Raw genomic sequence first — 72089 nt, forward strand, 5'->3', positions numbered from 1 at the left:
AGTATTCCTATGTATACCATATGTAGTATATACTGAAAGAATACAAATTATACAGAGAAACAAGAATCTAGAACTTATGTTTTAGCAAAACTTATTCAACAGAACCAACTCAGAGATAACCTGGATATTAGATATAGAAAACAACTTTACAATAATTATTCTTAATATGTTCAAATTATTACAGGAAAAAATGGCAAAATGAGTTAACGAATATGGACATGTAAACCATAAAACAGAAACCATAGAAATTTTAGATCTGAAAAATATAGAATAACCAAAATCTAAAACTTTGGAAGATTTGGCAGGATAATGACTACTGCTGTGGAAATAATTAACGTGAAGACAGGCCAAACTAATGCACAAAAATGAGGCAAATGGTGGGCACTCTCTGTTCCCCTTCCGATGTCTACATCAGAAGCTTTCTCTTTCCCTTTTATACTTAATAAAACTCTGCTACACAAAAGCGCTTTTTTGATCAAGCCTGGTCCCAGGTCCCGAAGCTAAATCTTCTTCTCCAGAAATCACAAATCCGACATCGTTCACTATAAGCTATCGTCTTGGGGGCTCGTCCGGGATCTTTAGGACAAGGTAAGAACATTCAGAGCTCTAGCCTCTCTGCTTTCTCAGAATACATGTTGTCTGCTGTACTTGACTAACTCTACAGTGTGCTTGTGTGTGATTGATTAAAAGAGATACCTGCACGAACCAAGTGCTGTGTCTTAATCTGTGGTTCTGAGGTGACCTCATAAGCCTTATGGCAGAAACCCTGTAGGGGGATTATACCTACCTGCCAATGCCAAGAGATACCCAATGTCCCTGCAAGGGGAACGCCCAGAGATGAGCAAAGCATGTGTACCGAACTTTCCTTTCTTGTCACCTTTTCTGGTCTCTTTGACCATTTTGTAATTGCATGGGGAATTATGTTAGATTGATGTTTTTGAACTGTGGTGTTGGAGAAGACTCTTGAGAGTCCTATGGACTGCAAGGAGATCCAACCAGTCCATTCTAAAGGAGCTCAGTCCTGGGTGTTCTTTGGAAGGAATGATGCTAAAGCTGAAACTCCAGTACTTTAGCCACCTCATGCGAAGAGTTGACTCATTGGAAAAGACTCTGATGCTGGGAGGGATTGGGGGCAGGAGGAGAAGGGGACGACAGAGGATAAGGTGGCTGGATGGCATCACCAACTCGATGGATGTGGGTTTGGGTGAACTCCGGGAGTTGGAGATGGACAGGGAGGCCTGCTGTGCTGCAATTCATGGGGTTGCAAAGAGTCGGACACGACTGAGCGACTGAACTGAACTGAACTAGGTTATGTTACTAACCTAATCTGTTGGATCACAGACTTTCAAGGATTGTGATCCATGCTGTTACTGTGTACTTTTACTTAGACCCCATGTATGGAAGTGCTTAGCCTTGCTAGACTAGGCAAGCCTTGCTGGAAAGTTACTAGGAGCAGTATGGATTGAGGTGGAACTCTAGCTCCAGGAACGTCTCTCAGACAAGTGGTCTTGGCTGCCTGCCTCAGGGGCCAGCAACCTGAAAGTGAGTCTTTGTCACGGCTGTGTCTCCTATCTATGTGGATAGAAACGCTGCTGGTGACTATGAGGTTTTTGAGGACACAGATTGGGAATTGCAAGATGTGGTCAGATTGGAAGTGATATGGACTTCTTTTGGTAGTACTAGCTCTTAGCAGAGCAGAGGAGGCTCTCTGATGGCTTTTGTCTCAACTCCTTAGATATTTCTTTTGTGGAATCCGTGGAAATGAACTGGAAGGATTGGTCCTAGTAGCTTGAGGACAGAAATCACTTTTTCCTCACTGGCCAGCCCTCCATAACTTCTTTTGCTATCACATATACTGACATGGTGACACTCAGTAGGGACATCTTGGTTGTTGTTCATCTCTTTATGACTCACCATTTCTACTATGGTCAGGACTGTACTCAGGAATATGTGTGCATGGGCACACGTAAGACAGATGCTTCCTCTAGTAGTCATAGTTTGGGAAACATTCCATAATGTTACTTTGCTCCACCCCAGGTAGCATCAGAAAAAAGGGCAAATCAAACAAAGGTCTTAGTGGTATGGAACTAAATCAATCTGGGATGCCATCAGGTCTATCCCTGGAGCATCTCCACCTCATCTCAGTGTAGAATCAGGAGGGATGAGTAAGAGGCTTGCATCGTTAAGGGGCAGACTAACTCCAACCAAGGAAGGAAAGCTTCAGTGGAAGGTCTGTCTACACCCCCATCTAGAGCAGGGAGGGATGCCTCTGGTGGAAAGAAGCCATGGCTCTGGATGCTTCTTTTTTCTGTCTTACAGATGGGAGCTAGAAGTTCCAGAATCGATCCTTTAAAATGTATTTTAACAAACAAGCTGGGACAAGACTGATCCCCAGAATTTAAGAAGACATGCCTGATCTTCTGTGATACTGAATGGCCATGGTGTCCTTAGGAAGACAGGGAATACTGGCGTGTTAAAGGGTCTCTCAATAACAATACTATTTTTTTTTTTAAGTTAGAGGCTAATTACTTTGCAATATTGTAGTGGTTTTTGCCATACATTGACATGTATCAGCCATGGGTGTACATATGTTCCCCATCCTGAACACCCCTCCCACTTCTCTTCCCATCCCATCCCTCAGGGTCATCCCAGTGCACGAGGCTGAGCACCCTATCTCATGCATCGAACCTGGACTGCCGATCTCTTTCACATATGGTAATATACACATTTAAATGCCATTCTGTCAAATCATCCCACCCTTGTCTTCTCTCACAGAGTCCAAAAGTCTGTTCTTTACTTCTGTGTCTCTTTTGCTGTCTCGCATATAGGATCATCATTACCATCTTTCTAAATTCCACATATATGCATTTATACACTGCATTGATGTTTTTCTTTCTGACTTACCTCACTCTGTATAGTAGGCTCACAGTTTCATCTACATCATTAAAACTGATTCAAATGCATTCTTGTTAATAGCTGAGTAATACTGCATTGTGTATATGTACCACAGCTTTCTTATCCATTCCTCTGCCAATGGATATCTAGGTTGCTTCCATGTCCTAGCTATTGTAAACAGTGCTGCGATGAATATTGGAGTACACATGTCTCTTTCAATTCTGGTTTCCTCAGTGTATATGCCCAGAAGTGGGATTGCTGGGTCATTTGGCAGTTCTATTTCCAGTTTTTTAAGGAATCTCACACTGTTCTCCATAGTGTCTGTACCAGTTTGCATTTCCACCAAAAGTGTAAGAGGGTTCCCTTTTCTCCACACCCTCTCCAGTGCTTATTGTTTGTAGACTTTTTGAGAGCAGCCATTCTGACTGGTGTGAGATGATACCTCATTTTGGTTTTGATTTGCATTTCTCTAATAATGAGTGATGTTGAGCATTTTTTCATGTGCTTGTTAGCCATCTGTATGTTTTCTTTGGAGAAATGTCTATTTAGTTCTTTGGCCCATTTTTTGATTGGGTCATTTATTTTTTTGGAACTGAGCTGCATGAGCTGCTTGTATATTTTTGAGATTAATTCTTTGTCCATTGCTTCATTTGCTATTATTTTCTCCCATTCTGAAGGCTGTCTTTTCACCTTGCTTATAGGTTCCTTAATTGTGTAAAAACTTCTAAGTTTAATTAGGTCCCATTTGTTTATTTTTGCTTTTATTTCCATTACTCTGGGAGGTGGGTCATAGAGGGTCCTGCTGTGATTTATGTTAGAGAGTGTTTTGCCTATGTTTTCCCCTAGGAGTTTTATAGTTTCTGGTCTTACCTTTAGATCTTTAATCCATTTTGAGTTTATTTTTGTGTATGGTGTTAAAAAATGTTTTAGTTTCATACTTTTACAAGTAGTTGACCAGTTTTCCCAGCACCACTTTTTAAAGAGATTGTCTTTTCTCTATTGCATATTCTTGCCTCCTTTGTCAAAGATAAGGTGTCCATAGGTGCATGCATTTATCTCTGGGCTTTCTATTTTGTTCCATTGATCTATATTTCTGTCTTTGTGCCAGAACCATACTGTCTTGATAACTGTGGCTTTGTAGTAGAGCTGAAGTCTGGCAGGTTGATTCCTCCAGTTCCATTCTTCTTTCTCAAGATTGCTTTGGCTATTTGAGGTTTTTTGTATTTCCATACAAATTGTGAAATTATTTGTTCTAGCTCTCTCAACAATACAGTTGGTAGCTTGATAGGGATTGCATTGAATCTACAGATTGCTTTGGGTAGTATACTTATTTTCACTATATTGATTCTTCCAATCCATGAACACAGTATATTTCTTCATTTGTGTCATCTTTGATTTCTTTCATCAGTGTTTTATAGTTTTCTATATATAGGTTTTTGTTTCTTTAGGTAGATTTATTCGTAAGTATTTTATTCTTTTCATTGCAATGGTGAATGGAATTGTTTCCTTAATTTCTCTTTCTGTTTTCTCATTGTTAGTGTATAGGAATGCAAGGGATTACTGTATGTTAATTTTATGTCTTGCAACTTTACTATATTCATTGATTAGCTCTAGCAATTTTCTGGTGGAGTCTTTAGGGTTTTCTATGTAGAGGATTATGTCATCTGCAAACAGTGAGTGTTTTACTTCTTCTTTTCCAATCTGTATTCCTTTTATTTCTTTTTCTTCTCTGATTGCTGTGGCTGAAACTCCCAATACTATGTTGAATAGTAGGGGTGATAGTGGGCACTCTTGTCTTGTTCCTGACTTTAGGGGAAGTGCTTTCAGTTTTTCACCATTGAGGATAATGTTTGCTGTGGGTTTGTCATACATGGCTTTTATTATGTTGAGATATGTTCCTTCTATGCCTGCTTTCTGGAGGGTTTTTAATCATAAATGGATGTTGAATTTTGTCAAAGGCTTTCTCTGCATCTATTGAGATAATCATATCGTTTTTATCTTTCAATTTGTTAATGTGGTGTATCACATTGATTGATTTGCAAATATTGACAAATCATTGCATCCCTGAGATAAAGCCCACTTGGTCATGATGTATGATCGTTTTAATGTGTTGTTGGATTCTGTTTGCTAGAATTTTGTTAAGGATTTTTGCATCTATGTTCATCAGTGATATTGGCCTGTAATTTTCTTTCTTTCTTTTTTTTTTTTTTGTAGCATCTTTGTCTGGTTTTGGTATTGGGGTGATGGTGGCCTCATAGAATGAGTTTGGCAGTTTACCTTCCTCTGCAATTTTCTGGAAGAGTTTGAGTAGGATAGGTATTAGCTCTTGTCTAAATTTTTGGTAGAATTCACCTGTGAAGCCGTCTGATCCTGGGCTTTTGTTTGTTGGAATATTTTTTATTACAGTTTCAGTTTCCGTGTTTGTGATGGGTCGGTTAAGATTTTTTGTTTCTTCCTGGTTCAGTTTTGGAAGGTTATACTTTTCTAAGAATTTGTCCATTTCTTCCAGGTTGTCCATTTTATTGGCATATAGTTGCTGATAGTAGTCTTTTATGATCCTTTGTATTTCTGTGTTGTAACTACAATACTGTTTTACAACTAGACTTGTTTTCTGCAGAAAATAAGAGAAATGGGTAGAAGTGCTATATGTGTTGTTATTTATCTCTCTGCAAGGTCAATAATTACTTCAAATGTAAGTGGATTAAATGTTCCAACCAAAAGACACAGACTGGCTGAATGGATACACAAACAGGACCCATATATATGCTATCTACAAGAAACCCACTTTAGACCTCGAGACACATATAGACTGAAAGTGAGAGGACAAAAGTAACTAAAGAAAATCCTGAATTGAACCAGTGATCCTAGGGCAATATCAAGCATTCTAATAGATGTAGAGTTTGAATCTCAGAGAAGACACAATAGGGCAAAAAATACATTAGAAAAAATATTAGACAAACCTATTCAATTTGATAAAAACTTTAATCTACAGATCTAAGGACCACAAATCACAAACAGAATTAATGTTCAGAAATCCACATCTAGGCATATCACTGCCAAACTACAGTATACTAAAAACAAAAGAGTAGATTCTAACACTATCCCAGGTTAGAAGTTATATATTTAATACAAGGAAAAACAACTGAATTTTTATCAAGCACTGCAAGCTAGAAAACAATAAAGTGATATCTGTTATGAGACAGCTGGCTTTGTCTTTGAGGAATAAGTTAAGCCAAGGTAAAGGAAACCTTTAAAATTCTGCTTAAGGATTATAGACGAGGTTGTGGATACTATTGAAGGAGGTATATAAAGCACAGAAACAAGGACAGGTTGAGTCATAAGCAAAGATGTACAGAAATCATAATAAGATTAAATATAGATGAACAAAGAATGAAATGAAGGTACCCAGGATATAGACTTACACATATATTGGGGTGGCCAAAGAGTTCATTCAAGTTTTTCCATACACTGCTGTTTAGAAACCTGGAAAAACTTTTTGGTCAACCCACTAAAAATGATTTTTAACAAAGGCACCAGTATAATTCAATGGGGATGAGAAAGCTTTAAAACAACTGATATTAGACCAGTTGAATATCTGTATGGGATGAATTGAATTATGATTTATACCTCACATTATACACACAATTACAGTACAAAAAATAACTCAAGGTAGATTACAGATTTGATGTAAAAGCTAAATTTAAAAGTTCATGGAAGAAAGCAATTGCAACATGAAAGAGGTTTCAGATTTCTCAGAGAGAATACATAAAGCATTAACTGCACTTCAGCAAAGTTAAAAATTTTACTCATCAAAACACACAGCAAGTGACAAGCAAACCACAGACTGGGTAATCAGATTCTTGGTACATATATTTACTGAAGGAATAATACATTATGTAAGGAGCTCTTATAAATCAATAACAAAAAGGACAACAACTCAGTAAAAAGTAGGCAAATACTTTCTCAGGTACTTCCTAAAAGAGAATGTACAAATATGTAAAATAAACACATGAAAAGCATCTCAGCATTATCTCTCATCAGGGACATGCACATTAAATCAAAATAAGATGCCACCACTCACTAAAGTGGTTAATATTTTAAAAAGACTAACCAGTCAAATGTTGGGGAGGAAGAGGAAAAAACTGTATCTCATGTATTGCTGGGAGGAATGTATAAAAGAACACCCTCTGTGGGAAAATGTTTGTAGTCTCTTACACAATTAAACACACACCTTTATCTTATCTACCATTTCCATTTCTGGTATTTACTTAAAAGATATGATGCATAAATGACATGTACAAAATATTGGTCATATTCTATCCATTATGGCAAAAACCTGGGAAATTTCCTATGTCTATTAGCTACTAAAGAATGAGTAAAAGACTGTGATATAATCATAAAATGTCATTATATTCAGCAATTGATAGGAACAAATAAAAAGGAATCTATACATGAAACACCATGAATGACTTGCAAAACAATACAGAACAGAACAAAACAAAACAAAAAAACCTGCTTCAACCTCCTTCTTGATTAGATTTCCATCTTTCATGAAGTGAAAGAATTAGATAAGTAGATTAGCTTGTATTTTATTGCAAACTTTCCTGATATTATTCTATCAGATATATTTGTTACTGTGTAGTTTTTTCCCATGTTGAATTGTAAATGTAGGACATGCCTGCTTGTTATGACAAAAAAAAAAGAATGTTTTTTAACCGTACTGTTTAGTGATCAGGAAGTGATGTGTTAATCATTTTACCTCTTAATGAAAAATTATAGTCAGTTTATTTGGTTATATTTTAGGAAATTAGGTGGAGATTTGAAGCAGTAATACAATGTAGTATAATTTTTTCCTTTAATATAATGGAAATGACCTTGCCTGGTGGCCTAGACAGTAAAGAATCCACCTGCAATGCAGGAGACCTGGATTTAATTCCTGGGTTGGGAAGATCCCCTGGAAGAGGGCATGGCGACCCACTCCAGTAGTCTTGTCTGGAGCATCCCCATGGACAGAGGAGTCTGATGGGCTACAGTCCAAAGGATCGCAAAGAGTCGGACACGACTGAACGACACAGCACAGCAAGCTCCAAGTTTGTGTTTTTTGGAAGAACGTTTGATTGTTATGAGCAGTTTACTGATATTAAGCAAGAGATGCCTTTGTTTGATTTGACCTTTATTTGTCCCTACTTGATCCCAATAAGTGTCCATATGACATCTCTGTGGGAAGGACATGAACAGGAGATAATGCTGCAGAAATCCAAGTAACAGTTAAAAATGTTATAGATAGAATTGAGATGTGTGTGTGCTTTGCAACCCCATGGACAGACAGTAGCCCACCAGGCTCTTCTGTCCATGGGATTTTACAGTTGAAAATACTGGAGTGGGTTGCCATTTTCTCCTCCAGGGGATCTTCCAACCCATGGATCAAACCCTCCTCTCCTGTGTTTTCTGCAGGCAGATTCTTTACCACTGAGCCCACCGGGGAAGCCATAGTTGATATAGATATAGATACAGATGATACAGATATATGCCTGTTTTTTTTTCCTCAAATACCAATGCAGATGTTTCTTCTGAACTGGAGTATGTAAACATACAGTGTTTCCCTTCCACCTTTCTTAGCTAATTAGCATTATGGTTGTGCTATACTGTGGTCTGCATTATGAGCCTTGAGGAAAGAGGTATCACGAAAGCTGACCTGGCTTCCTCTATAATTGAAAGTTGGCTTGAGACTATTGTTCTAGTAGCCAAAAGAAAAAACCCAGAAAGAAAGGACTACTTTTCTTTATTTGATTCTCCACCTCCAACTATACACAGCTACCTTGACCAAGATAGTTCATAAAGACAGATTGTACAGTGAATGATGTAGGATACTACAATACATAATGGGATACTGATTGTTTATATGAAACAAATCCAGTTTTACAGAAGGGAAGTTAAACCCATTTCCACAGAGAAGTTCAACAAGCAAACAAACAAAACTTTTCATTTTAAATATATTTTAAAGTTCTACAAAATGCAATAAATGTGTCAAATGAGTTTTAAAATATCCTGTCCTCAATTTTGGTGCTTCCCTGGTGGTGCTAGTGGTAAAGAACCCACCTGACAATACAGGAGACATGAGGTGCAGGCTCCATCCCTGGGTTGGGAACATCCCCTGGAGGAGGGCATGGGGACTCACTCCAGTATTCTTGCATGGAGAATCCCATGGACAGAGGAGCCTCGCAGCTACAGTCCCTAGGGTTGCAAAGAGTTGGGACACAACTCAAGCTACTTAGCACACATTCATGTACTCCTTAATTTCAAGGAATATTTTTTAAACATTTCCTCAAGAGAATCCGCCTGCAATGTGGGAGACCTGGGCTCAATCCCTGGGTTGGGAAGATCCCCTAGAGAAGGGAAAGGCTACCCACTCCAGTATTCTGGCCTGGAGAATACATGAACTATACATGAACTATACAGTCCAGGGGATTGCAAAGAGTCAGACATGACTGAGCGACTTTCACTTTCACTTTTCAAGTTGTTTGGTCTGCTAAGTTTTATGTATTGACTGATTTTTTTTTATGATCTGAAAAGCTTTAAGCTGACACGTGAACTATATTCTTAAATTCATCAGTACATTCACTCAGGAAGCTTGCCAATTGTGTTTTGTGCCTGGATTCAGTGTCACTGGTTATTGTGGTTATCTTTTGTTAAATGGAGGAATGCATCTCTTGCAAAATGTCTGTAAGTTGTAGACAAAAGTAAAATAACGTATTTTATAAATGTTCAAGTTTCTCATATATCCTCCAAAATTGTTTAAAATCATTTTGCTTATTGATTTAATTTGCTTCTAAAGTACAAATGCCATCATTACCTTTACAGGTATTATAATTTTCATTTAATGATAACAGCATAACCAAATTTTTAAATTATCATTTAAAATCTGCACCCTTGCTCATTTCTGCAAAAGTAGGAGCAATGCTATTTTTCTGAAATGTTTGTGAAAGATATAAATATAAAAAATATTTCCAGGAGTCTAATTTTATAAAGGAGAAAAAAAATCATAACCCTGATAATAAATCTGATGAAGCATAGTGAAAATTGGAGTCAGAGCATTCTTTCACTGTGTGTGTATGTATGTGTGTGTGTCTGGAAGTAAACAGATGTTACAAACCCTGTGATTATCTCTTGTCTACCTGTTTCTTAAAAATAGAATATTTGCAATATTCTTGTTCTTAAGTCCGATCTTTTCAAGGAAAAAATCAAATAGAACAGAAAGAAATCATTTTGAAATGTTTATCTGATCCTGATCCATTTAATCTTGAGCTCAGCTTCCCAGCAGCACTTTTCCCTTAAATCTGATTATCAGTAGGAAAACACTTCTTGTCAAACTACAAAAAAAATCTTTCTAAATCCAGGCTCCTGTGAGGTCCACTTGTTTTTAGTAAATCAGAGAACTGGTAGTATATATTTGTTTGATGTAGGGTAGAGTTGAGATTTTTGTTGCTCTATTTGTTCATGTTGTGTTTATTCTCTGGAAAACAGAAGTTCTTAAATCAGTCTATGAAACTCATAATGGTTTTAGATAAGCTCCATGGAGGCTTTTACTTCAAAGAGCTTCCCATTGGGTAAATAGAAATACTATTTCTTCATATGTTCTTCATACAGAGTCATTTCAAAATGGTTTTCTAGCAACAGTGAAAAGTTTGTGAGGATCCATGTATATTTGGGCCACTATCTTTCTTGCAAACCACACTTATTTGCAGGACAGCTGGGATTTCAGGCTATATCAACTACCTTGGAATAGTCTGGAGCACCAGGAGATGGCTCTTGCCTTTTCTGACAGCCTGTGAGGGGAGCCTCACATATGAACATTTCAGGACAAAAGCAAATCTTATGACTAGACTGGGACTAAGGCCATAGCCAGTTTTCAACCTTTGTTAAATGATCCACATTGCAAAATAGTTTATTGAAGTGCTAAAAGAAACCCCCAAGAGCTTTAGTTTAGACAACACTGGTATCCTCTCTGTTTATGACATGGGTCATTGCATCTAGACTCTTGGACTTTCATTTGTTGTTTGCAAGAAGAAGGGGTGCTTTTAAATTCAGCTCCTGAAATTCCTAGCATTCCTCCCCATGTGATTATGAGCATTCATATTTCTTTTTCCCAGCCAAGTTATCAAAGTGTTTCAATGAAAAATACCGGTGCCATGTTACGTCTATGTGATCTTCACAATAGCTCAAGATGAACAGAGCCTTTTTCACTTTATCAAAGGGAGAACTGTGTTTTTTAAGTACCTGATTTTTAAGCAGTGTACTTGATTGATGTTTTTGAATGGATACTTTCAGTATCTTGCTAAAAACAGGGTTGCATTACATCTGAGAGGAGCTCATCTAACAGCTAGTCTTACAGCTCTACAAATGTGAAGCTTTCCATTTTTAGGTAGAAAATGTCTGTGCTGGACCTTTGTTTTCTCCATCTCCACTGCAGGTCATTTGCACCATTCCTGGAAATATCATCTCACTCAGCAGCTTTTCGTTAAACGAGGGAGTGAATTTGTCAGTGTTCTCATTGAAGGCTATATTTATATTTATCAAGGGTAGCTTTTACATATTACAGACTCCCTGCTGTACGGGGAAAGCCAGGGTGAGCTGTCAGTCATCTATGCATCTCTTTGCCTATTGAATTCAAATAGCTCAGACATGGCATTGGCCTAACATAGAAACCAAGCGTCACAAAGCAGTTTATCTTCTTTGTAAGGGTCAAGCCCATGCTGATAATTTTTTAGTGTTTGTGTTTTATTGCTAGCTGAAAACCAATAGGCTATAGAAAGAGAAAATGCATCTATTGTCATTATTAGATGAATTTTCATGTAAAGATCATTGTCACTGTATTTTCACATTTAACCTCTATACATTTACTTGTCTGGTACAAATTCATTACTTACTAAGGAGAAGAGATTTCATTATGCCAAGATTCAATCTGTGTTTGCTAGTCTTGCTGATGATTCCTGCTATACCATTTGTTACACATTCTGCTCATCATACATGAGAAATTTGCAATCAAGTTCAAGTTATCTTAAATATTTGAGACAATCATAGAATTCTATGTTGTTTTCTCTCATGATATCAAAAGTTTTTGATACAATTTGCTCCTATAAAATTTCCACAAATACACTAAGCAAAGGCTATGTGTTCTTTGCTGTTGTTTAGTCACTAAGTTGTGTCCGACTCTTTTGCAACCCCATGGACTGTAGCCCGCGAGGCTCCTCTGTCCCTGGGATTTCCCAGGCAAGAATAGTGGGGTGAGTTACCGTTTTCTTCTCCAGGGCATCTTTCTGACCCAGGGATCAAACCCACATCTCCTGCACTGCAGGTGGAGTCTTTGTTGCTGAACCACCAGGGAAGCTCTGTGTGTTCCATATGCCTTATAAAATCAAATAAAGTCCTTTAAAGTATATTAAAATGATATGTTCTTCACCATCAAGGAGTAGATTCCTTGTAAACTCAGCTCTTCTTTCCTATTTATTGGTTCACTATTGGTGTCATTCAGCAGGAGTGTGCTAAATGACATAGGTAAGACATATTCATTGCCCTTTAGGAGTTTATTATACTATGGAATCTAAAATTTTCATGGGTTTATTCTCAGTCTCCATAAATGTATTGAATTAACTGTTGCATCAAGGGAGAAGATACTGGGAAATATATAGATTGATGTTTAATAAAGGAGACATAAACTTATAGGAAAGGTAATGGTATTGAAAGCAAGACAGGATTTCTTTCCAATCAAAACTGCAATGAGGTATCACTTCACACTGATCAGAATGGCTATGATTAAAACTAAAGCTGGAGAGGATGTGGAGAAAATGGCACCTTTCTACACCCCTGATGGGATAGCCACTATGGAGAACAGTGTAGAGGTTCCTTAAAAAACTAAAAATAGAATTGCCATGTTATCCAGCAACCCCACTCCTGGGCGTATGTACTGGAAAAGATTAAAACTCTAATTTGAAAGGACACATGTACCCCAAAGTTCATAGCATCACTATTTACAGTAGCCAAGACCGGGAAGCAACCTAAGTGTTCATCGTCAGATGAATGGATAAAGAAGATGTGGTACATACATACAGGAGAATACTACTCGCCATTAAAAAAATGATACAATGCCATTTGCAATAACATGGATGGACCTAGAGATTTTCATACTAAGTGAAATGAGTCAGACAGAGAAAGACAAATATCATGTGATATCACTTATACATAGAATCTAAAATATGAAACAAATGAAGTTACTTACAAAACACAAACAGACTCACAGGTATAGAAAACAAACTTATGGTTAGCAAAGAGGGAAGAGAGTATGAGGAGGGATAAATTAGGAGTCTGGGATTAGCAGATACAAACTACTATATGTAAAATAGATATACAACAAGGTCCTGTGTATAGCACAGGGAATAATAGTCAATTCCCATGATAAACTATAATGGAAAAGAATACGTGTATGTGTAAAGTATGTCCCCTATATACAAATCTTGCAGTTGGGAACTTTCAAAGATATGAGTGTGTGTGCCAGCCCCTATATGCCTGCTATTGTTCTGAACTTTTATACTTTCAAGGCACTTACTGTGAGATTAAAAATGTTTTATTTTTTATGTTTGATTGTATCCATTATTTGGGTGAAATTATTATAAACCTATTATAGTACAGTAGTACTATTTAGCTGAGTGTGTTAGTTAGGTACCTGGGCTAATTGTGTTGGACTTGTGAACAAATTGGACTTATGAACTGCTCTTGGAATGGAACTCATTTGTATGTAGGGGACTTACTGTAAAATTGAATCAGTTTGCTTTACACCAGAAACTAAGACAACATGGCAAATCGATGATACTTCTAAAGAAGAAAAAGAAAGACAGGCTTTCTGACTAGCCTTGCCACTGCACGCAATGAATTTAGATGAGTCACTAAAATCTCTAGATCATGATGTCCTCAGTTTTGCACAATGGGAAGAGCTTATTTAATTTTTGGAACAATATCAAGTGATATAGAGGGTCAAACATTTGGCATATATTTTGCCTTTATAAAATTAGTGGAAGCCACAATTGGATACCATCATTGCCACATAAATCAAAAGAGAAGAGAAACCAAGAACTTGTGTTTAAAGAGAAACTAATAACTTGTCTCTCAAAGCAACTTTTAAGCTAAATAGCTTAATGAATGAATACCATCTTCTCTACTATTCTAGTGGCTGCTGGACTAATTCCTAACAAGGTTGATTTATGAATTCTTTTTTTCCCCTTTGTTAATTCTCAGATAGACTAAAAGAGAGTAACAGAAAAATGTAATTACCAGAAATGGAGGGAAAAAATTGGAGTTTTTAAAAAGCAAAGGAACTCTATACAAATTATTTCTGTGATTCAAAGCCAAAACAGTGTTTTGCACATAGTTCACAATAAAACTTTGTTTAAATTAAAATAAGCAAAAATACCTGATGATTCTACTTTAATAGGTACAGTATATATAAATATATTTTGTGGACGATGAAAAGAACTTCAGGAGTCATAGCTGATATCAAATGTCAAACTGTTCAAAGTAACTTCTATTTGTTCTGCTATTTTAAATAACACAGAAAGAAAACCAGGATTCAGAGAAATAATGTTTAAGTGGAACAAAAAATCACAGGGCTTGTCTGAACATTGACACAGTTCCCATAAAATTCACTATGCTGCTGCTGCTGCTAAGTCGCTTCAGTCGTATCTGACTCTGTGCGACCCCATGGACTGCAGCCTACCAGGCTTCTCTGTTCATGGGATTTTCCAGGCAAGAGTACTGGAGTAGGTTGCCATTGCCTTCTCCTAAAATTCACTATAATGATAGGTAATTATTATGAGCTAATATTTTTGATACTAGAAAATACAATATAATGTTGGTAAAATACCTAAAATACAATAACAATGATAATTATAATTATATTTCAAGATTGAATGCATTATTATGTATCAGGTACTATTTAATATATTTTAATATATTTACATATATAATTATTATTTATATGTAAATATTGCAATAAAGTTCCTGTGTTGCTATTTTCAATTAAAGGTGAGGAAACCAAAGTACTTGGAAGTTTGGTACTTGGTCCAAAGTTTTGCTGCTCTTACAGGCTTCCCTGGCAGCTCAAACAGTAAAGAACCTGCCTGCAATGCATGAGACCCAGGTTCAATCCCTGGGTTGGGAAGATACCCTGGAGAAGGGAATGGCTACCTACTCCAGTATTCTTGCCTGGAGAATTCCATGGACAGAGGAACCTGGTGGGCTACAGTCCTTGATGTCACAAAAGGGTCAGACACAACTGAGTGACTTTCTCTACTACTACTATGCTACTCTTACACAGAACAACTAGAATTTGAACCCATGCAGTCTGACTTCAGGGTCTATAACTATAATCATTATATCGTAAAATGGTGAAAGCAGCAGAATGCTCTTGTGTTTGTCTTACAGTTTGCATCTATTTCTAAAAAAGACAATAAAGAAATTGACAAATATCCTTCTAAGTGGTCGATCCAAATCAACTTCAGCTACTCACTACAAGATAAACCTTGCCACCATTGTGTACACTCCCTAACCCTCCGCCCAGCACATACACACACTGCAAATAATCTGATCCATATAAGATTAACATTCAGAACCATCTTTAAACCTATCTGTTCATGCTTGAAAAATAAGGTCCCTATTCAATCATTTTTATTGTCAACAGAAATAAACATAAGCCTTCTGGTAGTAAGAGCGTTGCCTAATTAACTTTTGTGTTAATCATGCACTGGCTGCACTCTGAGCTTTTCTATAACAAACTCTATATCATAAACCTCTAACCCTAGATATTCTTAAATATTTAAGAAGGATATTTGAATGAGGAGCTTGAGTGATGTCTAATGAATATGTATTTGTAGTCTCCCATCCTCCCACTTAAAGTAACTTACATCAAAATGTCTATCACAGAACCTGCATTTCTATATTAATCTCCCCATTTGCTAAATGTGTTACTTTACTTTAGATTCTAAATAGTTTTATGTCTAAAGAGTGATATATTTGGACTGAGAAAACCTAGACTCTTGTCCTGGCTTTTGAATGACCTTGCAAAGGTCTTTTCTAGATTATGACCCTGCACATTGCAGAAGGGTCCTGATCCTGGCTAGCCCCCTGACACCCTCTTTCTCTCTTCTCCTTGTCCTCACTACTCTTCAACCTACTTAAAAAAATAGCTTTGTTAAGGATTAGTTAATAAAAGAAAAACTACACAGATTTACTTGGGTGACTTTTTTGTTCTGAAACCTCTTTAGTACTTAATATTTTTAGGGCATTTATCTGGGAAAGTCTCCTTAAACCTACCCACCGGATCTTTGGCTTGACTTCTCTCCATTCAGGTTCTCATTTTAAATAACTCCTTTCCATAGGATGTTTTCACTGGTTACCCTGCTTAAACCTGACTCAGCCTCCAACCTTACTGGCTTCTTAACAATCATTATTATCTGAAATTATCTTTTGGTTAAACTTTGTTTGCATGCTGTTGTCTGTTTATCCCTGGCAAAATGATATTTCTATTAAAGCCCAGGCCTTGTCCACCTTTTTTAATGCATAATCAGTTCATTTCAGATATTATAAAAAGTGTGTAATTTATTACTGTTATTTTTCACATAGAAGAAAGTGTTTCTCAGCCATCAGTTCAGTTCAGTTACTCAGTTGTGTCTGACTCATCGTGACCCCATGCACCGTAGCACGCCAGGCTTCCTTGTCCATCACCAACTCCCAGAACTTGCTCAAACTCATGCCCATCAAGTTGGCGATGCCATCCAACCATCTCATCCTCTGTCGTCCCCTTCTCCTCCTGCCTTCAATCTTTCCCAGCATCAGGGTCTTTTCCAGTGAGTAAGTTCTTCACATCAGGTGGCCAAAGTATTGTAGCTTCAGTCAGCCTTATATCCTGATGCAAAGTAGATGGTCAATAAACATAGATTTAATGGAGAAAAAAAAATTACTACCATATCATTCTAAGACAAATAAGGTAACAAGTTATGAGGATAAATAAGGTATCAGAGATGAACACATCTCCTGAACTGTAAAGTACATTGCAAATTACTATTATTGGTTAGATCTTAACACTTTTATGTGACTTGCCCCAAGTTATAAGAGCTATTATGCAAAACTAGACTCTGAAGCTGGACAGTCTGCCTCAAAGGCCTATAATTGTGGTCATTTAACTGCAGTCACATGCATGAGACTACAGAAACTAGGCAAGATGGTAAGGACCAACTACTGCAAACCAGACAATTCTTTCTTGATAAGCTCAAAACACTTCAGTAAATCAGGGCTTCCAGTAGAGTCCAATATGAGTTGGGAAACTTTGTAACTCATTTTAGGAACTTGGTATGGACCATTTAACTTTTTGTTAATGTCTAAGATCTCTTGGATTGCCATGGCTGGTTGGGATTGCCACAGTTGGTTGCCACCGTGAACCATTCTTCCCTTTTTACCTTACTTTGAAATGACTAAGGACACGCCAAGTAAGGACTGGTGAAAGAGTAGCAGGGCAGTAGCTTCATGAAGCCGGTAACTTTCAACCCACTTTTGCATGACCTCCAGAGAGAAACGTGGCTATATTGAGTCTGATTTCAGTATTAAAACATATTTGCCGGGTGTGAACTCTCGGGATTTAATGCGCAGCTGTTAGAAAGAAAATGACTTAAGCAAAGCCATATGTGCTTATTTTATAATTGTTTCAGGCATTGCTTGACAAAATTGAGGGTTTTTTTTTTAACCTTAAAATATTTTTTATATAACTTACTTATATGAGTGCCAGTCCTGGAGCCTTTTTCATGATATAAGCAGGACATTATGTGAGTATGAGTTTTTCCTTTTCTTCTGTTAGTGTCATTTTATGCTCATTTGATTTGTCTCTATAGTTCTTATGTAATGTTGAGTATTTCTTTTAGACTTAGAGCAAACTTATATTTTGTCCTCTTCATAAGTTTCTTTATACAATTTGCCCAGGAGATATAGCTCTGAATTACTCATTTTCCATCGAGAAAACAATGATAATATATTAGAGGAATTAAACACTAAATAAATTCAAATGTTTTAAAGTTTACTTTTGGTCAAATATGGTAACTAATGAAATGAGAAAACTGCATTATAGGAGAATCCTGAAAAATATCTTTTAAAATGAAAATTTTAGGTCTTGTGTAACAAACATTAAAAGGAGTACTGGCAAAGTAGAAAAATCAGAATGCTGAGCAAGCTCAAAATTATATCATACAGCACAAAGGAAACAGGATATTTTCAACCTAGGAAAGGGGAGATTGCAAAAAGACTTATTATTGCTATCAAATATTGGAAGAAACATGTACTGAAGACCAGGGGAACACATTGTTAATACCACATTCTTTGAACCACTCTTTCGAAAGCAAGTGTTATATTAGTAGGTGATGAGTTTTCCGTAACTGTGATAGATGACTGTTGACTGACAATGTTATAGGTGAAAACCAATTTTTCAGATTGACAAAACAAACTTCAGAATTTTTTCAAGTCTTGTGTGTTTGAGGAATGAAAATTTATTGGCAAGATCAGAACCCTAGATGTCAAAAGACCTGAGAGTTTTAGTTCTCTCACTGACCTTTGGCCACATCACTTAAGCACAGTTTTAATATGTTTAGTAACTCTTTTATGTCCAGCCAAGTGCTCAGATAGAACTGTACTTTGGAGCACCTTTGTTGAAAATTTTAAGTATTTCTCAGTTACCTGGGACCAGTCAGGGGTGATGGTGTTTAGCTGGCTGCCCCAAACCAGTGCCAGGACCTGTGTGAGTCCCACCTTCCAATATGCTTCTGGATACTCCTAACTCTGCTGCGTTCAAGGGGTTGACCAGATGCCTCAATAATCTCCAGAATTCACAGCACCTAAGGGTCCCAGCTTTGAGTCCAAGCCTGGCAAGTTAATTGCTCCCACTGACCAGTATGACATTTCTTTCCAGATTGCAGGAGACTGGTTTAAATGCTGAATTTGATTGATCTTTGCTCATGTTAGTCACAGGATAAATTCAGGATGACCAGTACTCCACTGTCAAACTCTGGACTGAAGCCGTGTATGTAGCTTCATATATAAGTTTTCATTCATCTGTGTTCCAATCTTAATGAAGTCTCTAGTGTTCAGCAACTGAGAACAACAGGACAAACACCAGAGAAACTTTACCTGTACACTTCCTGCCATTGACACTCACAGTGGTCACCTGTACATCCTCTGTGACATAGTCTCTGATAGCAGCAGAACCTATTTCTTCTCAGGACTTTCATGGCTTTTGCTTCTCTAAAACAATGAGATCTTTTATCTGATGTCTTCTCTGGATCCAATCAGTGCAGTGACATTGTGCTTCCCCAGGTCAGTAAGCCACCCTGGATAAAGAACAGACATTCTTTGTGTGAATGAAACCACCTGACTCTGCTCATGGACTTTTATTCTATCCTTCCACTGTTGGTTTAGGGTGGAAAACAATTATGACCAATAGTGAAATAAATTACCTGGTAATTTACCCTGTTAGGTGACCCCATGTTTCTGGGAGTGCTTGTTTTATAGACTCTAACCTAGAGTCTGGGGAGGAAAGGATGTCTTTGCTTGAAGGGCTTTCCTCATTACCATAATCAAGGTCATACAGTTAGTCAGTTGATTTATTGGTGCACAATTCAACACACTGGCCGGTTCCTCCGGCAGGTCTAGCTATAGGCTACTCTCTGTTCAAAATAAGTGTCCCTTACATTAAAAAAAAAGAGAACAATTAAAATATCAAGGTATATGTTAAAAATTAAAACTTCCACATTTTTAGGGCCCTGGGATTTCTTGGAAGGAATGATGCTAAAGCTGAAACTCCAGTACTTTGGCCACCTCATGCAAAGAGTTGACTCATTGGAAAAGACTCTGATTCTGGGAGGGATTGGGGGCAGGAGGAGAAGGGGACGACAGAGGATGAGATGGCTGGATGGCATCACTGACTTGATGGACGTGAGTCTGAGTGAACTCCGGGAGTTGGTGATGGACAGGGAGGCCTGGAGTGCTGAGATTCATGGGGTCACAAAGAGTTGGACACGACTGAGTGACTGAACTGAAACACATGAAACAAGTATATCCACATCTTCAATCAGGGAATGATGGGTTTGAATAGTATTTAATGTGAGTAGTCCTGATACTATAATGTCTTTATCCTTGAAACATTGAGCACAATGTGATTCAAGGGCAGAAGTGGTCGTGAGTGTTGTTATTAAGTCTAGAGCAGAATCTGGAGGAATTGTAAGATGCTTGTGGGAGAAAAGTTGATAAATGAGCTCCAAAGATGACACAAAACTTATTTGCCAACTTTCATACTGAAATGGGTAAAGAAGTGAAGGTGGTAGATAATCTGCCTGCTAGTGCTAGTGTAAGAGAAGCGGGTTTGATCTGTGGGTTGGAGAGATCTCCTGGAAAAGGAAATAGCAACCCACTCCAGTATTCTTGCCTGGAGAATCCTATGGACAGAGGACCCATGGGGTTTCAAGGAGTTGGACACGACTGAAGCGACTTCACTTCAGCTTCATACCGAAATGGGAGGAACTAGGGATTCAAAGATTGCACAGCATAGTGGATGCCTATGTGTTTTGGTGTCAGATAACTTGACTTTAGAACTCATTTGTTATTTACTAGTGTCTGAGCGACTTCACTTTCACTTTTCACTTTCATGCATTGGAGAAGGAAATGGCAACCCGCTCCAGTGTTCTTGCCTAGAGAATCCCAGGGATGGGGGAGCCTGGTGAGCTGCCATCTATGGGGTCGCACAGAGTTGGACATGACTGAAGTGACTCAGCAGCAGCAGCAGCAGCAGCAGAGTCATTGGAGAGACTGATGCTGAAGCTGAAACTCCAATACTTTGGCCATCTGATGTAAAGAGCTGACTCATTTGAAAAGTCCCTGATGCTGGGAAGGATTGAGGGCAGGAGGAGAAGGGGACGACAGAGGATGAGATGGTTGGATGGCATCACTGACACAGTGGACATGGGTTTGGGTGGACCCTGGGAGTTGGTGATGGACAGGGAGGCCTGGTGTGCTGCTGTTCATGGGGTCACAAAGAGTCAGATACGACTGAGTGACTGAACTGAACTAAACTGAGTGTCATATTGAATGGAGCCTCTGTGTATGGTTGTGCAAGGTATATACTGCCCAAGTTCTCCCAGCCAGTAGATTTAGTCAATGATTGCCAGGAGACACTCAGAACTTCTTCTACCTGGAAGTAAGGAAGCCTTTTTCTCATTTCCACAAAGGCATTTTGTGTTCTGAGTATGCTAGTTAACATCTCTGAGACTCAGTTTCTTCATCTTACGCATGTACATAATACTATTTACCTTGTGGGCTTGTTGTGACCATTATAGAGAATGTATGTGAAGTGACTTCCACAGTACAGGCACCTGATTAGAGGCTGTTAGAAAAAGAGGACTATTGCTTTGTGCTTAGCTCTATGTACGAACAATTATATGCCTTATATAACGTCTTCTGGGAGATTATGAATTATTTGTGGAAAAGATAATGTGTACATGAACCATATTGATTAGGAAAGGATCAGGGTGACCAGGAGAATAAAGTTTCATGGCAGAGGCTGGGGCATTTTACTGCGTAATTTACAAATGATATCTCCTTGAGGAAATGTTTGTAAGAAGTCTTTTGTTTAGGAAAAATGCATATTCATCATGACTAGTAATATGGAAAGTGTCCCTTGGAAAGAAGCCTTAGATGAAATACACCAACACATTAATAGCATAGAAGGAGCACAGTGAGTGGGCTAGAGTTACAGAGTTAATCATTTAGACTCTTTCTCTGCTGTTTATCAGCTTTGTGCCCTTTAACAAGTTATTCGCTTAGCTCCTGTTTCCTCAGAAGAACTTAATACTATAGAAGAACCTAATAAAATAGAACCTAACACTTCTACAGTGAGAGTCAACTGAGATCATGAATTAAATAACTATAAACTATGAAAGCATTATTTTCATCATTGAGCAGAAGCACCAAAGGTGACTGACTTCATTCATTTCTGAATTTTCAGTTTTTCTGTAATGAACCTGAATTATATATGTAACAGAAAAATATAAACAAGTATAAAAACATTCCTGTAAAAGGAAAACTGTGATTGTATGAAAGAAAGCAAGCATGTTTCAGAATCAAAAGCAAAGAAAATTTCTCCAGCTTTTGTTAAATGGAGGGGAGAGAAATACTTTCTTATGCATAACTTTTTTTCAAATTATACTTGGTACCTCTATTGAACCACAGAATACTTTTATGGAACCGTCATCCATGTTCCCACTGAGCTAGTATAAAAGGTGCCAAAAGAAGGGAAGGAGTGAGTGATCCTGGGTCAGATTTAGAAAGAAAATATAAGAGCATGCAGTTACATTTGAAATTTAGATTAAAAAATAAATGTAATTTTTTAGTGTGTTTACAGCAACAAATACCCTATATGAAATTTGAGTAATACGTGAGTATAAATACTCAACTAGTATTCATTGCTTTTATGAAATAAAAATTTAACTGGGCATTTTGTATCCTATCTGTCAAGGCTTCACAAGGGTTCAGTAATTGCAAAACTTTAATCCCTTATCTTTCCTGAGGCAATGAAGCTCTTTCAGATTTGCAGAATTAACTTCTCCCTAGGCTACCAGAAGAGGGAACAGAGTGAACCACCAATACAGTCTAGATCTTTCTCTTTACTCAAGAGATAATTAGGGTAAAAAAAAAAAAAAAAAAAAAAAAACAGAAAAAAGAAAAAGGGAAAAACCTGAGCAGAGATGTTTTGGAGGATAGCCAGATGACATCACAAGGACCCAGCATAAAATACAGAGGAAATGATGGCACCAGGAGGTACTTTAAATGTAGTATAGCAAGGCTATATAGATCAATGGAACAAAATAGAAAGCCCAGAGATAAATCCACACACATATGGACACCTTATCTTTGACAAAGGAGGCAAGAATATACAATGGATTAAAGACAATCTCTTTAACAAGTGGTGCTGGGAAAACTGGTCAACCACGTGTAAAAGAATGAAACTAGAACACTTTCTAACACCATACACAAAAATAAACTCAAAATGGATTAAAGATCTAAACGTAAGACCAGAAACTATAAACTCCTAGAGGAGAACATAGGCAAAACACTCTATGACATACATCACAGCAGGATCCTCTATGACCCACCTCCCAGAATATTGGAAATAAAAGCAAAAATAAACAAATGGGACCTAATTCACCTTAAAAGCTTCTGCACATCAAAGGAAACTATTAGCAAGGTGAAAAGACAGCCTTCAGAATGGGAGAAGATAATAGCAAATGAAGCAACTGACAAACAACTAATCTCGAGAATATACAAGCAACTCCTACAGCTCAACTCCAGAAAAATAAATGACCCAATCAAAAAATGGGCCAAAGAACTAAATAGACATTTCTCCAAAGAAGACATACAGATGGCTAACAAACACATGAAAAGATGCTCAACATCACTCATTATCAGAGAAATGCAAATCAAAACCACTATGAGGTACCATTTCACACCAGTCAGAATGGCTGCGATCCAAAAGTCTACAAGTAATAAATGCTGGAGAGGGTGTGGAGAAAAGGGAACCCTCTTACACTGTTGGTGGGAATGCAAACTAGTACAGCCACTATGGAGAACAGTGTGGAGATTCCTTAAAAAACTGGAAATAGACATGCCTTATGATCCAGCAATCCCACTGCTGGGCATACACACTGAGGAAACCAGAAGGGAAAGAGACACGAGTACCCCAATATTCATCGCAGCACTGTTTATAAAAGCCAGGACATGGAAGCAACCTAGATGTCCATCAGCAGATGAATGGATAAGCAAGCTGTGGTACATATACACAATGGAGTATTATTCAGCCATTAAAAAGAATACATTTGAATCAGTTTTAATGAGGTGGATGAAACTGGAGCCTATTATACAGAGTGAAGTAAGCCAGAAAGAAAAACACCAATACAGTATACTAATGCGCATATATGGAATTTAGAAAGATGGTAATAATAACCCTGTGTACGAGACAGCAAAAGAGACACTGATGTATAGAATAGTCTTATGGACTCTGTGGGAGAGGGAGAGGGTGGGAAGATTTGGGAGAATGATATTGAAACATGTAAAATATCATGTATGAAACGAGTTGCCAGTGCAGGTTCGATGCACGATACTGGACGCTTGGGGCTGGTGCACTGGGACGACCCAGAGGGATGGAATGGGGAGGGAGGAGGGAGGAGGGTTCAGGATGGGGAACACATGTATACCTGTGGTGGATTCATTTTGATATTTGGCAAAACTAATACAATTATGTAAAGTTTAAAAATAAAATTAAAAAAAATTATTGTGTAGATTGGTTATGAAAGTATAACATTTAACATTTCTAATCTACTTCTTTGAAAAAAATTCATTTTCTTTGATGTGATAAGGAAAGTGTTTTAGCGTATATTTATTAGCAGAAGATTTTACCTCAGTATATTTTGGTGAGAAGTTTTTAGAGCAATTAATAATGCATCAACTGACAAATTACCATTGCTTTTTTTTTAATCAAATGTCTCACCACACTACTTTGTAATTTTACTCTCAGCCATCTGCCAACCTAGGTACTTTAACCACGTTTTATTTTATACATGTGACCTACTTTGAAAGTTTCAACATTTGTCTAGCTTTGTTTTCAACAGACACAAAATTCAAATAACTGAATGTGTGAATGTTCCACATTTTTATACAAATATAAGCACCACAGAAAATATACGTACTATTATTACTTGAGAAATATTTCTTGTTAAACTGTATTTAGTTAAGTGCTTACTTCTCGATAAAGTAATCTGAACATTTGTCTTTTGGTTAAAAGAATACTTTCTGATGGCTGGAAAAGAAAAAAGCCTTTAAAATTTTCTTGACTTTTGGTTATCCTCAGACTTAGTGAAAAAATAATTTTTTCTGCACCCATTGCTGGTAGACATCCCACAGAAATGGCTTCAAGCAGTGAAGAAGATAAAGTTCTAGAATTTTATGTTCACATGGTAGACATGAATAGAATAATCCATATTCGATGGATCATATATATGACAAAGAAAGCTTCCTAATGTTTAGTGAGCACAGCAGTAGGCTGTAAAATGCCCCAGTCCACCAAAGATATGCCCATGTCCTAATCTCTAGAGCCTATAAATGCCACCTTACTTGGAAAAAGGGTCTTTTCAGATATGACAAAGGATGTTGAGACGAGGAGGTCATCCTGAATTATCTGGGTGAGACTTGAATGCTATCAGAAATGTCATAGAGAAAGGAGCAGACACACACACGTAAGAGAAGGCTTTGTGAAGAAAAGGGCAGAGATCAGAATGATGTGGATACCAGCAGAAGAAGGTTGGGAACCACCAGAGCTGGAAGAGGCAAGAAGCATATTCTTGATTTTGGCTCCTTGGAAATGTTGAGCTTATGACCTCCAGAAATGTGAGAAAATAAACTCATTTTAAGCCATCAAGTTTGTGGTACTATGTTAAGGCAACCACCGGAAACTAATATACCAGCCCACTATGGTGAAGGCCTAAATATGTGGTAGGTGTTCTGTTATGTTATCCTACTTATTCTTCAGGATTATCTATAGTTTTGATGCTAAAAGCTTTGCGTCTGTGCACTGGTGCCAAATTGACTTTCTTTTGAAGACTGAGTTTTTGGTTAAGTAGAAAAGAATAGCTTTATTGCTTTGCCAGGCAAAGGGGAGCACAGTGCTCCTGCTCTCCAAAAACCATGTGTCCCAACCAGGGAGGATTTGCTGAGGAGTTTTATAGCAATAGTTCAAGGGTGGGGTCACTGACAAGAGTAGGGTGTGTGCAGCTCCTGTATTCCTCTAATGTGGTCTCAAGTAATCTTCTTAATGTGCTTGATATGTTCTGGTTCCTTTAGTGTAGCCTCAAGTGGTCTTTCATTGGTATGAAGAATGATGACAATTTACAGAGCTTAAAGACATTGTTATATATATATGTATACCCTTGAGGTGGTATCAGGACCCTTCCCCAAGGCTGCACTATTGCACTATTGATTATTGGCTACCTTTAGTCTTTGCATCCCTTCTCTTACGACAGTTTGAATTGTACCTTTTGATCAGGGAAATTCATGGAAGGCAAAGTGTATCCTACAAGAAAACTGACAGGGGACTGAAAGGCTTCTGCGCCCAGAAACCCCACAGAGTTTTGTTAGGTTTAAGTTTTTTGGAAGATTATATTTATCCTAGGGCTTCCCAGGTGGCACCAGTGGTAAAGAATCTGCCTGCCAATGCACATAAGAGATGTGGGTTTGAACCCTGGGTGGGGAAGATCCCCTTGAGAAGAAAATGGCAATCCACTCCAGTATTCTTGCCTAGAGAATCCCATGGACAGAGGAGCCTGGCAGGCTATAGTCCATAGGGTCACAAAGAGTTGGACATGAGTGAAGCATCTTAGCACATACATATTTATCTTAATTGTACAGAGGAGGAAAATGAGGGAATTTACCCAGTGTCCCACAATTTCAGTGCAGCATGGAAAGATGCAATAATTTGTCTAAGTGAATGCAAAACTTAATGGTGCATTTGCCTACTCATGTTTGCACACTAATGTATCATTCCTTTAATTACCACCCTAAACACGGATGGTATCTCATTTAAATGTTGCTTAGGTAGGTAGTAATGAAAAGAAGAGACAACCGTTGTCTTTTTTTTTTTTTTTTTTTTAGTATATCTTTATTTGGCTGTGCTGTGTCTTATTTGCAGCATGCAGGATCTTTGATCTTGATTGCAGCCTGTGTGATCTTTAGTTGCAGCATGCAAGCTCATTAGTTGTGGCATGTGGAATGCAGTTCTCTGAGCAGGGGTAGAACCCCAGGCCCTTGCATTGAGAACACAGAATCCCAATTACTGGACCACCAGGGAAGTCCCAACCATTGTCTTAAATAAAGCTTTCGTTGGTAATTGCTAGGGAAGGAATAATCAGTATATATTTTCAGTATTTTTCTACTCTTTTTCATCATCATAACTATTTTCACACAAACCTGGGGAGCTGAAGACAGACTGGTTAGGTAGACTTTAAAATTGGTAGTGAACCCCAGAGTCTTGACAGCTGGAGTTTGAACTTCATAAAAATCTTAGCTTTACTCACAAGACCAAGTCTGAGAAAGCCTGTTATTCAAGAAAATGATGGATTTTCATTTATGTTACCAAAGAAAAGAATAAAATCAGAGTGGAAGTGATAAGCAACATGAATACACTAAATGTGTTCGTTAAAAAGTGACTACATGAATGCATTCATGACACAAATGGTTTCCTGTTTTCACTTCAGTCAGTCAGTTCAGTCTCTCAGTCGTGTCCGACTCTTTGCGACCCCATGAACCGCAGCACACCAGGCCTCCCTGTCCATCACCAACTCCCAGTCTCCACCCAGACCCATGTCCATTGAGTCAGTGACGCCATCTAACCATCTCACCCTCTGTCATCCCCTTCTCCTCCTGCCCTCAATCTTTCCCAGCATCAGGGACTTTTCAAATGAGTCAGCTCTTCACATCAGGTGGTCAAAGTATTGGAGTTTCAGCTTCAGCAACAGTCCTTCCAATGAACATTCAGGACTGATTTCCTTTAGGATGGACTGGTTGGATCTCCTTGCAGTCCAAAGGACTCTCAAGAGTCTTCCCCAACACCACAGTTCGAAAGCATCAATTCCTCAGCACTCAGCTTTCTTTGTAGTCCAACTCTCACATCCATACATGACCACTGGAAAAACCATAGCCTTGACTAGATGAACCTTTGTTGACAAAGTAATGTCTCTGCTTTTGAATATGCTATCTAGGTTGGTCATAACTTTCCTTCCAAGGAGTAAGTGTCTTTTAATTTCATGGCTACAAGCATTATCTGCAGTGATTTTGAGGCCCCCCAAAATAAAGTCAGCCACTGTTTCCACTGTTTCCCTATCTATTTCCCATAAAGTGATGGGACCGGATGCCATGATCTTAGTTTTCTGAATGTTGAGCTTTAAGCCAACTTTTTCACTCTCCCTTTTCACTTTTATCAAGAGGCTCTTTAGTTCTTCCTCACTTTATGCCATAAGGGTGGTGTCATCTGCATATCTGAGGTTACTGATATTTCTCCTGGCAATCTTGATTCCAGTTGTGCTTCTTCCAGCCCAGCGTTTCTCATGATGTACTCTGCAGGTAAGTTAAATAAACAGGGTGACAATATACAGCCTTGATGTACTCCTTCTCCTATTTGGAACCAGTCTGTTGTTCCATGTCCAGTTCTAACTGTTGCTTCCTGACCTGCATATAGGTTTCTCAAGAGGCAGGTCAGATGGTCTGGTATTCCCATCTCTTTCAGAAGTTTCCACAGTTTATTGTGATCCACACAGTCAAAGGCTTTGGCATAGTCAATAAAGCAGAAATAGATGTTTTTCTGAAACTCTCTTGCTTTTTCCATGATCCAGTGGATGTTGGAAATTTGATCTCTTGTTCCTCTGCCTTTTCTAAAACCAGCTTGAACATCTGGAAGTTCACGGTTCACGTATTATTGAAGCCTGGCTTAAAGATTTTTAAGCATTACTTTACTAGCATGTGAGATGAGTGCAATTGTGTGGTAGTTTGAGCATTCTTTGGCATTGCCTTTCTTTGGGATTGGAATGAAAACTGACCTTTTCCAGTCCTGTGGCCACTGCTGAGTTTTCCAAATTTGCTGGCATATTGCGTGTAGCACTTTCACAGCATCATCTTTCAGAATTTGAAATAGTTCAGCTGGAATTCCATCACCTCCACTAGCTTTGTCCGTAGTGATGCTTCCTAAGGCCCATTTGACTTCACATTCCAGCATGTCTGGCTCTAGGTCAGTGATCACATCACTGTGATTATCTGGGTCATGAAGATCTTTTTGGTACAGTTCTTCTGTGTATTCTTTCCACCTCTTCTTAATATCCTCTCCTTGTTAGGTCCCTATCATTTCTGTCCTTTATTGAGCCCATCTTTGCATGAAACCTTCTCTTGGTATCTCTAATTTTCTTGAATGCATTTATGACACAAATGGTTTCCTGTTTTCACTTAATTTGACAGAAAAATACACTGTGTTTCTCTTACCCATCCTTGTATTTCACTTGTAACATGCTAACAAAATACATTCTAACCTAAATCTGATTTTGTTACTTGTATCTTATAAAATCAGGTGTAGAGGTGACCAAGGCTGTTGCTAAATTATAAATCTGTCCTCAAATTACTTTCTCCTTGTTCACTGGTCTATCTTACTGCCTTTAGATTCAGTCTTGCTCTAGTTCTTAGGTCAGAATAGATTGCTGGGAGGAAGAACTATGTTTGGTGATCTGAAGAGTAATCTTTAGCACAATCAGATAGAATCAATAGGTTGCATAATCGCAGTCAATACTTCGGATAATGACTAGAAGGGTTCTTTAATTGTAGGTGCTATCCAAAATATTAATTGGAGTAAAATGAAGCCATTCAAAAGAATATGAAGATAATGTTTCATTATATAAAATTTATGTTTTATATGGTTTTATTCACATGAACATAAATCTATCCATGAATACACGGTCCATTGTTATTAAAGACACAGTTATTCTCCTTATCCTACTGTTGTTGTTGTTCAGACACTAAGTCATGTCCAAGTCTTTGCCATTCCATAGACTACAGCATTTCAGGCTTCCCTGTCCTTCACCATCTCCTGGAGTTTGCTCAAACTCATATCCATTGTGTCTATGATAACATCAAACAATCTTATCCTCTGTCATCGTCTTCTCCTCCTGCCCTCCATCTTTCCCAGCATCAGGGTCTTTTCCAGTGAGTCAGCTCTTAGCATCGGTGGGGGGCGGTGGGGATGGCCTAAGTATTGGAGCTTCAGCTTCGACATCAATCCTTCCAATGAATATTCAGGGTTGATTTCCTTTAAGATTGACTGGTTTGAGCTCCTTGCTGCCCCAAGGACTCTCAAGAGTCCTCTCCACAGCCTGCTAGGCTTCTCTGTCCATGGGATTCTCCAGGCAAAAATACTGGAATGGGTAGCCATTCCCTTCTACAGAGGATCTTTCTGACCCCAGGATTGAACCTGGGTCTCCCGCATTGCAGGCAGATTCTTTAGCATCTAAGCCATCAGACAAGCCCCCTTAACCCACTGAGTTAAGTCATAATCTTTGCTCTTGATGAGGCTGGACATCCATTTTTCTTAGGCTGCATCCACTGAACTGACCCTTTTTTTTCTGAGTCCTTGAAATCTGATCATCTGTCATTTGCCATTAGGATACTGTTGCCTCATTTCATGACTTGAATCGTGATTTCACTTAGGTCATTTATGTAGCTCCTCTACATAGTCAAGTTTCACTCTGTGTTCAGTCTTTGGAGTGGTTTGTCTGATCTCCTTATATTGTACACAAAACAGGTGCCTTCTCTGCTGGGTAGTTTTGTCAGTCAGCTTGGCGTGGCTGCTTTCTCTCTTTCTGGAGCATGATTGCCTCCTCCATCAGCATCCTCCTCTAATTTTCTGTGGCAGTAACAATTATAGAGTGTTTTCCTCTTGGCAGAAAAAGTTACTTTTTAACTAAAAATAGATTCTGCCATGAAAACTCCCATGACAGTTGCTGACAACATCACTTTGGCAGCAGTATCTTTCTATCTGTGAGGTCAATTTATATACTGTAAAATGCACATATCTTAAGTTCACAGCTTGACAAATGTTGACATCAAGATATAGAATCTTTTCACCACCTAATGTAGGTCCCTTATTCCCTTTGCTATCAACCCATCGCCTTCCCCAGGCAATCACTATTCTAATTTTATCACATTGATTGGTGTTGCCTGTGTTTGAACTTCATATAAATGGAATAATGTATCATACATTGTTAATACATCATACATGCATTATGAATCTTTTGTGCCTAGCTTATGTTGCTCATTATAATATTTTTGACATTTATCCATATCTTTACACTCATTAATACCTGAATTTTGTTAGTGGATGAATGGCCTTCTATTCCATGAATATACTACAGTTAATTCTGCTATTGATAGATATTTGGACTGTTTTCAGTTTGGGCTTGTTATGAATAAAATTGGCTTGACAGTTCTTGCACAGGAACATACCTAAAAATGGAATTGCTGTGTTGCAGATCAGTGTTTGTTTAAATTCATGAGGAATTGCAACATCAGTATTGTAAGGGCAGTTAAAATATTTTATGGCCACTTTGGACAGGAAATAAGAGTTCAAATCCCTGTAAAAACATAAAATCAACAAATTTACTTTTATTTCTAAATGTTGACACTGAATGTTGAACTTTTAATAGAGAAAGAAAAGCAGGATTGTCATATGCCTGACCCTAGAAACTCAGGTTGCCTCATCTCAGGTGGACTATAAGCAAGGATGCTTTTCTTAACAGGAGCTTTTCTTACACAAATGACTCTCCTTGACACCAAATATGTGTCTAATGTCATGTTCCTACCTTCCTCCAGTATACTCTGTCTTGCTGCAAATATATTGCCATGACTAGTAGTTAATTTCTCAATTTTGACAAGAGTAATTCCATGAAAGGGCTGCCCAGGTGGCATTAGTGATAAAGCATCTGCTCGCCAAATGGGAGATGTAAGAGATCCAGGTTTGGTCCCTGGGTTGGGAAGATCCCCTGGAAAAAGGAATAGCAACCCACTCCAGTATTCTTGCCTGGAAGGTTCCAATGGAGAGAGGAGCCTGGCAGGTTACAGTCCATAGGATTGCAAAGAGTCAGACACGATTGAAGCAACTTAGCATGCATGCATCCACAGTTCTGTACAAAATAGAAGAAGCTGATTCAGTCCTTCTTTCTCTTATTTGTGGCAGATAACCTGTTTGAGAAATTTGCTCTGGTACCTTCCCATGGACTTAACAGGAAAGGATGGCAAGTATTTGTTGCCTCTTTTTCCCTTACTCTCACTGAATAGATAAGAGTCTTAGGGAAATAAATGATGGGCTGAGACTGATTGAATTCTGGGTTTTGAAAAAAAGAGAGATGACTCTGAGAACATATCTATTCCTTAAATCTTGTAAACTGTGTGCTTTGAGTTTTTAAACAAACCTGCACTCTCAATTTCCTTATTGACCCAGAGGTGGTAGGAACATTTAAAGAAATATTTAGACTGGAGGCTGAAATATAAACTGTACAACCGTGGGAATCATAGCAATGGGAATTCTAGGTGTTGGTTCAGAGAATCAACAGAGTAAGGCCTTTGAAAGGTCCATGCAGAGAACCATGAAAGGTTCTCAGACAGTGAACATCTTTGTGGAGACCATGGCATAGAGATCTATGGGTTTTCTTCAAGCTTTCCTAAGTTATTAAGTATTCTAAGGAAGGGAAAGGATCTCCTGCAAAGTGCCTGGCTGAATTTCTCATTAAACATTTAAGGAGACGTCAGAGATAAGGAAGTCTGAAGTCAAACTGAACTCAATTTGGAACATAGAGGGAGAGAGTTCATGCACTCAAGTGTTGAGAATAAGGCTTCCCTGGTGACTCAGATGGTAAAGAATCTGCCTGCAATGTAGGAGACCAGAGTTTGATCCCTTGTTCAGGAAGATCCCCTGGAGAAGGAAATGGCTACCAACTCCATTATTCTTGCCTGGAGAATTCCGTGGAGAGGAGCCTGGTGGGCTACAGTCCATGGGGTTGCAAGGAGTTGGGCACAACTGAACAAATAACACTCATTTCACTTTACATTTTACAGTGTTGACTCTGTTAGATTTCGACCATATGCTCTTATGGAGATAGACCATCCATCTTGAATTTATATCACTTTATCTTTTTTACTTTTCTTCATGACACTTAATGCTATCTGATGTAATGCCAATCATATGTTTGTTTACTGCTTTTCTCTCTTACTAGTTTTAAGCTCCATAAAGGAAGAAGCTTTTTCTTTCTTATTCACTGCTGTATTTGTTGTTGTTCAGTCACCAAGTCGTGTCCGACTCTTTGTAACCCCATGGACTGCAGCATACCAGGCTTCCTGGTCCCTCACCATCTCCCAAAGTTTGCCCAAGTTCATGTCCATTGATGCCATCCAGCCATCTCATCCTCTGTTGTTCTCTATACCCCATATTTAAAATAGTTACTGGCATATTGTTGGCACTGAATAAATACTTAATGATTGAATGAACAGTATTCAGAAATTCTCATAGTAAGTAGATAGAAATAGTGATGATGTCAAAATATTTAGTATTGAAGTATTGGCAAGATGTAGCTCTCTATGAATTAAAAAATAATTTCCTGGATTTCTTCAAAATAGTGCTATATGATCATTTTATATTTTGCTTTAATATTCTCTTCAATTTATTTAATACCTTTGCTTTCCTTTACTGGCTTATCTTTGTTCAGAGATGACCCTTCTGGAGTGTATCAGCAGCTGAGAAGGTATATGATTTTATCAGTTTACTTCTTTTACAATCTTAGACTTCTAGTCAGTCTGAAGTGATCTTGTTTATGTACCTCTTTTCATATTACTAATATACCTTGCTATTTTTAATGTATATACTTTTTATCCTCCCTATTTCTGATTTTCCAAAGTAATAATAGATCATTTTTATTTGTTTGTTTTTCCCTTTTTTTATTTTTTAAATCATGAAAGTATGATAACACATTTACAGGAGACGTGGAATATACAGACCAAGTTACATATAGTTCCACTATATGTTACAATTATTTTTTAAGTAGCTAAATTAAGATTTTTAGTTGGAGTTTCAATAGCATACTCTCAAAAATTAATAGAATGAATATACAGAAAAGTAGCAGGATAGGAGATCTGAAAGGTACTATGGACCAATTCAGCATAATTAAGATTTATACAGTTTTACACTACAGAAGGATAAAAGTTCTCTTCAAGATCCCATAGACTGTAAACTTGGAGACACTGGAACATATCCAGGGACATAAAACAAGGTGCAAAAATTTAATGGTCTAAAGGAAATCATACGATCTATTATCTTTATCACTAGAATTATGTTAGAAATCAATATCAAAAGATATTTGAAAATAATCCACGTATTTTCAGGTGCAATGTGACTTTTACCAAGAGAGATCTTTGTGGTAGATATTTAATATTCTTTACATCTATAATCTATGTGATATATTTACATTGATATCAACATGGCATTTTTAATGTACTTTAAAGCATAGAATCTATGCTAAAGGGATTAAGACAGCTCTCTTTATTTATCTACAATCAAAAAAAAAAAATTTGTGAGGTGGGAGAAAATTGTGAGAATTTAAGAGGAGAGTCCAACATAGCTGGAGCCAGGTTCCACCAGATTCTTCCCAGCAATGCATACTGTCTAAAGAAAAGAGAAAATCATTGAGCTGTAAGACTTTTCTTTACCATGAAATCTCACCAGGTCATATGTCTCTCCAATAGGATATATTCTCCTTCCTTTGTTATCTAGTGCATGCATGCTAAGTTACTTCAGTCATGTCCAACACTTTGTGTCTCCTTAATTGGCGGGTGGGTTCTTTACCACTGAGCCATCAGGGAAGTCCCTAGTTCTCTAGTGCTTAGTAACAGATCTTCCAAGTATAAATGTCTTAATCCAACTATAATGATTTGATATCTTTCACATTTTCTCTGGGTCAGGAATTTGAAGGTGACTTGGCTGGGAATTTTTGCCTCAGGGTCTCTCCTGAGTTTAAATGCAGCCAGATACCAGCTAGGCTACAGCCACCTGAAAGTTTCATTAGAGCTGAAGGATCCACTTTTAGGAGAAGATTCTGTTACAAAGCTGGCGTATTGGTGCTGGGCATTATGAAGAGGCTTTGGTTCCTTTTCACACAGGCCTCTCTATGTGGCTGCTTGAAATCCTGACATCATGTTGTTTTCCACAGAGTTAAGTGAACACACACACACACACAAACACAAAAAACAAAAAACCTAAGCAGAAACTGCAATGCCATTTATGGTATAGCCTTGGAAATCACAATTTTACTATGTTTTCAGCCCCTCCTGTTTCAGTGTGGAAAGAAACTAGACAAAATATTGTTACAAGGAGATAGTACATATTAGAGTCCATCTTGTGGACTGAATTCTACAATTTTCATAACTAAAACTGTCTCTAGGCAGAATTAAGGAGAGAGAAAGCAGAAACTTACTTTCCCAGTTGTGAATGCCCACTTTATTAGTCTTAATGGTATTTTTCTGCTCTCTGAACTGCTAATCAAAGTCTACAATATCTAACTATATGACACCTTGGGAGAATTCAAATGATATTCAAATATACATGAAGGAGACCTAAATATAAAACACTAAAGTACTTTTCCTTTTTTTCTCCCTTTAATTTTTTTTCAAATATCAATATTGGTAAAATTCACCTGTTCTTATTTAATATTATAAATGGGAGAAATAATAGAGCAATAATTGTACCACATTTTCTTAGTTAATTTTCTCTTTTTCTCTCTTAAATTAACATTTTCTGTCTTAACTTTCCTCAAGTCTCTAAGCCTCCTATCTTCTCACTGTCAGATGATGACCTTGTCTCTTAGTTCCTTAACAATGAAACCCACTTTTAAATTAATTTTCCTACATCTGCACTCATTATTAGAAAATTAATGGCGTATTGGTTCTGGGTATTATGACTCCCATTATTAGAAAAAAAAAATGGTCTGTGCTTTAGCTACTGTTAGCCCTTCCCTTCATGTACTAGAATGCATCATCTTTTACTCATGGAATCTTCTCTAGAATCTGGTTTCTTTCTTTCCTCCATTTCAAGTTTTTCTTTTTGGGGTCATTCTTCTCAGTTTAAGAACATGCCATTAATTTTCCCATTTTATTACATTTTACTTGACCTCACACTCATCTCCAGATGTTGCCCTTTTTTCTTTTCCCTTTTAAGAAAGCTCTCCAAGAGTATACTAATACTTGAAATCTTCAATTCCTCCTGTTACATTCTCTCTTGAACTAACCTCTTTCAAGCTTTTTATTCTCGTGGTTTTACTGAAACAGCTCTTGTTAAAGGCCAGCAATAACCATCATATTGCCGTGTTAAAAGGTCAGTTCTAAGTCCTCTTTTTACCTGACTAATCAGTAATATTTGACACAACCAATCGCATCCTCCTCAAAATATTTTCTCCATTTAGCTCCCAGGCAGCAAATACACTCCCACATTTTCTACCTGTCACAAAGGCTGCTTGTCTTCCATTTGTGTTGTTCCTTCTTTCTCATCTATCTGATTTCTTCACAACAGTATATAACAAAAACAATTACAGTCTCAAGAGTTTATAGAATTGAAGTCCATATAGGAAAAAAAAAAAAACTTGAAAATAGGAGAATTTAATATGGTCTCATCTCATGACAAAGAAATAAAAAGGTATCCAAAATATATGGGTAACATGATTATAATGCTCAAATAATATAGATGAGCTAAAAACAAGCCCTGGCTGACTTTTACCAAGAAGGATCTCCAGACATAAAACTGGGACATAAAACTGATGGGTTGCCACATCCATGCTCTAATAGAGCCTTCTTTCTACCAGATGTATAACTGTTCACATCCCTTACAACCTTACTCATAGACTTAGGATCTTGTGGATTTGTTTACATTATTTTGTTTTCATTGTTTGTTTCTGTTAGAAGAAAATAATAGGAAAAAACAAGGAGAAGAGCAAACATTTCTGCTGCCGCTAGTGTTTAAAGATTTTCCTGTGGGCCTTCAGTATCGCATATGTACTATGCATGTAGAAAACTGAGGGAGAAAGAGATTAACGGCAGGTCATGATGATGCAGGATCTAGCATTTTAGGTGAAGTTACTGGACAACTGTGGGTTAGGAGAGAAAAACAAACTCACTAAGGGAGTTTTTGGTTGTAGGTAAAATGTATGAAAATTTATGTTTGGGGTTTGCCAGAAATTCTGTCAATAAATGGTATATACACTTCAATGTTTAAAATGTATTTACTGTTAATTATTTTAATATGTTAGACAATGCCAGTAGTAAAGAACCGAGTAAGAATATTCTATAATTTTTCCATGTGGGGAATGTGAGTATAAGAGTAAAACTCTTGATCAAATAAAAATACAAGAGTTTTATAGCACACAGACTGATAAAGACTTGCCTTAGCAAGAATGATGTGACTCTCAGCTAGTTACTTACTTTATAGCCCTTGGTTAGGTTTCATTGTTATTTCAAAGATGAGTAAGTACCAGTATTATATTATTAGATGTGAAGGCATAATAACAGTTCTTATGAAAAACATCTGACCATTTTGCTTGTAGAATGTCCATTATCTTTAGCAATGCAAATCCTCTGTGACATTTGCATTAAGTATTTGCATTGTAATGTACTCTCTCATTCATTTTTATCCCTAATTCATAACCGGAACCCATTTTGCTTAGAAGAGGATTAGGATCATCATTATTATTAGGAAAACATTCCTTCCTATTTAGAGTCAATGAATTCACTAGAGATTTTGCCTGCATGATGATTACTTGATTAGGTACACCTGGAAAAACATAACAGGAAAGACCCCGAACAAGAGGGAATCTTCTCATTTTTGCTGTTCAGACATGTGTAGGCATGTCTGAAGATACTAGGGCTGCTCAGGCTATGGAAATCAAGCTATTTAGTTAAAACATGAATCCATGACCCTCATTGACACTGATGTTCTCACAGCAGCGACCTGAATCCTACTGCATTTAAACTGAACAGAAGCTAGGGCTAAAATAATAAGAGAATAGGTAGGAAAGTAATTTTTAAAGTTGAAATGAATAGAGAATTTTGATGTAAAATACCATACATATACAAACTGCTTTGACAAGAAGTGTTAAGCCTATAGCAATTTTCTGGGGTGCAAATATAAAAAATTAGTTTTTTTCATACCTAGGTTAACAATTACTTTTTAAAAAACATTATAATAAATAAACATGATACTATTCCTGCTAAGCATTTTACTGAAGCTAGTGTTTGCAATAAATTAACAGACTTAGGAGGACTACTATAAATTCTGGTGGTGGTTTAGTGGCTAAGTCGTGTCTGACTCTTGTGACCCCATGGACTGTAGCCCACCAGTCTCCTCTGTCCATGGGATTCTCCAGGCAAGAATAGTGGAGTGGGTTGCCATTTCCTTCTCCAATTATAAATGCTAGTGAGAAGTATATATTGATAGGGTTATTAGGTAATTATGTTATAATTCATCATCTGAGGGATCAAAATTATTTTGTTATTAAGCTATCGTGATTTTCATCTTATGAATTTTTTGAATTTTAATTTGTAGGCTGTCTCTCATAAGAATAGCATTATTTATTTATTACATGAGTCTGCTGCTGCTGCTAAGTCGCTTCAGTTGTGTCTGACTCTGTGCAACCCCATAGACGGCAGCCCACCAGGCTCCCCCGTCCCTGGGATTCTCCAGGCAAGAACACTGGAGTGAGTTGCCATTTCCTCCTCCAATGCATGAAAGTGAAAAGTGAAAGGGAAGTCGCTCAGTTGTGTCTGACTCTTCGCGACCCCATGGACTGCAGCTTACCAGGCTCCTACATTCATGGGATTTTCCAGGCAAGAGTACTGGAGTGGGGTGCCACTGCCTTCTCCACATGAGTCTAGCAGCCTCCTTATTTAATTATTTTATAATACTAAAGAGCTAATATTATAAAACATGGAAATGATAGGATTATTCTACAATGGAACATATATTCCTTGCAAATCTGGAATGGATTTGATGAGAGACACAATTTTTTTCTGCAAAAACACACATAGCTTTAATCTATAAATTAATTCTGATAGAGTTAGGTAATATTTATTTTTTGTTATTCATAATTGGTAATATTTATTGTCTCTCACTTGCTAAGAAAGGCTATGAATGTTGGCTTGAAACTAATTAGAGTGGGTTTTATTCCTTTCTTGATCTTTATGGTTTTCTCTAGTGGGTTATTTGAAAGCATGATGTGATGGGAAGCATCTGTGAAGTCACTCAATGTCTGTTGTAGTAAGCTCTTGTGCTATTTTTGTTTTAAGGTAAAACCCTGTCAGATTATTCATATTTTATTATCATTGCTATTTAGTGGACAATGGCTTCATAGACGAGTGTTTCATGTTGTGTTAATGTCTGCACAGCTGATTATCACCACTGCATATCAGAAAGGCCAGGAAAGAAAATTAAATTGTTAAATCTGAAATTTAATTGTTAAATCTGAAATAATTGTTGGGGAAAGAAAATTAAATTGTTAAATCTGAAATAATTGTTGGGCTTTGCCTCATATAGGGTGTAGCTTATATGTTGAAAATCATGGGAATAAGTAAACAAAGGCACCTGTAATAATGAATACTGCTTCTGTAGATAGATGTGATAGAAATGAGCAGCAACATAATATGTATCTTTTAGAATAACATATAATAATTAATTAGATAATTCCTTTCATGGCTGTTCACAATAAGTAGGAAAATAAAGTCTATGGTTCACAGTATAGCTGGTATTTATTAATTACTTCATTCTTATAGTTAGTCAAAGACTTTTACCTCTATTAGGATAATAATAATTATGGCAATAATTATAGTAGCAGAAATGATACGTGCTTGCATATCTATTTCAATACTTAGGGTATAATTATAATGTTGGCATGTAGTATATAATAAATGCTAAAATTCCAATGGGTTGGAATTTCCCAGTGCCTCAGACTATTTTTATGCAACTAAAGAATTTTTTACTGAAAAATATGTTACAATACTTGAAATTATTCCGAAAATACATTCTTCAGGATGTGTAATTAATCAGAATAAATATTAAGCAAAGGTCTCCACCTCCTGCAGAATCAAAAGGTTCCGTTTGGCTAACATAATCTCCGCTGCAATTACGGAAAGTATTACTACTAATAAAATAGCAATAATCAATAGAAATCAAAGTAGTTTCTGGTATTATGATGTAAAAGGTGGCATTATGTTAATTAGTTGCAATAATATATTAATGGTGCCTAACATTGATGACGGAGAAGGCAATGGCACCCCACTCCAGTACTCTTGCCTGGAAAATCCCATGGATGGAGGAGCCTGGTGCGCTGCAGTCCATGGGGTCGCGGAGAGTCGGACACTACTGAGCAACTTCACTTTCACTTTTCACTTTCATGCATTGGAGAAGGAAATGGCAACCCACTCCAGTGTTCTTGCCTGGAGAATCCCAGGGACGGGGGAGCCTGGTGGGCTGCTGTCTATGGGATCGCACAGAGTTGGACACGACTGAAGCGACTTAGCAGCAGCAGCAGCAGCAGCAGCAGCAGCAACATTGTTGAGACCTCCTCTTTTAGATAAGGGGAATAGATAGTTAAATCTATTGCACCTACAAGTGTTAGATTGTCAACTAATGGAGGGGCACATAGTTCACTTTGTTCTTGCTTTGACTTCTGCTGTTGATGATGCAAGTAGTAAAAGGAATCATGAGAGTAATAATCTATAGCTTATTTATTTATTATAATGCTATATCTGATGCACTTATCATTACTGCTATTAATGAGTTTCAAAACCCTCCAACCATGGTGGCATTGCTATAAAGAATTATTACTAAGACCTGAACAATAATAATCAATGATAAATTTAAGTAGTTCCTAATAAAAGCTTCATTTGTTATAAGCAGCCTAAACTAGCCGTCTTGATTAGTCATCTTTCCTATTTTATTCTAGTTTAAAAACCAAGTAGTCAATATACAGAGATGACAACTTTGTGACTTACTGAGAACAGCCGAGTGAATAAATTTATGTAAAATTGCTAATAGTAAACTTTATATCAGATATAAAGGCAGAGACTAATTCTTTATTTTACCAAGCTGGGATGTTTACCATATACTGAATTACAAATTCCAAGAAGCAGTTAAATAAAACCTTGTCTTGGCTTCTCCTGCTTCTATTTCTAAAAATTAAATGTAGATCATAGCCAGTATTTAGGGAAGGTAGTTGTAAATAACATACATGCATATATTTGTAATTATTATTACATATAACAGAATAATACTAATGTGACCTCGTGTGGAAATTATGTTACACACAGAATGTTCTGACTAGGGCATATTCTGAACTTAACTGATTATACAGCTAAGCTTGATATGGATAAATTAGTATTTTGAGGTTTAACTCTGTTAGTAGATATGGCCTTAGAGTAGACATTCAGATTGCATATGCAAGGTCAGGACAATACTAGGTTATACAAATATTGATTAAAAAGTTAGAGGTCAAAGTTGTTCTTTGATGTATCATTTTATGACATTTGCAGTTGGTTGAAGTCCACGTGGGAGAAGGCAATGGCACTCCACTCCAGTACTGTTGCCCGGAAACTCCCATGGATGGAGCAGCCTGGTAGGCTGCAGTCCATGGGGTCGCTAAGAGTCAGACATGACTGAATGACTTTACTTTCACTTTCCACTTTCATGCTTTGGAGAAGGAAATGGCAACCCACTCCAGTGTTCTTGCCTGAAGAATCCCATGGACGGAGAAGCCTGGTAGGCTGCAGTCCATGGGATCGCACAGAGTCGGACACGACTGAAGCGACTTAGCAGCAGAAGTCCACGAGGACCTGCGATATTTGATTCTTTCTGAAATATAATGACCTAAATTTAGTGACCTAAATTTTTTGTTGAAGTTGAAATATAGTGACCTAAATTTTTTGTTGAAGCATTAAGAAGGCCAAGCAAGTATAATTGGGAAAATTGATAAATATTAATTAAGAACTTGTTTGTTAAAATAAAAAAGTTGATCTCCTGGAAACAGTTTTAAATTTACATTACTGGATCCTATTACTTCAATGAGCCCAATTCTTGACTTATATAATATGTAATATGTGTCTCTCTTATGGAATCGACCTCATTTCTTAAGTCCTTTCATACTATGAGACATCTTTGTTTAGAGAGGAACTAAATAGAAGTGTTCTGATTTAAACTCAGCTCACATAGAATTTTTAATGATGGAATGAAAGAATCTCTTAAATTGAGGTTACATCTTTAGAATGTCTGGACATAACAATAAAACCACAAACTTTAACATTGATTTTACCTTTAAAATAGAACCTTATTGTTTCCATTTGAGGAAACTGTTCCATTGGTGAAAATTTTGAGTAAATTAATAATAGTTATATATTTAGAATAATTAGTCTAGATTTGATCATCTGTTGGCCTTACTATACTGAGGTCACCTCAACCAAAATAATTAATTTAATTTATTAGTTACCTTGACAACTAATTTTCATATTCAATTAATAACGTTGTTTTTTTTAAATTTTATTTTATTTTTAAACTTTACAATATTGTATTAGTTTTGCCAAATATCGAAATGAATCTGCCACAGGTATACCTGTGTTCCCCATCCTGAACCCTCCTCCCTCCTCCCTCCCCATACCCTCCCTCTGGGTCGTCCCAGTGCACCATCCCCAAGCATCCAGTATGCATCGAACCTGGACTGGCGACTCGTTTCATACATGATAGTATACATGTTTCCATGCCATTCTCCCAAATCTTCCCACCCTCTCCCAATCCCACAGAGTCCATAAGACTGTTCTATACATCAGTGTCTCTTTTGCTGTCTCGTACACAGGGTTATTGTTACCATCTTTCTAAATTCCATATATATGCGTTAGTATACTGTATTGGTTTTTTTTCTTTCTGGCTTACTTCACTCTGTATAATAGGTTCCAGTTTCATCCACCTCATTAGAACTGATTCAAATGTATTGTTTTTAATGGCTGAGTAATACTCCATTGTGCATATGTACCACAGCTTTCTTATCCATTCATCTGCTGGTGGACATCTAGGTTGCTTCCATGTCCTGGCTATTAGAAACAGTGCTGCGATGAACATTGGAGTACACGTGTCTCTTTCCCTTCTGGTTTCCTCAGTGTGTATGCCCAGCAGTGGGATTGCTGGATCATAAGGCAGTTCTATTTCCAGTTTTTTAAGGAATCTCCACACTGTTCTCCATAGTGGCTGTACTAGTTTGCATTCATATTCAATTAATAACATTAAGTTTTATGGGTTGGTTTAGCAAGTAGAGGGGAGGCTGAATATTTCTGAAGTTACTTTAACTTCTTTTAAGCTTTACCGCATTTACATTTTAGTTTATTGTTTAGTTGCTAAGTCATGTCCGACCCTTTGTGACCCCATGGGCTGTGGCCTGCCATATGCCTTTGTCCATGGGATTTCCCAGGCAAGAATATTGGAATGGGTTGCCATTTCCTTCTCCGACTTTTTAGGTTCACAGTATATTAAGCAGACACATTCAAAATTTTTCTCGATCTATTCTCTAGCAAGAGCTTATTTATTTTGGCAAAGAGTTATACAAAAAGCGTTTCTTATTACTTATGTTAATTCTTTGTTCCTACATACATAGTTAACCCAATATGGTGTTAGAAGGTGTTTTTGCATGTAGGTAGTTAGTATGGTTGTTCTGGTGTGCATTTTTTATTGTGCTTCTCTTAAACCAGTTATAATTTTATGAGTGATTACTGTCTGAGGAAGGTTTTATTCTGTTTCAAGTGATTTGTACATCTTCTGAATAATGTTCAAATTGACACGGGATTGATTCTTCTTTAGGTAAATTCAAAGTTGAATATAAATTCTGCTTTGGATAACCATCATCAGCTGGTTCAGTTTTGATTTTTTTTGTTGTTGTTGTTAACCTCTGCCTGTTATTATTAGTTTGTCTCAGAGAAAAATTTTGCCATATTAATTGCTTACTAGTAGCTTGTATGTATCTGTGTTTTGAGTTAAAGTTCTCTGTTTTTTACATTCTAGTTAATTCATTAATGCCTAAGTGTAAGAGTTACTCTTTCATTCCTTTCCTGGTTTTTGGCCTGTAATGAGGAAAAATGTACTGCTGAACTAAGAATATTGTGTTTGAATGTCACTGGGTCAAGAGTTGGGGATTGAGCTAGAACTAGCAAATAGGTTATACATAAAGATATACATGATCATGGAATGAAAAGCTGGTGCCTGGCATGCTTATGTCTCAGTTTCTTATCCCTCATGATGGGAATCCTGCAGGCACTGCAAATAGGCATCTGCTCTCTGGGTAATTCAGGGTGCCCTCCAACACGTCCGCCTCCAGCAGCACGTGGTGAATCTTCCTCAGCTCTGTCTCATCAGGTCCCTGCTTGTGAATCAGCCCTTTGGTACTTTGCCAGACGCAGTGTATCTGCTACCTCCAGGAGCACTGCTCACTCCACCTTGAGTATCACGCACTGAGAAGTTTGGTTTGAAGTGCACTGGGTTGATGCAGAACTTGGCCCGGAGATGCAGAGGGAAGCCTTGGGCACTGCTGCCACCTCTCCTCTCACCTGTGACCTCTGAGGATTACAAGTTTACTTTGGCAACCAAGCCATCTTGTCAGGCTGAACAGGAAGGAGGTTGGAACTCCACCTTCCTCCCTTCCAGGATGTTCCACTTGCTATATCCTGTAGGATGGCAGGTAGGAGCAGGAGTGGGTGACTTGCTGGAACTCTTTCCTCTTTTTAATATTAAGTTTATCTTTTGTTTTTTTTCCTTTAACTTTGTGATAGTGTCTTTAACATTTAAATCAGATTTTTCCTTACATGCTATACTTTTAGATATTTGGTATAATTATTAGTAATAGTTATATTTGCTTTATTAGTAGTAATGATAGTTTTTTATTTGAGCTAGGATTGGTTCAAAGTGGTTTCGTTTAGTTTAAATTCCCTAAATGCATGCTTGGTGTTTTTAAGTGTAAATTGTACTTTGCCCGAGTGACTTTCTAGTGTACTTGTTATTGTATAAGATTTTTAGATAAATATGACTTATTTTTTATTCATATTATGTTTGGATTTTTATATGTGGAAGATGAGCTATGTGCACTCTTCCAGGCCTGATTCAGTTGACTTTTTATTGTTAATTTGCTTTTAGCCTCTAAGTTTCCAAAAAGGTTCTGTTAATGGACTCAGAGAATATAGCTCATTCTCTATATGTGACATTGTTATGATAATTCTTGTTATTATTTCAAAACCCTTGTAGTGTTTGCCGAAATGGCATTATCCTGGTTAAATCAGCAAGTGGTAATGAAGATTTACTGATTATAGAACAGGGTTCTGCGTAAGAGTTTAATGCATTGCAAAACATTTTCAGTTTTGAGCTATAGCTAGTAGTACTTCAGTGATTTTTTAAAATATGTAACAGTGTGTCCTAATGCTTATAGGCCAACTATTACGATTTGTGGGAATGCTTTTAATATATAGTACAAAATATTTTTTTAACAGGTTCTTAGAGAATTTTATTTCAAAGTCAGGATAAGTTCTTTTAAAATCTTATCTCTAAGGTAAATTGAGAAAACTATTTTCCTTTAAATTATGTCCTTAGAAAAGATATAGGTATAAACATAACAATGTTGTTGAATATATTATAAAACTCTCTGAAATTCAAATAAATAACTTTTAGGTCCTTTGGTTGAATATCCATTCCTAGTAAAATGAGAAATAATCTCTATGCTGTTGGCATTTTATAACGTTTTCAAGGTGTTAACCTTGAGTAGAACAATCTTATTCTCCTTTTGAAACTTGGAGGAAAAATAAGGTGGCTTGTGAATGGATTAGTGAAAGTACACTTTATTCCACTAAATTTTCATATGATTTCTTTTCTTTTAAAAAATCAGTATTAATGCATTCATTTAATTATTTGATATTTTAATTCACATGTGCTTGCACATAGGAGGAAAGAAAGAATTCTAAAGAATGAGTAGGAGGTAATCTTGGAAAAAGTATAATTGAGGTTTTTCAAGCTCTGAGAACTGCTTCTGCCAACATTCATAAAGTAGGAAGAGTATCCATCTTTCATGGGGCTGCATACTGTCTCGTAAACCAGGATGTAGAACTTGACATGGACAGTGAGAAAATGAAAAATGATGCTAGCAGCTCATGGCTAGAAGCGGCTAGTGTACTGGTAGTGTTTCCAACTAAACATAAACAACTTAGAATACAATCACTACTCAGATGAGGCCACTCTATGACCACAATAGAGTAAGACAGAGAAAAGGACACTTCATCACCATCTAGGATCCAGTGTTAGTCACTCAGTCATGTCTGACTCTTGGAAACCCCATGGACTGTATGTAGCTCACCAGACTACTCTGTTCATGGAATTCTCCAGGCAAGAATACTGGGGTGAGTCACCATTCTCTTCTCCAGGGGATCTTCCCAATCCAGGGATCAAACCTGGGTCTCCTACACTGCAGGCAGATTCTTCACCATCTGAGCCACCATGGAAAGGGATTTTGGCACTCTGCTTCCTACATAAAATCTATGAAGATACCCAGTGACTAGTCCCTGCTACCTGACAGCATTCTACACCTAATAATCCACAGGTCTCTAAATCCTGCTTAAAATCTCTCAGCATGAATACAAATATTACAAAAAGCTCCTCCTAACTCTCTTTTACAGAGGCACTTCAGTGATCTTCTGATGTGTGTTCTCCCTTGTTGTAAGAAGTTAAATAAATCTAAATTTGTTTGATTACAGATGTGTGGTGGTCATTGGTTGGCAAGCTTTGATAGTAGTGGCAGGAAATGGTCCTGTATACTTAGGATAGAGTAAGATCATAAAGGGATACTAGAATGTATATTGTCAAGGAAATGGCCCTTTGTCTTTTCTGCTATGGATGGTCATTGGAAGGTGTAACATACAGGAAGGAACATAACAGAATTGTTTAAACAATCATTTTGCTGGTAGCTTCAAATATAAATTTGTGTAGGGGAAAGATTAAAATGAAATAATTGGGGAGACACTTTTAGCAATCTGGGCAAGAAGTGATGACGTGCTGTGCTTAGTCACTCAGTTATATCTGACTCCTTGCAATCCTTTGGACTATAACACTGTCTATGGGATTTTCCAGGTAAGAATACTGGAGTGGGTTGCCATTTCCTTCTTCAGAGGATCTTCCCGACCCAAGGATGGAACTAGTGTTTCCAGTGTCTCCTGCAGACCACAGTTAAAGACTGCCAATGTGAATTTAAAGTCGACAGAAAGGAAGAGCATAGGGCTCTTTAACTGATAGTAGTGATGCCTTTGGGCTTCCCTGGTGACTCAGATGATCCGAGAATCTGTCTGCAATGCAGGAGACCTGGGTTTGATCCTTGAGTTGGGAAGATCCCCATGGAGAAGGGAATAGCTACCCACTCCATTATTCTGGCCTGGAGAATTACATGGACAGAGAAGCCTGGAAGGCTACAGTCCATGGGGACACAAAGAGTCAGACATGACTGAGCGACTTTCACAATGTGTAAGGAATAATTTTGGGGAGGGTTGGTTGATTAACTGAGTAGGAGTTACTTGTCAGACTAGAGTCTGGTAGTCTAAGAGGCAACTCAGTCCATTGATCTGAAACTAAGAAGAGATATTTGGGTTGGAAAACAGATTTGGTTGCTACCAGCAGAGAGAGGCCAATTACAGCCATTTCATTTTTATGTGACATTTAGTTATACACTGAATGAACGCAGAAGGCTCTGCTATTCTAGTTTTTGCCATCTTCTATCAACTAACTGATTGATGCATTCAATTGTAAAACATCATGTGAAAGTTAATAGGATAATTTTTACCTGCCTTAAGAAGGTAAATAAACTAGATTTAGACAATTTATAAATGCAGCTTAGCTATGAAGTAAGATAACAGACACTCTCTCCTATTCATGAATCCAGGTTGCCAGGCAGGAGTGACCTCAGCAGTAGAGTTAACTCAGCTAATTTCTCAGATCCAACCAAGCCCATGGTCATGGTGGGGATCAGATGAATAGAAGCATAAGCGGAAGATTTCCCCGTGAAAAGAGTTTAATCTGTCTTGCTTTTCTGGGGGGAGATGACATACATGAATGAGTGCCTTAAGTGCAAGCATGTATAGTCGCTTCAGTCATGTCCAACTCTATGTGACGCTATGGATGGTAGCCCACCAGGCTCCTCTATCCATGGGATTCTCCAGGCAAGAATACTGGAGTACATTTCCAGTTTCTCCTCCAGGGGATCTTCCCAATCTAGGGTTCAAACCCACATCTCTTACCTCCTGCATTGCAGGTGGATTTGTTACCAGGTGGACTTCCCTGGTGGCTCAGATGATAAAGTGTCTGCTTACAAAGCAGGAGACCAGGGTTCAATCCCTCGGTCAGGAAAATCCTTTGGGGAAGGAAATGGCAACCCACTGTAGTACTCTTGCCTGGAAAATCCCATGGATGGAGGAGCGTGGTAGGCTATAGTCCATGGGGTCTCAAAGAGTCGGACAGGACTAAACGACTTCACTTTCACTTTCTTTTCTTTCTTTACCACTAGCGCCACCTGGGAAGCCTGTATGAATGAGGAATAGTTGATTATTTCCAAAGTGTAGCTGTAGGGAGGAGGATGTTGGTAATTCACTATCAGGGGATTTTCAGTAATTATTCATTTCCACATCCTTTTTACTCCAAAGAACTGTTTAAAGATAGCTTGTATCTTGAAGGACATATAGATTCTTTCAGAATAAAACATTCTTACTCCATGATTTAGGCAAGCCTTTCTATACCTGGGTTTTATTGTTGTTGTTTATATGTTTGACTCCAGTAGCTATAAACAATGAACATTTACTGTTTGAGTTGACTCATTTTTTTCAGTCAGAGCTTTGAACAACATGAGTGTATGTCATAGGTATAAAAAATATTGGACTTTCCTACAGTAGATACTATACTACATACTTTACATACATTGTCATATTTAATTGTTATCTCAATCTCATTGAGTCAGTTAACAATTTCATCCTTATTAAGGGGTTGGCACAACTGTGGTTTTGAGGAATTATTCATTATGATATAGCATAGTAGGTCCAATACCTACAATGTCTCCAGTGGTAGAAGTCTTAAGTAGTACATTTTCATTCACATAGTATAAAAGTTAGTTCTTAGTGTTCTAATAAGGAAAAAATGTCACCAACCTAATCGTTATATTGTTCCTACTTTATAGTAGTATTTATTATAGCTTGCTTTGAGGTTTTGATTGGTTTAAAACTATAATCATTGCCAAATTTCATATAGAATTACTGACATTTTACATAATATTGTGGTTTCCATTTCTCATTGAATACAGTCTCATAATGAATCCATTCTCTCTCATTATCACATCTCAAAACTGGAAAATCCTTGTATTATCTATTATAATTAGTCTCCCTTTCAGGGATATACTTTTGAACAACAGAAAGCTTTGATATGGATGTATTAACTTTTTCATTTTCTACTGTTTATTTGGGTTTTATCTTTATAGCCTGAGGAACGTTCCCTCTCATCTATAACCTCTACTTATTCTTAGGTCACATTTGGCATTTTGCCTATGATGGGTTGTTTTTAAAACTCAGTTTCCTGGACTCCATATTATATTTATTGAATCAGAGTCTCTAGGGATGAAGCCAGTGAATCTGGAATTTTAGGATTCTAAGTAAGTTTTATGTACACTCTAGTTGATGACCACAGCTCTAGGGAAAGATGAGTTTCTCAGCTGCTAATCTTTAACTGTTATGATGAAAATAACACAACATTTGTTTTTCTTCCCTCTGAAATTGCAAATAATACATTATTGCTCCACAGTCCTTATAATTATTACAAGATATTTTTGGTAGCACATAATTAGTACATGAATATAATCATACATATAAAGCTCAAGAATGAAAAGATGCACTTTATGCAACATATGATTCACTGTTGGAAGTCATTAACACGAACTAACACTTTTAAAGAACAAAGAAGACCCCTATCTATGGACACAGGGAATAAGTTTTATGTTGAAAGGATGAAGGAGAGGATACCAGGTATTTCTTACCATATTATCAGAAAAGAATTTTTCTTTATTTCATAGCTAGCCCAACTGAAAGGTGTGTGAGTGGGAGGTGGATTAAATAAATCAAAGGCATCAGGGTTCTGTCAATTTCTTTAGAAGAAAATAAATAATCAGTCTTGCCACTTTCAAAACTAGTGTAAACATAAAATTAATTATATTGCATAAAATGAATATAAAGAATGTATTTTTTCACAGGGCTTCCCAGGTGATGCTGGAGGTAAAGAACCCGTCTGCTAAGGCAGGAGACATAAGAGATACAGGTTCGATCCCCGGGTTCAGGAAGATCCTCTGGAGGAGGAAATAGAAGTTTTGGTTTTATATTATATTTAGGTAAGGAAATTAAAAGGACATGTAGGTAACAACCAGGAAAGGGAAGCCATAGAGAGAGAAAACAGCAGGACAAAGATAGGGAGGCTTATGTGTTTTGTTGTTGTCCAATAGCTAAGTGATGTCCAACTCTTTGTGACCCCATGGACATAGGCCACCGGCCTCCTCTGTCCTACACTATTTCCTGCAGTTTGCTCAAATTCATGTCCAACCTATGTGTTAGCAAGGGGAAAAGCAGCAAAGTTTTTCAGAGACTGATAATTGCTGCACAAGACCTATTTCCTCCCTCTTCTTCAGGAGCAGACCTGAGAATTACTTGAGTACTCAGTATTCTGGTGGGCTTCCCTGGTGGCACCAGTGGTAAAGAACCTGCCTGCCAATGCAGGAGATGTTAGAGATATGGATTTGATCCCTGGGTAGGATCCCCTGGAGGAGGGCATGGTGATGTACTCCAATATTCTTCACTGGAGAATCCCATGGACAGAGGAGTCTGGTAGGCTATGGTCCATGGGAGTCGGACACAACTGAAGCAGTTTCTCACACATGTGTGCATGCATCCACTCAATATTCTCAGCTAAATGACAACACTTCCCATTCTCTTGCATCTGAATATAATATTGAAGTAAAATATGAGCCAGTATTATATGAGGGAGCCACAGGTGTTGACTAATGGTGTCTATTCTTCTGTTCTTCCTCTATCCTGTTGCCTGAATTTGGGTGTGGTGGACACAGCTCCAGAAGCTCTCTTGTACCATGAAGTACACTTGGGCACAGATACCAAACAAGGCTGTGGCAGCAGCCTGATAGGAAGAACTCCATCTCCTTGATGATGCTCATACCAACCCTGCACTGCCCATATCAGAGATTTTTATATGAAAGAGAAATTCTGTCTTGATTTGGCCTTTGTAGCTTTTGTGGCTTAATAGTTAGACAAAGGTGAAACAATTTGAGCCAAACAAAAGGTAGACTACAAAGAGTAAATACACAATTTTCATTTTAATTTTTCCCATCACTTCATAAGGGTGCTGCAACTTATCTTACTGCAACCAAAATCCTAACCAGTAAATTCAGTTGTTTGGCAATTCTAGTAGTAGGGGAAAGACATGTTACAGACTTGTATTCGGGGAAAGTTATCCTACTTTGACAGTCTATGAAAAAACTTGAAGAAGGGTGATACTTTAGAGTTTCTGCTTCCCAATTTAGTTCTTCCATTTAATGTCACTAATAATATTCTCGATTAATAGCTTTAATTCCCACAACAAACCAGTGCTGACTCATATCCAATACATAGTTGCTTGAGGATCCCAGACAAAATCCTACTGGTATAGGTCCTACTTTTCTTCATCGTACTTTTCAAGCTGTTGCTTTATAGTTTACCCTTACTAATCTGACCATGATCTCTTACATTTTGAAAATGCTATTTCAGAAAAAAGCAATGAGGAAAGGCCCCAAAGCAGTTAAATAAGGCCCCCAATCTTTTTTTTTTTTATTAATTTGTATTGCACTATAGTTGCTTTAAAATGTTGTGTTAGTTTCTGCTGCAAAGTGAATCAGTTACACATATACATACATATATGTATGTATATGTACATATATATATATATATGTACATACATACACACATAACCTCTTTTTTGGATTTCCTCCCCGTTTAGGTCAGCACAGAGCATTGTGTTTCCTGTATTATACAGTACTTTCTCATTAGTTATCTATTTTATACATAGCAGTGTATATATGTCAGTCCCAATTCATCCCACCTCACTTCTGCCCTTGGTATCTATTTGTTTGTTCTCTACCTCTGTGTCTCTATTTCTGCTTTGCAAATAAATTCATCGGTATCATTTTTCTAGATTCCATACATAAGCAATATTATATGATATTTGTTTTTCTCTTTCTGAACTTACTTCATTCTGCATGACAGTCTCTAGATAATTTGGGAATCAGTTATTGATACATTAAGATACAAAGAGCAAAGCAAACAGAATAAAAGTAACTATTACTTCAAGGAAACTACTACTTCTATATACCAAAGAAAATGAAATCATAGTATACTTCAGCAGTTGTTTTATTTACAGTATAATGACATTGACACCACTCATTGACTTTAACAAATATTATGTTACTCTACTGGGAAGATGGAGGGATGGGAGGTGTATTGTGGGGTTTGTCATGTAAGAGATCAGTTAAATCCATCCTGGATATTTTTAAAAACTGAAAAACAAGAACTAACCAGTTAAATATGTTATTTAGAAATATGTAGCTATATAACAAATGATCAGTAAAAGGAGTTGAAAGGGGTGGCCTCTGAGGAAGAGAAATAAATAGTGAGAAAGAGTAAATGGTTTTCATAAAAATGTCTTGTAATTTTACTTAACATCTTAATCTATAGTGTTTTCATTTACAATTCTAAATGCAATCACAAGTACTAAAGAAAAAGATGTAAATGCTCCTTTGGTGATTCCATTTTTAGCCTGTCATGCCTTTGACTTTTAGAGTGCTCAGTATTATGAGCCACTTTCTAACGTTGCTTTGTTCAGGGAAGTTGGAGCAAGGAAGCACAGAAAACTGTCTCTGGAGGAGATTGGAAGATGAAGACATAGAAATGCAGGTTTTATATTTTCTAGTTTAGCCTTGTGTTGCTTAGGATTCTTATTTATTACTTAATAGTAGAAAGCCAAGTATAATCCACTAAATTAAAAATATTAAGCCATTTTAGGGAAATTGCAAAATGCCAGAAAACACTGTAATCTCTCTAAAAGCTTATATATATATATATATATATATATATATATATATATATATATACTTGTATTATTAGGCAATATGCTTTTATTTCATTTGACCATTGCACACTATACAAAGTGACCCAAAGTAGGACTCCAGCTTTCACAGTTACTTCAAATTATTCTGCACTAGGGCAGAATAATTTACTTATTATCATCAAGGCTTTTATAAAAAAAAAATCATGCCTATTCTATTTATCATTTTTATTCCACCTTCCTTTGGCAATCAGTATTAATGCTATTTCAAAACATGATAGGAAAATCAATCTGAGAGTTATTTTTTTCAAGGGTTGCCTCCAGGGACCTGTTTACAAAATTAAAAGTCTTCCCCTGGACCCTCTTATCTGGTATGATTGAGTGGAGAGATTAATGAAGTCAAACAAACTTGCAAAAATCTTTTAAGAAAAAATTCTGTTATAGCCTAATTTTATAAAGCAGGAAAACCTTAATATTTTGTTAAAACAGGCCTTTTCCCTCGCTCTCTGTCCCCACCTCTCTCCGTCTTTCTGTACATACACATGCATGCTAAATCACTTCAGTCCTGTCCAACTCTTTGTGACCATATGTACTGTGGCCCACCAGGCTCCTCTGTCCATGGGATTCTCCAGGCAAGAATAGTGGAGTAGATTGCCATGCCCTCCTCCAGGGGATCTTCCTGACCCAGGGATCTACTTCCTGACCCAAGGATCAAACCCACTTCTCTTATGTTTGCTGCACTGGCAGGCAGCTTCTTTACCACTAGCACCAGCTGGGAAGCCCACATGTACATACACGTGCATAGACATGTTAATATAAGTAGCCTCTCTCTCATCACCCTATCTATGTATAATTACATGTACAAAAGTGTATGGAATTGACATGGCAACAGACATTGTAAAAAGTGTGTAATTTATTACTTTATTGTTATTTTTCATATAGAAGAAAGTGTTTCTCAGCCATGTCTGACTCTTATTTTTCACATAATTCTGAGCTAAGTATGAATACATATGGAGCATGACTCAGTCTTTAATCATCCAAAGCAAACAACATTCATTAATCCAGTGTTTCTCAAAGAAGTTCTATATATGAATACCCTGGATATTTATTAAAGTTGCAAATTACCGAATCAATGTCTACAAAATTGCCATCTCTGGAAATAGAGCCCAAAATGTGCACTTGAAAAATGTTTGTTTCTCTATAAAATTTTTTTGAAAATCACTGACCCAGTCCTGTGTCTTTTCTTATATTTGCTATATATTTCTCGGTCTGATAAATTATCCTATTACCATGAACATAACAGTCAGCATCTAAAATTTTGACTCAACTCACTATACTATGAATGGATATGAAAATATAAAAAGAACTATAAAGAAAATCTAGTTAGATTAAATCAGTAGCTCTCTAAAGTGGACCTGTATACTAGCTGTATCAGAACCTCCTGGAGGTTCATATTTAAAATAGATTTAGAACTTATCCCACAACTGTAAGACCTCAACTTTTTCCAGTGTGTTCTGGTAGCCAAGAGATAACATTTGAGATGTTTCAAACTACCTGCTTAGACTGAGATTATTTTTGTCTTTAACACAGCCTTTGTGTATACTTAATTGTAGAAACCCTGAAGAGTAATTGGGCTAAATAGTTTCAGTCACAGTTTTTTTTTTTTTAATTTATTTTATTTTATTTTATTTATTTATTTTTTATTTTATTTTATTTTTAAACTTAACATAACTGTATTAGATTTGCCAAATATCAAAATGAATCCGCCACAGGTATACATGTGTTCCCCATCCTGAACCCTCCTCCCTCCTCCCTCCCCATTCCATCCCTCTGGGTCGTCCCAGTGCACCAGCCCCAAGCATCCAGTATCATGCATCGAACCTGGACTGGCAACTCATTTCATACATGATATTTTACATGTTTCAATGCCATTCTCCCAAATCTTCCCACCCTCTCCCTCTCCCCCAGAGTCCATAAGACTGTTCTATACATCAGTGTCTCTTTTGCTGTCTTGTACACAGGGTTATTGTTACCATCTTTCTAAATTCCATATATGTGCGTTAGTATACTGTATTGGTGTTTTTCTTTCTGGCTTACTTCACTCTGTATAATAGGCTCCAGTTTCATCCACCTCATTAGAACTGCTTCAAATGTATTCTTTTTAATGGCTGAATAATACTCCATTGTGTATATGTACCACAGCTTTCTAATCCATTCATCTGCTGATGGACATCTAGGTTGCTTCCATGTCCTGGCTATTATAAACAGTGCTGCGATGAACATTGGGGTACTCGTGTCTCTTTCCCTTCTGGTTTTCTCAGTGTGTATGCCCAGAAGTGGGATTGCTGGATCATAAGGCATGTCTATTTCCAGTTTTTTAAGGAATCTCCACACTGTTCTCCATAGTGGCTGTACTAGTTTGCATTCCCACCAACAGTGTAAGAGGGTTCCCTTTTCTCCACACCCTCTCCAGCATTTATTACTTGTAGACTTTTGGATCGCAGCCATTCTGACTGGTGTGAAATGGTACCTCATAGTGGTTTTGATTTGCATTTCTCTGATAATGAGTGATGTTGAGCATCTTTTCATGTGTTTGTTAGCCATCTGTATGTCTTCTTTGGAGAAATGTCTATTTAGTTCTTTGGCCCATTTTTTGATTGGGTCATTTATTTTTCTGGAGTTGAGCTGTAGGAGTTGCTTGTATATTCTCGAGATTAGTTGTTTGTCAGTTGCTTCATTTGCTATTATCTTCTCCCATTCTGAAGGCTGTCTTTTCACCTTGCTAATAGTTTCCTTTGATGTGCAGAAGCTTTTAAGGTTAATTAGGTCCCATTTGTTTATTTTTGCTTTTATTTCCAATATTCTGGGAGGTGGGTCATAGAGGATCCTACTGTGATGTATGTCAGAGAGTGTTTTGCCTATGTTCTCCTCTAGGAGTTTTATAGTTTCTGGTCTTACGTTTAGATCTTTAATCCATTTTGAGTTTATTTTTGTGTATGGTGTTAGAAAGTGTTCTAGTTTCATTCTTTTACAAGTGGTTGACCAGAGTTCCCAGCACCACTTGTTAAAGAGATTGTCTTTAATCCATTGTATATTCTTGCCTCCTTTGTCGAAGATAAGGTGTCCATATGTGCGTGGATTTATCTCTGGGCTTTCTATTTTGTTCCATTGATCTATATTTCTGTCTTTGTGCCAGTACCATACTGTCTTGATAACTGTGGCTTTGTAGTAGAGCCTGAAGTCAGGTAGGTTGATTCCTCCAGTTCCATTCTTCTTTCTCAAGATCGCTTTGGCTATTCGAGGTTTTTTGTTTTTCCATACAAATTGTGAAATTATTTGTTCTAGCTCTGTGAAGAATGCTGTTGGTAGCTTGATAGGGATTGCATTGAATCTATAGATTGCTTTGGGTAGTATACTCATTTTCACTACATTGATTCTTCCAATCCATAAACATGGTATATTTCTCCATCTGTTAGTGTCCTCTTTGATTTCTTTCACCAGTGTTTTATAGTTTTCTATAAATAGGTCTTTAGATTCTTTAGGTAGATATATTCCTAAGTATTTTATTCTTTCCGTTGCAATGGTGAATGGAATTGTTTCCTTAATTTCTCTTTCTGTTTTCTCATTAATAGTGTATAGGAATGCAAGGGATTTCTGTGTGTTGATTTTATATCCTGCAACTTTACTATAGTCATTGATTAGTTCTAGTAATTTTCTGGTGGAGTCTTTAGGGTTTTCTATGTAGAGGATCATGTCATCTGCAAACAGTGAGAGCTTTACTTCTTCTTTTCCAATTTGGATTCCTTTTATTTCTATTTCTGTTCTGATTGCTGTGGCCAAAACTTCCAAAACTATGTTGAATAGTAATGGTGAAAGTGGGCACCCTTGTCTTGTTCCTGACTTTAGAGGAAATGCTTTCAATTTTTCACCGTTGAGGATAATGTTTGCTGTGGGTTTGTCATATATAGCTTTGATTATGTTGAGGTATGTTCCTTCTATTCCTGCTTTCTGGAGAGTTTTGATCATAAATGGATGTTGAATTTTGTCAAAGGCTTTCTCTGCATCTATTGAGATAATCATATGGTTTTTATTTTTCAATTTGTTAATGTGGTGTATTATGTTGATTGATTTGCGGATATTGAAGAATCCTTGCATCCCTGGGATAAAGCCCACTTGGTCATGGTGTATGATCTTTTTAATGTGCTGTTGGATTCTGATTGCTAGAATTTTGTTAAGGATTTTTACATCTATGTTCATCAGTGATATTGGCCTGTAGTTTTCTTTTTTTGTGGGATCTTTGTCAGGTTTTGGTATTAGGGTGATGGTGGCCTCATAGAATGAGTTTGGAAGTTTACCTTCCTCTGCAATTTTCTGGAAGAGTTTGAGCAGGATAGCTGTTAGCTCTTCTCTAAATTTTTGGTAGAATTCCGCTGTGAAGCCTTCTGGACCTGGGCTTTTGTTTGCTGGAAGATTTTTTATTACAATTTCAATTTCCGTGCTTGTGATGGGTCTGTTAAGATTTTCTATTTCTTCCTGATCGAGTTTTGGAAAGTTGTACTTTTCTAAGAATTTGTCCATTTCTTCCTCGTTGTCCATTTTATTGGCATATAATTGCTGATAGTAGTCTCTTATGATCCTTTGTATTTCTGTGTTGTCTGTTGTGATCTCTCCATTTTCATTTCTAATTTTATTGATTTGATTTTTCTCCCTTTGTTTCTTGATGAGTCTGGCTAATGGTTTGTCAATTTTATTTATCCTTTCAAAGAACCAGCTTTTGGTTTTGTTGATTTTTGCTATGGTCTCTTTTGTTTCTTTTGCATTTATTTCTGCTCTAATTTTTAAGATTTCTTTCCTTCTACTAACCCTGGGGTTCTTCATTTCTTCCTTTTCTAGTTGCTTTAGCTGTAGAGTTAGGTTATTTATTTGACTTTTTTCTTGTTTCTTGAGGTGTGCCTGTATTGCTATGAACTTTCCCCTTAGGACTGCTTTTACCGTGTCCCACAGGTTTTGGGTTGTTGTGTTTTCATTTTCATTTGTTTCTATGCAAATTTTGATTTCTTTTTTGATTTCTTCTGTGATTTGTTGGTTATTCAGCAGTGTGTTGTTCAGCCTCCATATGTTGGATTTTTTAATAGTTTTTCTCCTGTAATTGAGATCTAATCTTACTGCATTGTGGTCAGAAAAGATGCTTGGAATGATTTCTATTTTTTTGAATTTACCAAGGCTAGCTTTATGGCCTAGGATGTGATCTATCCTGGAGAAGGTTCCGTGTGCGCTTGAGAAGAAGGTGAAATTCATTGTTTTGGGATGAAATGTCCTATAGATATCAATTAGGTCTAACTGGTCTATTGTATCATTTAAAGTTTGTGTTTCCTTGTTAATTTTCTGTTGAGTTGATCTATCCATAGGTGTGAGTGGGGTATTAAAGTCTCCCACTATTATTGTGTTATTGTTAATTTCTTCTTTCATACTTGTTAGCATTTGTCTTACATACTGCGGTGCTCCCGTGTTGGGTGCATATATATTTATAATTGTTATATCTTCTTCTTGGATTGATCCTTTGATCATTATGTAGTGACCATCTTTGTCTCTTTTCACAGTCTTTGTTTTAAAGTCTATTTTATCTGATATGAGTATTGCTACTCCTGCTTTCTTTTGGTCCCTATTCGCATGGAAAATCTTTTTCCAGCCCTTCACTTTCAGTCTGTATGTGTCCCCTGTTTTGAGGTGGGTCTCTTGTAGACAACATATGCAGGGGTCTTGTTTTTGTATCCATTCAGCCAGTCTTTGTCTTTTGGTTGGGGCATTTAACCCATTTACGTTTAAGGTAATTACTGATAAGTATGACCCCATTGCCATTTGCTTTATTGTTTTGGGTTCGAATTTATACACAATTTTTGTGTTTCCTGTCCAGAGAATATCCTTTAGTATTTGTTGGAGAGCTGGTTTGGTGGTGCAGAATTCTCTCAGCTTTTGCTTATTTTTTAACTTTACAATATTGTATTGGTTTTGCCATATATCAACATGAATCCGCCACAGTTTTAAGGTCGTTATTACATAAGCCACAGCCTCAATGGTTGAAAGTAGATTTTTCCTAGAAATATACATTTAAAGCACAAGAAATCAGGAAAAAAATCATTGCTTTAATTTGTTCCTGAGTTTTGAGCTCTTGCCTCTTCTTTTGAAATACAAATTCATCCTTTAGGCTTTCAGGTTATTTTTTTAAAGCTTTATTTCACTTTCAGAACTGCTTATGAATGTCTCAGGGAACTCATAGTTCAAAGCTTTTTCTCAAACAAGATATTAAGTCACATGTGTCATGAGGAAGCCAATGAAACTTTAGACACAGAGGCCCATATTTAATTGCCAGAGAACTTCAGGAAAAAATAATTTTATCAATAATAATGCATTTAAAAAAAAAAGACTGGAAATAACCCAAATGTTACTAATAGTTAACTATGAGTTAAAGGGACAATTTAATTTTTTTCTTCTTTATTGCATTCTTTTAACTTTTTGATAAAGATCATACATTACCATTATATTCAATAAAAAAAAAGCAAACATAATTATACATGCTTTCTTTAATGACAAAACAATTAAGTTTTTTCTCAAGATTGCAAAGCTGGAAAGTGAGGGGGAATTAAAATTGTACAAATTCATCCTATACATTAGGAAGTCTCCTAGTTCATTTTGGGGTTTTGGATTTTCAGTTTGGAATTGAGAGAACAGTGTGTCTCTAGGAATAAAGGACAGCCTGAGAAACAACTATTATATGGGATAATATATTAAATTAAACTTACCTATGGTGTTACTTTAGGAGATAATGAGACTTTATCTCTGAAGGCTGTTAATGAAGATAACAGAGAAAATATCCAAGTAAAATTAGGACATTCCTCTCCTCTCTGTTGTGAGATTACCAGAAAGACTATGATTTTAATAAAGTTAATATTTACTTTAGCTACAGAAGACTTAGAGAGATGTAGCTATGAATTTGATAATCCCATTTGACAATCTGTTTGTTAGATGTTGGTGCAGCTATTATTAAGTCTGAATTTGCTTATTGTAAAATAAATACTAAAATGTTAAATTATCTTAACAGTGTGAATATAAATATAGATATGGTCAATAAAACATTTTTTTATAAGGAAACAGCATTATCAAATACTGACTAACATTTCTAGACTGGAATATTGATGGTCTTCTGCTTGTGACAACTTGGCAACTGTTACTATAGAGAAGGACATTTGTTCAGAATAAGTTTGTAGGTCATGGTCTGAGAACTGTATTTCATTAAGAAGTCTAACTCTCTTTAATTTCCCATTTGAATCACACATGTGTAGCTAAATATGAAGTTTTCAATTTTTGCTGTGAAATTTGATACCCCTTCTTACTCTTTTCAGAGTCCTCTGAAAAAGGAACTAGGAAGCCCTTCTTGAGGGACATAGAAGTATGGACAGATATCAGTTGCCTAGATATCTCCAAGTCTATTCCCTGATCAGTCACTGTACTTCATGTGAGTTAAAACAATGGCATGATCTCATATCCGATTCCAAGAAGGCAATGGAACCCCACTCCAGTACTCTTGCCTGGAAAATCCCGTGGACGGAGGAGCCTGGGAGGCTGCAATCCATGGGGCCACTAAGAGTTGGACACAACTGAGCGACTTCACTTTCATGAATTGGAGAAGGAAATGGCAACCCACTCCAGTGTTCTTGCCTGGAGAATCCCAGGGACGGCGGAGCCTGGTGGGCTGCTGTCTATGGGGTCGCACAGAGTCTGACATGACTGAAGCAACTTAGCAGCAGCAGCAACTGCTCAGGGGGACCTTTTCGTTTACCAATCTATTTAAAATTGCTACTCCCATCATTCCATATCCTTCCTTCCTTGATTTATTTTTCTTTATAGACCTTTCCATCCTCTAACATAATATGTATCCATTTTGTTCTCACGACTAAAATATAAACTTCATGCTGAGCATTTTTGCTTTTTTTTTTTTAATAAGTATTAAATTGCCTGAAACACTGTTCAGCATCAGCGATTCACATCAATGTGCCTGGAATGGTTGCATAGGGTCCCACACTCAGAGGGGCCCCCTAACTTGGACAACTTGACAACTTGCAGTTGTCATCTTGGAATGTTATTCCTGAGCATAATGCTTAATGATTTTCTCTTTGAATTTTTATTGTAAGTGAAATCCAATTAAACGATGGAATAAGCACCTGGGGCTTAAAGCCTGAGCACCAAGGGTCTTTCTTCTGCCACCTCTCTGCCTCCTCTGACAAGTTCTCAGCTACCTGTTCCCCTGATCTTGAGGTCCCTTAATTCTGCCTATTGACACCTGCCTATTGTCAATTCTCCCTATTGACACCTGCCCCTGGCATCTTGGGCAGATTATGTCAATGGTGGTTTCTGCCTTGGACTGGCATGATCACAATGCATTTGGTGAGTGACTCAGTGGAGCTGAGTCTCCTCTACAATCAGATCCAGAAAGTGACTCAATATTACAGGCTCTATTTTTAAACATCTCTATTTTATAACCATCAACATCTCCCTCCTACTTTTACTAAATTATATTAAGATATGCACTTCTCCTTGGATAGCAAGGTGGTCAAACCAGTCAATCCTAAAGGAAATCAATCCTGAATATTCATTGGAAGAACTGACGCTGAAGCTCCAATATTTTGGCCACTTGAAGTGAAGGGCCTGCTCACTGGAAAAGACCCTGATGCTGGGAAAGAAGAAGGAGTAGAAGGCATAACAGAGGATGAGATAGTTGGATGGCAACACCGACTCAATGAACAGGAGTTTGAGCAAATTCCAGGAGGTTGTAAGGGACAGGGGAGCCGGGTGTGCCACAGTCCATGGGGTTGCAAGAGTCAGACATGACTTCGCAACTGAAAAACAATGGGCTTCCTTGGTGGCTCAGTGGTTAAAAAAAAAAAAAAATCTGCCTGCAATAAAGGTAGCTGCAGAAGACATGGGTTCAATCCCTGGGTGAGGAAGATCCCTGGAGAAGGACACAACCCACTCCAATATTCTTGCCTGGAGAATCTTACAGCAGAGGAGACTGGCAGGCTACTGCCCATAGTGTCTCAAAGAGTTAGACATGACCTAAGAGACTTGGCACATGCACACACGTATTAAGATATGGTCATTCTTTGCCTGAATTCTACAGTGGGCCAGTTGGTCTCTGGCCAATTCTCTTTATTCTTTCCAAGCTTTAGGCTTTCCCCCTCCTGGCAAGCAGCCAGGGGCTCTCTCTCTCAGAGTATTCTTATATATCTTTATTTTATCGCAGTGTATGTCATATGCCAGATTCCTTTTATAGGAATGATAATTTATTAGTTGAATTTTAAAGAAATTAGTTATGAATTGAAAATAAATTGGATAGCATCCCTACTACAGGACTCAAAAGGTAAATCAGTTTTCAGGAAATAGCTTTACATTTTAAAGAAAGTATATCATTATTCAAATAGTATATTTCTAAATTATAATTGGTATAATAACTATTTTTATCCAGTTATTGCAGAAAACATAACTTCTTAAAGTTATTATTATAGGAATCAGAATTTCTTAATCAAAATCCTAGGAAGCCTAATCAACTCTGCAGAACATGGGAACATTCTCCTAAAATGCCTCATTTTAATGAAAAAAAAAAAAAGTGCTCACAAATTGTCCTGCTAGTTTTCTCCTCCCCTAGTTAACGTAGCTCAAATCCAAATATCCTGGGAGTAGGACATTCTATAATAAGACATAAATAGATTTTACTTTCAGACTTCAAGACAACTTATTATGCTATTTCATTTGGATCCCCTTTCTGTAGAGGTCCTTTCTGCACCACACAGATTGTTGGTATTTTCACATCTGACTTGATGTAAGGACATAAGTGTGCATGAGTAAGGATAGTGAACTAGAAAAATGAAGGGAGTGAGAAGGGAGAATAAAAATAAAAAGCACTTTCATGGGGATAATGAGAGACAAAGGCTGTAAATGATCCTCAGCGTATCCTATTGGATAGCACATTCCCTACTTCTTACCTTTCACTGTGTTAAAGTCCAAATCTGAATCAAATCACCAAACTAAATCATACTGTCTAATGCTTACTCATTTCCTTAAATAATTATTACATTACTAAAAATTTAGTATCTTAGATAACACAATAAATAACTCTATTCTTGTGTGAGATGAACAGTTATTTCAGCGTTTTGATGCAATGTAGCTCCCAGGAGATAAATTTAATCATTCAAAGCATAAAATTACAAAATATGTTTTAAAAAGCAAAAAGCATTTTTAAAGCACTCCTAAGAATTATTAAAACATAAATATTCACTTGCTAACCAGTTAATCATCACAATTTATTTACCATCATTTTGGTAGAGTTGTCTAGAGACCATGGAGAATTAAATTTTGAATATATACCAACTCTCATGAAAATTACAAACAGAAATACTGGAATAATAAAAGCTGCCATATGTAAACAGAGCTACTCAAAAGTGCCAAAACTATTACAATTAATATGTGTTTGCTGCCTACTGTGTGTGATGATTTGTAGCAGATGTTGGGTATATAAAAGTGAATGAGAAGCACAAGATTCTGGGGTCTGGAATAGTGAAAAAACTGAAATGAAGTAAAGTTAACATGGGAAACTATAATGGGACTATTTCTTCCACAAATTCTGCGATGAATGAGAGAAAGTGGGAAATAAAACACATAATTTCATTTATTGAGTATAAAAACCTTACCATAATACTAACTAGTGTTTATATCTTGTTCAGTGGGTACCAGGGGCTCAGTTAAAAGCATTAAATGAATTCATTTCATTTAAACCACAGAAGATCACATAAAATAAAGACTATCCTTATCTTCCATTTCTAGAATTTTGCCCCGAGGCTCAGAGACTCTCTAAATTTACACAGCTTTTAGAGGCAGACTGATCCCAGAGGCGGTGGCCTTAGTAACTACTTCGTGCAATCTGAGACTTGAGTATGAGGAAGGTAGTGAGGGAACTCAAGCCAGGGGTAACATTCTCAGTGCACAAAACTTTTATGAGAAAAAAGTGCTGTTAAAAGTAACACCGACATGATTTCATATTACCTGGTTTTTTTTTTTCCTACTAAAGTAAAGCTGCCTCCTAATTAAATTAAAATGGAAGTTTTGTATGATGAGCAAAAGCTAGAACTGAGTAGAAATAAGGTTGACTGGGCAGTAGGGTGAAAAATCAGTGGGAGGCTGAATAATTCCTAGTTATGCAAGTTGTGTATTTTTATATTATAGCTTGACACCTTTTCCACATTTCAATTTGCATGAATTTTGGAAGAATTAATGTAATGAAAAAGTATATTTAATCTTTCAGAAGAAAAAAAGTAATATTTATTTTTATTTCTCCATCCAAATGTCACAGAGTCTACAGTGGCTAGAATGTAAATGAATACTTTAAGTAAATATCACTGTAAATCTTTCAGGAAATATGAGTTCCTTAGATCTTTGAGGCAAACAGTACACTTTCCAGAATTGATGATGTGTATTTACATTGCACTTGGAGAGAAATAACTCATTTTCCTCCAAGTTGTTGGATGAACTTTTATTTTATGAATTGATATTTCAGATGCTGTTCTGATGATACATTTTGCACCATTCTTGGTTAAGAAACTTTTTGACATTTGATGTTCAGTATGTTAATAATTTATATTGTTAATGATGACAATGCTAATAATTTTATGCTTTGAAAGGCATCTCTGAACTAATAATTAAAGCATATACATGTTCTTTATTCTAATGTTTAATGATATTTAATTTTTTAAACAAGCTATTATAGAAACACAATTATATTAGAAATAATTAACTTGATGTTATAATAACTATGTTCATTGATTGCTTGTAATTTGCTCTGTTTAAAATCTTTGTATGCATTATGTCGTTTAAGTATTTTTTTAGATGATAAAATTATTAGGCCTGTTTTACAAGTAATGGGCTTCCCTGGTGGTATGCAAGAAACGTTCTTTAGCTTAGAGAGTTGAAGTAATTACCTACAGCAAAAGAGAAACACAATTTGTATTAGAACCTTGTCCATAGACTTCATGCTTACTCCTATCATTTTTTAAAATTCATTTATTTATTTTAATTGGAGGCTAACTGCTTTACAATATTGTGGTGGTTTTTGCCATACACTGACATGAATCAGCCATGGGTGTACATGTGTTCCACATCCCGAACCCCCCTCCCACCTCCCTTCCCACCTGTCCCTCTGGGTTGTCCCAGTGCACCAGCTTTGAGTGCCCTGTTTCATGCATCGAACTTGGACTGGTGATCTATTTCACATATGGTTATATACATGTTTCAATGCTAGTCTCTCAAATCATCCCACCCTCACTTCTCCCAGAGTCCAAAAGTTTGTTCTTTATGTCTCTTTTGCTGTCTTGCATATGGGGTCATCGTTATCATCTTTCTAAATTCCATATATATGCATTAATATACTATATTGGTGTTTTCCTTTCTGACTTACTTCACTCTGTTATATAGGCTCCAGTTTCATCCACCTCATTAGAACTGATTCAAATGCATTCTTTTTGATAGCTAAGTAATATTCCATTGTGTATATGTACCACACTTTCTTACCCATTCATCTGCCGATGGACATCCAGGTTGCTTCCGTGTCGTAGCTATTGTAAACAGTCATTTTTATTCCTATTATCTTTTATTCCTAACATTTCTTAGATTGTGTTCTCTCCTATAAAACTGTACTTACTTAAATAATTCAGCATGTCAACATAATAGCTCCACCACAATCACAGAATAATATTCAGGTAGCAAAATAGCATTAACTGAATAAATTGCTTCAAACACAACTAAAAATGAAAAACAAAAGTCTTCACATATGATTTGTGTTGTTTACTATTCATCAACAGGAGATGTTGCAAATGTCCACACCATTTCACACCCATATACTCTACAAGGCAAGGTAAGAAGCTATTTAATATACCACAAGACTGGAACTATTTAAAGACACATCCAGTAATGTGATAAATATGTATATCTTAGACAGATTTGCATTTCCGTGTTTCATTTTATTTTAACAGGATGAGGTTATAAATAGGAAAAAGAATGCACTAGAACCAACTGAGTTCGTGTCATCTTTATCTTCTTACTATTTTCCTCACCTATCATTTCTTCCACCTACTTTTTTTCCCTGTATTTTTCAGCCTTGGCAATATCTTTTCATTCCATATCAGATTTTCTTCTAGTCTAGTATGCAGTAAAATCTTTATCATCTTTTCCCTTCATTTTATTAGCCTCATTTTACAATAAGACCACTTGTCATCTATAGTCACATTTTTATGTTTCCCAGTCTTTGCAACATAGTCATTGGCGGGACTCAGATGTTTTCCTTTGACTCAGAGCTGATGCTAAGAACAAACCAAGAGACTGACTGGAGAATGCTTATTGGGTGTATTAGGTTTCATGTAATTTCCTTTTGTTTCCTTTTTGAACTATAGACTCCTCTTTGTGACAATCCTTAGTCACTTTTAAATATTCAGTTTTTTTTTTTTTTTTTTTTAAAGCAGACCTGGTCTTCCAGAATGTATATTATCGCCTTTGCCTTTGGTTATTTAGTGTCTCTTTGGCCGCTTTCTGTCTGTCTGTCTGTGTGTCTATCTATCCATCTGTTGTTGTTATTTTTCCACTAACTACCTGACTTACTTATCCTGGCACTGTCTCTATGGAACTTATGATTTAGAATATATTTTGAATAAGTGTTTTAGGAAAAAATCATAGTTGACATTCCTTTGAGCCCTTGCATGTCTGGGAATGGCTTTCAGTTTTCTTGGTAAATAAAAGACAAGCAAGATAATTAAAGAAATTGAAGGTCCATTTCATTTACTATAAAATTTTATAATTGTTATTTATCTACTAGGATTCAATATTTTAGATAATAATTCCATCTGCTGCTGCTGCTAAGTAGCTTCAGTCATGTCTGACTCTGTGAGACCCCATAGATGGCAGCCCACCAGGCTCCGCCGTCTCTGGGATTCTCCAGGCAAGAACACGGGAGTGGATTGCCATTTCCTTCTCCAATGCACAAAAGTGAAAATTCTATAAATGGCCTAATTCTATTCCTTTTAGTAAATAACCTTAATTATTAATTTTTTACTTTAGAGTGCATAGGGTTCTTTATTTTCAAAATATAAATACAAGATGTTTAAAAAACAAAACAAACTAAAAGGAAAAATAAAAAAAATTCTACCACATGTCAACTTATCTTCTATAAAAATATCAAGCCAATACGATATCTAGATTTCACAAAGAAGCTTTTCTTCAGCTAAGACAGTGTTTTATTACTACAATTTCCAATCTGCTTGCGATTTATTCTCTATCTCTACACTTATTAACCAAGTGTGGAACCTACATTGTCAAAACTTTATAATTTACTCTTTTTAAATGAATTTGCCTCTTTGTCCTTTGTTTAAAATTTCTCATATTTTCTTCACTATTATTTTACACATTTTCTATAGCACATTCCTTTTCTATAATATTTTTGAAGTTAATAGCTTTGTTATTGTTTTTGTTTTCTTTTTTGTTTGTTTTATTTTTTATTTATTTATTATTTTATTATTTTTTATTTTAATTGGAGGTTAATTACTTTACAATATTGTATTGGTTTTGCCACACATCAACATGAATCCGCCACAGGTGTACACGAGTTCCCCATCCTGAATCCCCCACCCTCCCCATACCATCCCTCTGGGTCATCCCAGTGCACCAGCCCCAAGCATCCTGTATCCTGCATCAAACCTGGACTGGCGATTCGTTTCTTATATGATATTATACATGTTTCAATGCTATTCTCCCAAATCATCCCACCCTCTCCCTCTCCCACAGAGTCCAAAAGACTGTTCTATACATCTGTATCTCTTTTGTTCTCTCGCATACAGGGTTATCATTACCGTCTTTCTAAATTCCATATATATGTGTTAGTATACTGCATTGGGGTTTTACTTTCTGGCTTACTTCACTCTGTATAATAGGTTCCAGTTTCATCCACCTCATTAGAACTGATTCAAATGTATTCTTTTTAATGGCCGAGTAATACACCACAGCTTTCTTATCCATTCATCTGCTGATGGGCATCTAGGTTGCTTCCATGTCCAGGCTATTATAAACACTGCTGCGATGAACACTGGGTACATGTGTCTCTTTAGATTCTGGTTTCCTCGGTGTGTATGCCCAGCAGTGGGATTGCTGGATCATAAGGCAGTTCTTTTTCCAGTTTTCTAAGGAATCTGCACACAGTTCTCCATAGTGGCTGTACTAGTTTGCATTCCCACCAACAGTGTAAGAGGGTTCCCTTTTCTCCACACCCTCTCCAGCATTTATTGCTTGTAGACTTTTGTTTGTTTTTTTTTTTTTCTTTTTTTAAATTAATTTTTATTGGAGTATAGTTACTTAACAAAGTTGTATTAATTTCTGCTGTACTGCAAAGTAAATCATTACATATATCCCCTCTTTATTGGATCTTCTTCTCATTTAAGTTATATAGAGCTTTGAGTCGGAGAAGGCAATGGCACCCCGCTCCAGTACTCTTGCCTGAAAAATCCCATGGATGGAGGGGCCTGGTGGGCTGCCATCTATGGGATTGCACAGAGTAGGACATGACTGAAGCAACTTAGCAGCAGCAGCAGCAGAGCTTTGAATAGAGTTTTGTGTGCTATACAGCAGGTTCTCATTAGTTATCTATTTTATACATAGTGTATATATGTCAATCCCAATTTCCCAGTTCCTCCCACTCCCTCTTCCCCTCCTTATATCCATTCTCTATTTCTGCTAGAGAGTAATTTCTTACTCCTCTCTACTTTATGTCCTTCAAAATATTGCAGTAGATTTTAAAATAAGATAGTAGACTTTAGGTAATAAGGGATCCTACTCATTTTAAACTCTAAGCATAAGCAGCAATAGAGGTAGAAAGTTAAGGATTACAATGTCTCAAATCAAACATACTCCAAAAGCTGCCATGGTTACCTACTTGGTGAAATGGTGCAGGATTTTGCTGGGCAAAAGCTCTAATGGTTTAGAGTCTTTGTGCTACACTTACTGCTCTTTACTTGGCCATACATAAAAGGAAACTTTGGTTCCTTATGGAGTTCTGAATTCTTGGCTTAGATCTGATCCCTGTACCCTACTCTTTCCTTTCTCTGCACAACCACCTGTTTCTAGTTCCCCAGCTTCCAATGGCATTGCTTGCTTTCTGCCTTGCATTTCTCCCTGGTGGTCTTCGTGGCCATCATCATGGTTCTTCACAGGTAGTGATTCAGGTCTTCCTGCCACCTTTCATCATTCTTGCAGTCTGTGTCAGATCACGTGGTTATGTACTCTCTCTCCTGACTTTACCCCAATCCAAATGCATTCTAATTCCTGCTGCTCTGTAGGTGAGATTCTTGTATGATTTGCCTCAGTCTTGAAAGGACAATCTGCATAATAAATTCCTGTCACTTTGTAATATCAGTGATTTGGAAGGGACTGATTCCACCAAAAGAATGTGCTTAAAATATTTGTGAACCACCTTTTAATAATTTGTTAATTAAGCTGTTATATTTGAAGTTACAAGATGCTTATGTTTGCCAAAATCTGTTGCAGGATTTTTTGTGGCGTCTTTGAGCACAACTATTACAATGTTCTAAGTAGTACTAAGTCTGGGTGATACACATTTTTGAAATCATAAAGATATCCAACCAATCAATAGAATATTGTCTTTAGATCTAGTTGAACACATTCCTCTCTGTTTGTACCAAATCTGAATTCTTCCAGCCTCTTGCAAGAAATTCAGAACTAATATAGTCTTCTAACTTACCTCCATATTAGGGGATTGCGGCCGCTCTGACTGGTGTGAAATGGTACCTCAGTGTGGTTTTTATTTGTATTTCTCTGAAAATGAGTGATGTTGAGCATCTTTTCTTGTGTTTGTTAGCCATATGTATGTCTTCTTTGGAGAAACGTCTGTTTAATTCTTTGCCCATTTTTTGGTTGGGTCATTTATTTTTCTGAAATTGAGCTGCAGGAGTTTTTTATATATTTTTGAGATTAATTGTTTGTCAGTTGCTTCATTTGCTATTATTTTCTCCCATTCTGAAGGCTGTCTTTTCACCTTGCTTATAGTTTCCTTTGTTGTGCAGAAGCTTTTCATTTTAATTAGGTCCCATTTGTTTATTTTTGCTTTTATTTCCAATATTCTGGGAGGTGGGTCATAGAGGATCCTGCTGTGATGTATGTCGGAGAGTGTTTTGCCTATGTTCTCCTCTAGGAGTTTTATAGTTTCTGGTCCTATGCTTAGATCTTTAAATCATTTTGAGTTTATTTTTGTGTATGGTATTAGAAAGTGTTCTAGTTTCCTTCTTTTATAGGTGGTTGACCAGTTTTCCCAGCACCACTTGTTAAAGTGATTGTCTTTTCTCTATTGTATATTCTTGCCTCCTTTGTCAAAGATAAGGTGTCCATAGGTGTGTGGATGTATCTCTGGGCTTTCTATTTTGTTTCATTGATCTATATTTCTGTCTTTGTGCCAGTACCATACTGTCTTGATGACTGTGGCTTTGTAGTAGAGCCTGAAGTCAGGCAGGTTGATTCCTCCAGTTTCATTCTTCTTTCTCAGGATTGCTTTGGCTATTCGAGGTTTTTTGTATTTCCATAAAAATTGTGAAATTATTTGTTCTAGCTCTGTGAAAAATACCGTTGGTAGCTTGATAGGGATTGCATTGAATCTATAGATTGCTTTGGGTAGTATACTCATTTTCACTATATTGATTCTTCTGATCCATGAACATGGTATATTTCTCCATCTATTAGTGTCCTCTTTGATTTCTTTCACCAGTGTTTTATAATTTTCTATATATAGGTCTTTAGTTTCTTTAGGTAGATATATTCCTAAGTGTTTTATTATTTTTGTTGCAATGGTAAATGGAGTTGTTTCTGTTTTCTTAGTTCTTAATTCTTTAGGATTATAAAGAGAAAGGGGAAGGAATGTATAGATACAGGTATAGAAATAGAAAGAGAAGGATGTGGTACAGATCTATCACTCTCTCTTGATTTCATGTAGAGGTGTTTACTTAAATTTCATGTTTTTTGGAAAAGAATATAAAGATTGACGTTTCTTTCCTATAATAAATAATTCTTAATAATCTAGTCCTACATTTCCTCTTGCCTAAGCTTAATTTATCTCTTTTAAAGTTTAATTCTACATATGAATCATTTTCACACATTCTTATATTGGGATTTTCTACTAACATATTCTTTCTTGAGAAGAAAAACTGGTCTTTTTCTGGTGTATTCTCCAAAATATTTGCAAGATTTTCTTAGGAGAATTTGCTCTTAATCAGGATACAATTAGAGTTCTCCTCTAAGATCTTAATCTGAAAAGATGGGTGGTAAAATTTTATAATTTTATATTAGTTCCGTTATTGTGCCATAAGATAGGTGGGAGGAAGCTAAGGTTGAGTTCAACAGCTAACTGACTCTTCATTTAAATTCTTTATACTTGTTGACAATGCCTAGGACTAACGAATTATCAGAGCTTTTGTGGGTTTTGTTTTGTTTTGTTTTTGGAGCTTAGAAACACTGCTTCATTGTGGTTGAAATCTTTTCTAGCATTTATTAGTGGTAAATCATTTTAATATGATTGATATTAAAAAAAGCCATGTCTTAGGAATATCTGTGTCCCGCCACTGAAGACTTTTAAATTGTTGTAATGAAGCCTTCCTTGCGGTACTATGTGAAGTTGCTCATCAGATAAGTTTTCTGTGACCCTTCTATTACTTATAGATATATGTGTTGTATAACTATGTACATGTGGAAGTGGAAGTGTTTGTTGCTCAGTCGTGCCCCGCTCTTTGCAACCCCATGGACTGTAGACTGCCAGGCTCCTCTGTCCATGGAATTCTCCAGGTAAAAATACAGGAGTGGGTTGCCATTCCCTTCTCCAGGGGATCTTTCTGACTCAGGGATTGAAGGTAGGTCTCCTCTATTGCAGGCAGATTCTTTACCTTATGAGCTACCTAGGGAAGCCCACATGTACACATAGGGAGAGGCAAGTTTTACTGGGACTCTGAGAGTGTCACTTATTTTCAGCAACATCATACTGGTACCGCTAGAAAAAACGAGTTGAAAAATTGCTTTCAGCCCTTTGTTCTTTGCACTATATATAGCACAAATGATTAAAAAATATTGAATTATAAGATTAAGAAAAATTAATTGAGCCCCTCAGGAAAAAAAAAGCTGA

Source organism: Bubalus kerabau, chromosome 4 (assembly GCF_029407905.1).
Source record: "Bubalus kerabau isolate K-KA32 ecotype Philippines breed swamp buffalo chromosome 4, PCC_UOA_SB_1v2, whole genome shotgun sequence".
Taxonomy (NCBI): Eukaryota; Metazoa; Chordata; class Mammalia; order Artiodactyla; family Bovidae; genus Bubalus; species Bubalus kerabau.